The sequence below is a fragment of the Camellia sinensis genome, chromosome 3, assembly GCF_055761805.1.
Source record: "Camellia sinensis isolate YWXY chromosome 3, ASM5576180v1, whole genome shotgun sequence".
Taxonomy (NCBI): domain Eukaryota; kingdom Viridiplantae; phylum Streptophyta; class Magnoliopsida; order Ericales; family Theaceae; genus Camellia; species Camellia sinensis.
Window position 1 is genome coordinate 143442307 of NC_138963.1, and position 72089 is coordinate 143514395.

At 37.6% G+C, this 72089-nt stretch overlaps 2 protein-coding genes and 1 long non-coding RNA gene across 4 annotated transcripts; all 3 read left to right on the forward strand.

The window, feature by feature from the left end:
* Window positions 1-30476: 30476 nt before the first annotated feature.
* Window positions 30477-30872, forward strand: LOC145821885 (uncharacterized). The gene has a single exon (XM_082918460.1). It carries the CDS (start codon window positions 30477-30479, stop codon window positions 30870-30872), a length of 396 nt encoding a protein of 131 aa, XP_082774586.1.
* A 7425-nt stretch (window positions 30873-38297) lies between these two features.
* Window positions 38298-46531, forward strand: LOC114286200 (histone-lysine N-methyltransferase). Of its 2 annotated transcripts, XM_028229296.2 has the most exons (4): window positions 38298-38571; window positions 45342-45410; window positions 46018-46195; window positions 46238-46531. In XM_028229296.2, exons 1-4 carry the CDS (start codon window positions 38368-38370, stop codon window positions 46249-46251), a joined length of 465 nt encoding a protein of 154 aa, XP_028085097.2. In that variant the 5' UTR covers window positions 38298-38367; the 3' UTR covers window positions 46252-46531. The 2 variants fall into 2 exon arrangements, with proteins under 2 accessions (XP_028085097.2, XP_028085096.2); XM_028229295.2 differs by having other exon boundaries at window positions 38299-38571; window positions 46018-46531.
* On the forward strand, window positions 38692-41462 carry LOC145822814 (uncharacterized). Its single transcript, XR_014364540.1, has 2 exons — window positions 38692-40390; window positions 40967-41462. It is a non-coding gene; the product is annotated as an uncharacterized LOC145822814 (long non-coding RNA).
* Window positions 46532-72089: the final 25558 nt, after the last annotated feature.

Sequence of the window (72089 nt, forward strand, 5' to 3'; positions counted from 1 at the left end):
CAAGCGATTCTTATATACATATTTATATTGGGACAAATTTTAAGGTGCTGTTTGGTAACACTATATTTTCAGTTTTCTGCTTATATTTACAAAAATTTAAAAACCTCAAATAAAAACTTGTTTGGTAAAATTTTTGATTTATAAATCAGTGGTCTCAGTTTATAAATTTGGCCAAAAAATGTATTTCCATTTTGAGTTTTGAGGTTTTTTTTTTTTACCACCCAACACTAGCCACCACCCGCCACCATTTTCCACCACCCACCCCCACCACCACCTGCCACCACCACTCACCACCCACCTGCCACCACCACCACCCACTTGCCTCCCACCAGCCACCACTCACTCGCCACCCACTCTTCACCACCACCCACCCCTCGCCACCACCCACCACTCACCTACCATCCACCCGCCACCACCCGCCACTACCATCCACCGCCCGCCACCACCACTCGCCACTTACTTGCCACCACTACTCACCACCCACCTGCCACCACCATCCACCACCTGTCATTTCCAGCCATCCACCACCACCATCCACCTGCCACCCACCCGCTACCACCACCCACCACCATCACCCACGACCCACCCGACACCCACTTGCCACCACTACCCACCGGCCACCACCCGCCATCCGCCACCCACCTGCTACCACCACCCACCACCTGCGCACCGTCACCCACCCACCCACCACCACCACCACTACCCACCACCCACCGTCACCACTTTCCACCACCGTCTTCCGCCGCCACTTGCCGCCACTTGCCACCACTTGCCATTTCTCACTCTTTTTTATATTTTTAAAATTTTTTAAACATTTTTTCAATTACCAAACGCGTTTGCAGTTTATGTTTTTTTAAAAATAAACCAAAAAAAAAAAAACCAGCTTATAAAATTTTTGTAAATATAAACTGAAAACGTAAACGTTACCAAATACACGCTAAGAGTGTTGCTATTTGAACTCTAATTAATATTGTAGATCTCCCTTTTTTTTATTATTATTATAATAATAACTTCAAATGCAATCTATCTATCTATCTATATATTATATAAGGAAAATGGAGTTTCTAACCCATAAGTTTTGTGGGAGTTTCAAGTTCCTAATTTCCCAATTTTTGGATTTTTAGAAATTAAAAAAAATCTTCTATTGGCTAGCTCTTATTCAAGTTAAAAATAAATTCAAGTAATAAATAAATAAATAAATAAAAATTAATATCCCTTGATTTATGACTTTTAAATGAAAAGTATATCAAATCTAGAAAGATAAAAAATATACTAATCCAAGTTCTCAATTTAAATTTTATAATTTTTTGATTTTCAAAAATTAAAAAAATCTTCTATTGAGTTGCGCTCTTATTCAAGTATAAATAAATACATAAATAAAAATTAATATCTCTTAATTTATGACTTCAAATGGAAAGTATATATCAAATCCTAAAAAAAATGAAAAGTATAATAATCCATTTCAAAATTCAAATTTAAGGGTCACTAAATATGAAAAGCAATATATGAATTTAAATTTAAAATTGACACAATATAAATTTAAAACTATAATGATCTATTTCATAATTTATAAGTCCTAAATAAGGATTTTTATTGATAAATCACATTTAGAAGTGTTTTAACCCAAAAAGTTCATTAAGAAATTTATTAACCCATTTAGTCCTATGTATGTATAGTTTTATTCCATAAAGTCTTTTTTCTTGATTTACACTCTTTTTTTAGACTCTTATGCCCTTATATTTAATTTTGATACCCTTACAAATATTTTTTGAACGGTTAGCAATTTTATAATGTAAATATTCATATTTTAACATTCACATTGATAAGAATATAAAATTGGCCCGTGGCCCATGGGCGGTCTGAAGATTGCCCCCGGGCCGGGGCGAGCCGGGTCCGTTGACAATGTGAATATTCACATTGACATGTTAACATTCACATTGATAGAAGTGTAAAATTGGCCCGCGGCCCGTGGGCGGCCCGAAACCAGCCCATGGGTCGTGGGCTGTCCGAGGCGAGCCCAGCCCTGCCCGTTCCGTTGACAATGTGAATATTCACATTAATATATTAATATTCATGTTGATAGGAGTGTAAAATTAACCCACGGGCTGTAGGCGGCTTGAAACCTGCCCCCAGGCTCGGCCCGGCCCGTTTACAATGTGAATATTCACATTGACATGTTAACATTCACATTGATAGGAATGTAAAATTGGTCCGCGGCCCGAAGCCCGCCCGTTGCCTGGAGCGGGGCGGGCTATAAATATTCATATTTTAACATTCACATTGGTAAGAATGTAAAATTGGCTCGTGTCCCGTAGGCGGTCTGAAGCTTGCCCCCGAACCGGGGTGGGCCCGGTCCGTTGACAATGTGGATATTCACATTGACATGTTAACATTCACATTGATATAAGTATAAAATTGGCCCGCAGCCCATGGGCTGCCCGAAACCCACCCGTGGCCCGTGGGTTATACGGGGCGGGCCCGGTTTGACCCGTTGACAATGTGAATATTCACATTAACATATTAACATTCACGTCGATAGGAGTGTAAAATTGACCCGCGGCCCGAAACCCGCTCGCGGGCCCGGCCCGTTTACAATGTGAATATTTACATTGACATGTAAACATTCACATTGATAGGGTTGTAAAATTGGCCCGCAGGCCCGGCCCGTCCCGGCCTGTTTACAATGTGAATATTCATATTGACATGTTAACATTCACATTTATAAGAGTGTAAAATTGGCCCGCTGCCCGTGGGCGGCCCGAAGGCCGCCCGTTGCCCAGGACGGGGCAGGCTGTAAATATTCATATTTTAACATTCACATTGGTAAGAATGTAAAATTGGCCCGTGGCTCGTGGGCGCTCCGAAGCTCACCCCTAGGCCGGGACGGGCCCGATCTGTTGACAATGTGAATATTCACATTGACATGTTAACATTCACATTGATAGAAGTGTAAAATTGGCCCGCAGCCCGTAGGCGGCCGGAAACCCGCCCGCGGCCTGTAGGCTGCCCGGGGCGGGTCTGGCCCGGCCCGATCCGTTGACAATGTGAATATTCACATTAGCATATCAACATTCATGTTGATAGGAGTGTAAAATTGACCCACGGCCCGTAGGCGACCCGAAACCCGTCCGCAGGCCCGGCTCGACCCGTTTACAATGTAAATATTCACATCTACATGTTAACATTAACATTAATAGGAGTGTAAAATTAGTCCGCGGCCCGGAGCTGGTTTGACCTATTGACAATGTGAATATTCACATTGACATGTTAATATTCACATTGATAGGAGTGTAAAATTGGCCCGCGGCCCATGGGCCACTCGAAGCCCTCCTGCTGCTCGTTTGGGCCCGAGCCCAGCCAAAGAACTTGGGCCCGAGCCCAGCCAAAGAACTTGGGCTAGGATCTGGGCTATCACTTTGAAGCTCGACCTGCATAAGGCCCATTTAAGGCTCGGCCCGAGGCCCGGCCCGCCAGAGGCCCGATGTCTTTTTTGTGGAAAATAATAAAATTTTGGGAGAAAAAATTAAAAAGAATTAAAAAAAATGGCGAGGCTCACCCAAGCCCGACCCAAGCCCAAGTCTAGGCCCAAGCCCCTTGGCTCGACCCACCAAGGCATCCAAAACCTTTGTGCCAGGGCTAGGGCCTAGGCCTAATTTTTTTGCCCGTGGGCCGGCCCGTCCCGGCCCGAATTTTGGCAAGCACCCACGAAGCTTTACATGGGTTGGCCCCAGCCCGGGTTGGGCCGAGCCCCTACACATTGATAATATGAACATTCACATTGACGGTGTGAACATTCACATTGACGATGTGAACATTCACATTAGGGGTATTTTGGTAATTATGTCACCCATAGGACTTATTAAAACATTAGAAAATAATGTGGACTAAATGGAACATAAGCAGATGAAAAGGGTATTTTGGTCTTCTTACCTCAAATAGGAACATTCACATTGACGGTGTGAACATTTACATTGACGATGTGAACATTCACATTAGGGGTATTTTGGTAATTATGTCACCCATAGGATGTGAACATTCACATTAGGGGTATTTTGGTAATTATGTCACCCATAGGACTTATTGAAACATAAGAAAATAATGTGGACTAAATGGAACATAAGTAGATGAAAAGGGTATTTTGGTCTTCTTACCTCAAATAAAAACATTCACACTGGCGGTGTGAACATTCACATTGATGATGTGAACATTCACATTAGGGGTATTTTGGTAATTATGTCACCCATAGGATGTGAACATTCACATTAGGGGTATTTTGGTAATTATGTCACCCATAGGACTTATTGAAACATTAGAAAATAATATGGGCTAAATGGAACAGAAGTAGATGAAAAGCGTATTTTGGTCTTCTTATCTCAAATAGGAACATTCACATTGACGGTGTGAACATTTACATTGACAGTGTGAACATTCACATTGACGATGTGAACATTCATATTAGGGATATTTTGGTAATTATGTCACCCATAGGACTTATTAAAACATAAGAAAATAATGTGGACTAAATGGAACATAAGTAGATGAAAAGGGTATTTTGGTCTTCTTACCTCAAATAAGAACATTTACATTGACGGTGTGAACATTCATATTGACGAAGTGAACATTCACATTAGAGGTATTTTGGTAATTATATCACCCATAGGACTTATTGAAACATAAGAAAATAATGTGGACTAAATGGAATATAAGTAGATGAAAAAGGTATTTTGGTCTTCTTACCTCAAATAGGACCTAATGGAATAGTAAAAAAGAATATGGGTTGGATAGAATAAAGCTCTTAGAAAAAGGATTTATGAAAAAAGCTCCCTTTTAAATACAAATATCATAATTAGCTCATGATTTTTGTATTTAGGAACAATAACAGGGACAGTGAGATTATTTATATATTTTACAAAAAAACGTTTTTAAAAAGAGATATTATGAGAGTTTCAAAATCTCATACAAAATCTATATACTATTATAATTGTAAAATATTGTCATCCTATTGAAGCTTAAAGTTGCAATCCTTTTTTTTAAAGGCATTTACATACAAGTCCCATTTTGTGAACTTATAATCCATTAAGGTCATGTTTGTTTGGGCGGACTGGATTAGTATTCCCATGACTAATAGTCCTAGGACTACGAATCCGTTGGATTATGTATCCTATCTTAACTAATAGTCAAGTTTAAAATAATTGGTCCGTACTTCAATTGTTTAACCAAACATCGGATTAATAATTTTATTGGACTATTAGTCCAATCCCAAACTCATGTCCACCCAAACAAACATGGCCTAAGTCTTAAATAAAATTATTTGCTCCTTCAAGTCCCATTAATTTTCAATAGCCCAATTTATCCTTCCAAGACCTCTTTCCCTCTCAGTTCTTTCTTTTCGAATGTTCTAATGTAGTAGTAGTAGTGAGTAAGAGACTGATTACAGAGACACATTCACACAAATCTAATCCAAATTCTTTATCTATGTATTTGTAGTAGTTACGGAGTGAGTGATTGTTGTTGTTGTTGTTGTTGTTGTTGTAGAGCATCGATGTCGATGACGACCTACGAAGCCCTCTGAGTTCGAGGTTCTTGTTGAGTGGTGCTTCTAGGTTGAGATCTTCGTCCTTGAAGAAGCCTCCAGAGCCTCTCCGCCGCGCCGTCGCCGACTGTCTAGGGTTCCACTGTATACATTCGTGTCTCAATTCTCAATTATACATTTGTGTCTTTATCAATCTAATCTGATAATAGACTACTGCTTTTGTATCGTCGGATTATAAGGCAAAGATGTTATATGCTTTCTTTAATAATTATATCTCAAAACAAGGGGATCAAAATGAGAGGTGATATATAAAATATAAAAAATATATGTAACCCCATGTACTCGACTACATTATTCTTATGAATTCTAATTTGAAATTGAGAACATTTTCAATTTATAATATTCTCAATTTTAATCATGAAAAAAATTGAGAAATTTCTCAAAATTGATAATTATAAATTTCTTAGTTTTGATAATATTCTTAGTTCATACTAGAAAAAAATTGAGAAATTTCTTAGTTTTGATAATTATAAATTGAGAACATTCTCAGTTTTAAAATTGAAAACATTCTCAGTTTTGTGATTAAAAGGCAAAACGTCTTTTTTCCTATAAATGGGACTTAATGGTTCAAAATTTTTTTGACATGACTTAAGCTATCACCAAATATGTAGATAGGACTTCTTGGTAATTAATCTTTTTTTATTATTATTTTTATTTTGTTTAGTTTTTGTTAATATCTATCCCAATATGATTAGTTTATAAAATAATTTTATATTCTTAAAATAAAATTTTAAATTTAAATTATTCCTTAAATTATGTTACTAGAATAAGATCAATATTCATTAATTAATTTATGCATTTTTTATTAAATTATAAAATAAAATTTTAAATTTAAATTTAAATTATTTTTTAAATTATGTTACTATAATTAGAATGATATCAATATTCACATGTGTCATAATGATGTGTCATAATATTATTGGCCTAAACATAATATGTTAGTAAATACACGAATTCAAATTATTAATCACTATTAAAAGTCTATATTTTTATTTTTATTTTCATTTTTGGTCTTAAATTTTATAAAAAAAAAATTATGTCCTTCTAAACTACAAGGACTCAAACAATATATTTTTTTAATAAAAATATTTTTTTTAACAATTACCAAATGTAATGGATTCTATTAATATATATATATATATATATATATTTATCTCAATTGTCAATTAAACAAATTAAAATAAAAAATAATAATTTTTTTTTTGGCTTAAATAATTAAGAAATGACTTTTGCTAAAATCACATAGAAATAAACATTTTTTTCCTATTAAAAGTGATAAGTGGTAAAACTTATTTTTATTTTATATAATAAAAACAAATGGGAGTTACATGTAATAATTTGTTATTCCAGCAATGCTACCGACACACTTTCACCCACAACGATGTGGCAAGAGAGTTGGGCTCCATGTCATTGAGTGTATAGCAAATCAGGAGTTGACACGTATGATACTACATTATTGTGGATACAAATGTGGTTTTTTTTTTGTAGATTTCATACATTTTTCTTATTATTCATCTAGATTTTTTTAACACTTGCGAAACTTGGTGGATCCTGTTAATTTTTTTTTATAATCTCAATTGTCAATTAAGCAAACTAAAATAAAAAATGAAAAAATTTTGGCTCAAATTGCTACAAAGTGACTTTTGCTAAAACAAATAGAAATAAATATTATTTTTTTAATAAAAGTGATGGTTTGTGAAATATGTTTTTTTATTTTTAAAAAAAAGAAGAGATTTATAGGTGATAATTTATTGGTCATCTATAATTATTTTCAGATCAAATGAGAATACCATTCTAAAATTTCTTCTTACTTTGTTTTTTTAATTTTTTTTATTTTTATACAGATACTTTTATTTTGTAAGAAATTTAATTTTATTATATTTAAATATTTTATTGTAATTTTTAAATTAAAAATAATTTTTGAAAAATCATATTTAATTTATTTTATACCATTATAAAATGTAACTTTTTTAATATCAACTTATTCAATGATCCCGTTTGAATTGCTTTTTGTTCATTAATATTAAATTTTTAATTAATCTTATTTATTATTAAAACAATAAATTAGCAAATAATTTTATATGTTTATATGTACAATTTTCGATTGCTTAGGTTATTTGGTGTCTCTGCCTAAGTCCATTCAAATTTATTCAAAATTTTGAATTTGCATAGGTTCTCACCGAATAAAAAATTATGTTGCACAATCTTTAAAAATTTATAGGCTTGACTTGAGTTGTTTGGGTTCAACTCACCCAAATTTACAACTTTATCAAGGGGGTTAAAAGTTAGATTATTTAAAAATTGATACATAAATTGTGATAATTAAAATTTTAAACCTTAAATTGTAGGTTTCAATATATATATATATATTTATTTTCATAATTTATATATAAAAATCTAATTATTTATATTATTTTATATGAATATATTTTATTAATTTTTTCACTAGTTGCTAAAGATGAGCATGCATTATTTTACGACACTCTATCTCACAATTAAATCCACTTATTCACTAAATCATAAAATAGTGTTTATGAGAGTACCCACCTTCATCACTATTCACACACTTCAAAACTCTCAAAATATACACTCTCAAAACCCTTGAGCGGCTAGTTTCCGGCGACAACTATTCGACAATAACACTTCTTCGGCAATAGTAGTGAGTGAAATTTTTTATGGCAACTCCAGTATCATGAAATGAAATGCAACATTATAATGTAAGCTCAAAAGATTTCAAAGGAGGTTGATATTGTAATGATAAGTTTTTTCAAAAATTTTTAAAAAAAAATTGTGAAAATGGTTTTGACTTTTTTAGTATTGAATTCTTGAACATATGTCAAAAAAATGGTAACACATGACCAAATTAAAGGTATTAGTTTGACAATGTCTAACCGAAAAATATTCATATGTTCGAAACTTTAGATGTAACCTTAATGCATATTTATATTTTGGTCATGCAATTAACTTTAGTTTTATCTGTCAATCGAACTGATTAATGCATAGTTATCTTTGTTTGTTAAACTTTGATGGGTTAAAATTGTTCAAAGACACAAAACTTTATGTTTTTATAATGTTCGGTAATATATGCCTGAACATAGGTAATTTGTTTTGCAACACAGGTCCAAACATGGTAGCAAAGAGATCAATGATGATGAGATATCGGTTATGACAAAGATTGACGGCGGAGAGATCAACGGTGCAGCTCTCTTGACGGTAAGAAAGATTTGTGAGTTCAACTGTTAAAGGTTTTGGAAAATAAAAGGTTTTTAGGGAGCATGGTAAGAGGTGTGCCTTTTGGTAGATGTGATATTTTTTGAAGGATAATTTTAATATTATTTACAGAATTTTAAGAAATTTTTAGAGTTTTGAATTTTGTAGGTGAAGTTCAAAGTATTAATTGAAGTACTAATAGCATCCCTCAATTTTAAATAAAAATTATTCTTACTTACATTTTCTTTTCCATTTTACCCAACACAGATTCGTTTTTCCTTACTCGAACTTAACCTATTCTTGTTAAAAAAAAAATTTTAAAAAAAAAATCAACCCATTCGCCCAAATTATATGCATATCTACGATATATATGGTTTTAGGTTAGAAGAGATAATAACGAAGATTGGTGGTGAGAGGGGAGATTTGCGCGTTAGTACGGCCGAGCTACGATAACGCCGATCATGACGAACCGCACGGTGCCGAGCAGACTCCTCTCTTGCACGGCCCAGCGGCCTGACTTACACGGCCGGAGAGGTTGACCGACCAGACACGAACCAATGCCTGGTCGAGCTATGACGCGGTCGAGCGCACAGCGGTGTCTGATGACTAAGCTAAGAGGAGCCCGGACTAGACTTGAGATGCGATTAGTGCCGACATGCGCCTAACAGATCGGCCGAGATGGACAGGCTTCATGTGATCAAGAATGAAGAATGGTAGAAGTCCAGCATGCTTCATGGCCGGTCAGTCAGGTGGGACCGATCATAAATAGCCCAGTCATAAGCATAACACTTTGGCTCCTTTGCCAAGTGGCGAGTCGGCATTTATTAGCTCGGTTGTGTGCTTGTGGAGAATTGCCTCCACAAGGAACCGGTCGGTCGTGGTATTCCGGTTAAGTGTGCCACCTGGGCCAATGGCGTGAGGGAGAGGACATCTGCTCCACACACGCACCAATACCGTTTGGCAGTTCTGCATGTGCTGGTTGGAGGACAAAATCTTTACACGCGTAAGGTGGTGAGAGGCAAGCACTGCCACCTGTCCAGGGAAGGACAACAGAGGTAGTGCGCGCACGATCTTGGGGCTGCATGGCCAGCCTAGAAATAGTGGAGGAAGGCGAACGTTAGAGGTATGCAACTTCTTCCCCAAAGAGAATACTCTCTCTCTAACAATCTTCTTTTTCCTCAAGTGGACTGACTTGATCGTCGGAGGGTCTATCCAGCACACCACCGCCAGGCAGCTCACCGTTTCTGTGTTGCCAGGTAGACGCCGTCAAGAGAAGCTTGGAGTACAAGGAGTACGGAAAGCAGATGATATTTCACTCCTGTACAATTGGCGCCGTCTGTGGAAAGTCTTTGATACTCAACCCTTGTTTTTTGAGCTTCTTCGACCATTTCCATGGCCAACAATGGCGAAGCCCCACTGTCCGTCGTCGATGGCGTCACACCTGAGTATGTCCGCTTGGGAGAAGGCCCCCCGAATATTCCAGCCATGGTGGGCCTGGAGACTTCTTCACGAGGTGCGCGAGACAAACGCGGGAGGAGTACTGATCGCTCGCAGAGTCCAGAGGGCCGCCGACGCCGGGGGGAGTCCTATGCGCAGCGCCTGGAGCACAAACTCAAGGACCAAGATGCCCTCATTCACAAGATGGTGGCGGAGATGGAGCTGCTGAAACGCCAGATTAAAGGGAAGGGTGTTGCTGGAGAGGGCAACCTCAGTGAGCGCACCCCGTCCTCTCGTTGTAGCATTCGCCGCCAGGGGAGGACTCACTCTCTCTCCATCACCAGGAACTATGGGGTTGGAGATTCCGACCAAAGAGAGGGCAGGTCCCTCTCTCGCGACAGCACTTACCGCCCTTCACGCCCGATGCCGACATCGGGATCCTCTTTCTCCATGCGTTCCAGGGACTTGAGGGATGTATTGGAGGAGAGGGTGTGCCGTCGGGAGGCTCGGAGAGTGCCGGCATTGCAGAGGTTGAGCGCTCCAGTTCGTTGTAGTGAGGAAGTGGCGATGCCAGCCCCCAAAGTGATAGCCCTTGCGTTGGTGGACAAAGAGCTGGCGCGACTTACAGCCACGCCGCTGTCTCCAGAGATTGAGAATACACCACTCCCCGCCGGATTCTACCAGCCGAAGTTCACTTTGTACGACGGCAAGACGGATCCGTACATGCATGTGAGCCATTACCGGCAAGTAATGGCTGGCCACCAGCGCAACGATGCCTTGATGTGCCTCATATTCCCAGCAAGCTTGGGAGAGCTGGGTTTGAAGTGGTTCGAAAGGCTCCCGGAGGGGAGTATTGAGGGGTGGCAGCAACTAGCGGAAGCCTTCGTCACCATATTCAAAACCAACACACGAACGCCGAAGGAGGTCGACTATCTCCTGGGCGTCAAGATGGAGTCTGGATATTCGTTGAAGGCATACAATGCGAAATACTGGGAAACTTACAATGAGATCCTCGACTGCCCCACCAATCTGGCGATCACTCAATACAAACGGGGTCTCTCAGTCGGACATAGGCTGCGAGATTCACTCACGATGCATCAACCCACGACCATGGAGTCGTTGATCCAGCGGATCAATGAGCACATTCGTGTGGAGGATGATGCCGCCTCCGCGACCGAGAAGGCTAATCCGATCGCGGCGAACAGAAGGGTGGCGGGAAAAGTTCACTCGGTTGGGCAGGAGGATAACCGCCCAAACAACCGGTCAAAAGATCAACGCCATGGTTCAAACCGTGATGACAGAAACAAGGGCCGCCGAAACGACCAGGTTGACACTCCCCGTGATGCAGCGGAGGATGCCAAAAGAAAATTGAAGGCACGGACTAGAATCACCACGGTCTTTAAAATCCCCATCTACCGCGTTTTGAGCGAGATTCGAGGTGAACCCTTCGTCCGTTGGCCGGCCAAGTTGGGGAGTGCGCAACGGGGTTTCAATTCGAAATATTGCTGCACCTTCCATGAAGAACGGGGCCACCGAACGGGAGGACTGCTTGCCGCTCAAACAACACTTGGAGGAGTTGGTGGCGGCTGGACATCTTGACCAATACATAGATGGAGGGATAAAGGCCGCACCATCAGGGCAAGCCGAGCCAAACGGCCTAGCCGCCCTGGATACGGCCCCGCAAGGTGTAATCAACGTTATCCATGGTATCATTGAACCGGCCAGGGTCTGCGAGCTGAAAGGGATGATCAAGAAGGTCGAGCACATGAGGGAAGTGCTCTCTGTTCAGCCCGCTGTGAAGAGGGGAAAGACCGAAGAGAGGGACATCCTTTCATTCTCGACCAAGGACTTGGAAAGAGTTTAGATGCCGCACAATGATGCTTCAGTAGTCACTCTTCGCGTCAAAGACTTTGACATTAAGAGAATCTTGATCGGCCAGGGGAGTTCGGTAGAAATTATGTGTTATGACGCGTTTAAACAAATGAAGTTGGAAGAAAAGGACTTGGCCCCCGCAACGTCCCCTTTGGTCGGCTTCAACTCACAGCCAGAATGGCCAATCGGAAAGATTATTTTGCCGGTCAAAACGGGATCGGTCGTAAAGCAAGTAGAATTCTGGGTGCTCAAAGTTCCATCGACTTACAACTTGATCTTAGGCAGGGGCTGGCTGCACGCCATGCAAGCAATTGCTTCGACCTTCCACCAAGTCATGCGCTTTCCGGCACCTACCGGGCAGATCGAAAAAGTTTGGGAAGACCAGGTGATGGCAAAACAATGCTTCGTTGCGGTAAATGGCAGCCGAGCAGCCAAAGGGTTCGTCCAGATGATTGAGGGGCCCGAGGGGAAGGAGGTCCTTGAAGACGTAGGAAGAAAGGCCGAGGAAAAATCGATAGAGGATTTGGTTGAAGTGCACATCGACGAGGACGACCCGACTAAGTTCTTCCTCTTGGGATCATCTTTGTCGAGCGCCGAGTGGTTAGATTATGTCAAATTCTTGACTTCTAATTTGGAGGCCTTTGCGTGGACGCCTTACGATATGCCTGGCGTTGACCCAAGCTTCATTTGCCATCAGTTGAATGTCTTCCCTGATGCACGGCCCGTCATCCAAAGGACACGCCGCTCAGCCTTGCACCATGCTAAGGGGGTAACGGAAGAAGTGAAGAACCTGTTGGAAGCTGGGGCCATAGAAGAAGTGCAATACCCTCGATGGATATCCAACACAGTGGTGGTTCCAAAGAAGAACAGCAAGTGGCGGGTCTGCGTTGACTACAAGACTGTCAATCGTGCTTGCCCAAAGGATAGCTTTCCCCTCTCTCGAATTGACCAGCTGGTGGACTTAACCGCTGGCCATCAGAGGTTTAGCTTCCTGGATGCATATCGCGGCTACCACCAAATAGCTATGTATAGACCAGACCGAGAGATCACATCGTTCACCACTTCCAGGGGCTTATATTGCCACAAAGTCATGCCGTTCGGACTAAAGAACGCCAGGGCGACTTTTCAGAGGATGGTAACAAAGATGTTCGCTCCTCTTTTGGGCCGAACAATGGAGGCCTATATCGACGACATGGTGGTGAAGAGTAGGGAGAAGTCTCAACACCTCGCTGACCTAGCAGAAATGTTTGCCATCCTAAAGCACCACAAGCTTCATCTGAACGCCTTCAAATGCGCATTCGGAGTTGGCACTGGGAAGTTCTTGGGTTTTCTAGTTACCAACTGAGGAATTGAAGCCGACCCATCACAAATCAAGGCAATACAAGAGCTGGAGCGTCCTAACTCCACGAAGGACGTGCAACATCTTGTCGGGATGGCAGCCGCGTTGAACAGATTTATTAACCGGTCTTCGGATCGTTGCAGGCCCTTCTTTAAAACTTTGAAGTCCAAGTTCTTCTGGGATGATGAGTGCGACCGCGCACTAGCAGACCTGAAAGCATATCTCTCCTCAGCCCCTATTTTGGTCACGCCTCAGCCGGGCGAAGGGTTGTACCTCTACTTGGCTGTCTCTCAACACGCGGTCAGCGCGGTATTGGTCCGTGCTGAAGGCATCCAGCACCTACCGATCTTCTATGTAAGCAAGACTCTGCTCCCAGCCGAAACGAGATATCTTCCGTTGGAAAAATTGGCGCTGGCCCTAATGATGGCGTCAAGAAAGCTGGCACACTATTTTCATGCCCATACAATAGTTGTTTTAACTGAGTTCCCGCTCAAGGTGCTTTTTGAAAAGGCAGACTTCACTGGGAGAATTTTGACCACGCACCGCAATCAAGGCTCAAGCACTTGCTGACTTTGTGGCGGAATTTGCCCCTGGGATGCATCCAGTATGCCCGATTGATTTGGTTGGTGCGGATTTAGCACAGCCCATGGTTCTGGCAACACGAACAAGTGTTGGTTCGCAAGTAAGAAAAGGGACGAGCACGACCGAACTAACGAAGTCCGGCGATGATGAACCCAACCAAGACAAGAAAAGAGACCAGAATAAACCAATCAGAGACTTGGAATTGAGAAGCTCCCAGAACCCCTCTGATTGCTGGAAGCTGTTTATTGGCGAGATGTGGAAGCTCTTCGTTGATGGGGCATCCAACAGACATGGGGCCGGGCTGGGCATCGTGCTGGACTCACCGGACGGGCTGGTCATTGAGTAGGCAATTACACTCGGCTTCCCAGCATCCAACAACGAGGCTGAGTATGAAGCTCTCCTTGCCGGACTAAGAAGCGTGCTGAGAATGAAAGCCACAGCCCTTATGGTATTCAGTGATTCCAAGTTGGTGGTCAATCAGGTCTCAGGGGAGTATGAGGCAAAAGACGAAATAATGGCCAAGTATCAGGCGCTGGTACGCGCAGAGATCAAGAAGTTCGCTGCAATAAGGATGGAACAAATCGACCGCGAGGAAAACAGCGCGGTTGATGAATTGGCCGAACTTGCTTCTGCTCAGACAGCTTTTCCTAACCCCTTAATGATAGAATTTTTACCCCGGCCAAGCATTGAGGAACCAGAATCAGCCGAGGTACTCTGTACCGATTTGGGTCCTTCCTGGATGGATCCCATCGTCGCCTTCTTGAGAGATAGAGTTCTGCCGGAAGAAAAGAAGACGGCCAACAAGGTCCGAGCCAAGTCAGAGCGGTTTTGGATCTCCCCTTCCGGAGCCTTGTATAAGAAGTCTTTCGCCGGGCCGTACATGAAGTGTGTTCACCCCTCTAAGGTGGAGGCCTTCCTCTATGAGATCCATGAAGGCATCTGCGGCAGCCATACTGGGGGCTGATCTTTGGCCTACCGAGCGATTTCTCAGGGCTACTGGTGGCCATGCATGCAGGCGGATGCGCAGAAGTACGTTCGCCTGTAGACGTCCCCCGAATGCCCCGGGGAGGAACGAGTCCCCCCCGTTCCGTTCGATATTGGGCCCACTACAGTTCGGACTCTCAAATTGTCACAGTTCTAAGTCTGAACCAAAGAGTCCAAATCCGGCAAATCGTTTTGAGAAAACAGATTTTTGAAAGAAGTGCCAAACATGGACTGCTTTGCCAGATACAGAGTCACCACCTAAATATTTTATTTTGGGGAAATTTAGGAAATCCTGACTCATTTGCCTAAGACCACGTGTCCGTCATCACCAAAGTTGCCTCAGCTCGGGAACTTGGGTATGATTGGGGAAGGTCACTTCGTGAGCACTCCCGCTCGCCCGATCAAAGATCGGCCTCTACTAACCATGATATTTATTTTTGAAAACATTATGTGTTCTTATTCCGGTTATTAACCTAGATTTACTATGTGATGCTCACAGCATACAAGTATAGACTGGATCGCCTGAATTGGAACAAAGCATTTCATGTTTGTTTGTTTTGAAAATGGTTTGATGGTGCTACCCTCAAGTAGGCTAAGACGTAGATTTGTCACCCTCAGGTGGGCTTAGAAAACATGATTTTGCCACTATCTAGTGGACTTAAAACACACATTTGATGAATTGTTCAAATCCAAATAACCCAACCTTCACCCACAGGCATTCAGGTAGTTATATCATATAAGCAATTAGCCTCATGGTAAGCTTGCTATTCATGGTAGTCACTCACACGCATGCAAGGATGCTAAAGCATAAAACTTACCGAGTACTCCAAGCCAAAACAGAAGCTAATTAGAAATCTATGCATGATCCTAATTATACAGAAATGTTTAATGCAACACATGCAAAAATGCAACTATAGCAGGCTCGGCTATTCTAGACATGGCATATGAAATGCTACAGCTAACATGTATTCAACTTGGAATTGAAAATACAATGCAGTTAGTATGATGCGCCGAGCCCGGTACATGCAAAACAGATGAATGAATGCAAACTTGCTATCATACTATATGCTAATTGAAACATGCCCTAATCTAACCATCATAAGCAGATAAATAAAAGGGAGAAAGACATGGGGTTGGAAGACATACATCACACACACGCACACTTATTACAGTTGTGCCCTCGCGCAGAGGGTCCGAATAAATAATATACAGTCCCGAATAAATACAGTCCAAATAATTACAAAAATCCTACTTAATTACCAAATTAACTAAGAAAACAATAAACTGGCATGCAAGCCAGAGACTGTCTTGACTCTTCTTCAGATGATGGATGATGCATGTCCGGGTCGACTTTTGCATGGAAATCCACTGTGATGCCCCAATTAGCCTCTGTTTTGCAATATTTTTTGAAAAGCGTGCCAAGCTCCGGAAGACTGCTGATTCTTGATTTGCTGCAACAAAGAGCAAGAAAGGGGCATGGCAATGTATTTTCACAAATGTATGCATGCCTCGATCCTCGTGCCACCAATCACGCATCTCGATGCATGATGGCCGAGGAGTCGAATTGTGCAACTTAATATAGAATGAATGCACATATAAACACAACAAAACCTAACTCCATCATAGATAATCCGGAGTGTCGGTGACTTGGAATTGAGACACGTTCCGTCACTCGGAGTACGAAACGTACCTCGTTTCGTGTGCTCGGGCTAACTCCTATCCCAAGCACAATGCAATATGCATGATATGCATGAATGCAACTAATATACAACCTAACATGCAACATGCTATGAAATGGCATACACGATGCACGAGATAACATGGCATACACAATGCGCTAACATACAACCTAGCATACGCAATGCTATGAAATGAAATGGCATACACAATGCAATATTGGCTTACACCAACATGAGTGGACCTCAGCCACACTCACATAAGAGGCCATGAGATGAAAATGAGACAACTCGAAATGCGTGCACACATGCACGCAAATCGAGGACCGAACCTAAGGCACCAAATGCCACTTTAACAAGACATGGCAAGGCATGAAACATGGTATGCAAACGTGCAAATTTCAGTGCTAAAATATGACCCAAAACAGCCCCGAATCATGGAAACATGGCACCTGATACATGGAATGGAACCCGAAATGCAAAACTAGGCATACGCAATGGCCTATAGCTATACAAAACATGCACTATTTGATCATGAAATGTGAAGATAGATTCAATGCAGCCCCAAAACAAACATGTTTACATTTTTAAGCAAGGCCAAACAATGAACACAAATGGGGCTAAGCTAGCATGCGAAAATGGCCCTAAATGTGAGATAAAGAAGCAAGTCACAGCTTCTGTCCCCAAACAAGAGAGGGCCCTTCAACAATGTTGAATAGGGACCCAAAACATGTCATTTTACAGTTTACGATCAAACCCAAAACAGTGCACAAGCATGCTCAAAATACTATGCAAAACAAGGTCAAAAAGAGAGCTATAACACAAAGTACAAAAAGGATGCCTCAAATAGTAAAAGACCCTTAATGAAACATGAAGAGGGGGCCAAAATAAGGTTATTTACAGTTCGGACCAAAGTCCAGAAACACAAACACAAGGGGCTAACAAATCATGCAAAAATGAGGCCAAAAGAGGGATATAAAGGCAAGTGGCAAAAGAAAGCCACAAACAGTGATGAGCCCTTCAACAATGTTGAAGAAGGGCTCAAAATAAGCTTCTTTACAGTTTGGACTAGAGCTCAAAAAAGTTTACATATAGGCCTAAAATAATATGCAAGAAAATGGCATACAAAGGAGGTAATGAAGCAAGTGCAAAAAGGGAGCCTTAAACAGTGAGAGACCCTTAAACAAACATGAAATAGAGCTCAAAAAAATGATATTTTCAGTTAGGGTCGGAGCCCCAACATGCAAGAACAAAGAGCTAAGATGTGAACCAAGAAAAGGGTCAAAATGGGGAGAAGAGGACTTACCCTTGAAGACTAATCTTTGACAGCGTTTTGGACCAAGAAATGCTGCCTCCTAAGCTCTGAGAAGACCCTCCAAGCTGCTGGAATGGAGTGGTGATGTGGTGCTAGGTGATGGTGAGGAAATGGTGTAAGAATCAAAAGGGTTTTTTAAGGCTTAGAGTAGAGAGAGAGAGAGATTTAATGTGAGAGCTCCAAACCAAAATTTTCTAACACCTAAAACACAACTGGGGGGTCTTTTATGTAGACACAAGAGGGTGGAAAAGAGGGGGGAAAATGGGGGGGAAATGAAATTCAAATTTTCTCCCAAAATTGGCCTAAAAGGGAGATAAAGGGGCAAGTGATAATAGGAGATCTCAAACCGAAGAGAGCCCTTCAAAAAAGTTGAAGAATGGCTCAAAATAAGACACTTTGTAGTTTATGACAAGCCACGAAAATAAATACAAGTAGGCCTAAACTATCATGCAAGAAAAGGCCTAAAAGATGGGTAAAGAAGCAAGTGGCAGTAGGAGATCTCAAACAGAAAAAGGTCCTCAATCAAACATGAAAAGGACCTCAAAATATGACTAAATCAAGTTCAGGTCGGAGCCCAAAAATGCAGAATGAAGGATGAAGGTTCGGGAGCCAAAACACGAAGTTCGGGGCCCCAAAAGTGGGCTGTTAGGCACCGGAAGTGGTGTCCGACCACGAAGTTGGTCTCTCGGACCGCAGTGTCCCTCAAAAGGGAGTAAATAAGATGCATCCCAAAAACTGGAGCAAACGAAGGTGGTTAAGCGGTCCCGAACTGAGGCACACGGCCAACGGCTCCGAAAAACCAGAAACCGGACTCCAAACGGGCAAAACGGCCTACGACCACGAAACGTAGCCTACGGCCACTGAGAGATGATCCACGAGACCTCTCCCTCCCTTTGGGAAGAGAAAATAGAGAAAACAGAGCCTGGTTCGCAAACCGAGGCAAAGCACAAAAGAGTCCGGAAGTCCGGAGGCAAGGCTCGCAGCCGAGACTCTGAAACTTCTGAACGAGCACAATATGCAATATCACTGAGCGCTCAACTGGTGACGTCTGAGTCTCAAGGTCGGTCGAAAATGGGGTGTCTACAGTTGCCCCTCTTTGACAGAACTCGAAAGTCATAAGTGACAGGAGTAAATGTCAAAGCCCAGAGACGACCCATTTTTGACAAGGCCGAAGACTTAGACAAACATACAAAATAACACAGATGTGCCCGCAGGCAGGGGCAAAATGCAACTGCCAATGCAAGAAGCTGAACATAACTTATGATCTTGCAAAGAAAACTGTAATGAAGCATACCATGCAATAGTTTTAAGCAAGTGAATACAAATCTAACTACATTTCATGCAGAAAGGATGTAAGAAAATCATGCAATTCTCACTGCGTCTCACGCGGAGAAGGCTAAAAGCGACTACTGAGAATACCCGGAGTCTTACACACAACATCTCTCTGCGTATCACACATAGGAGAGGAAGAAGGTAAATCTCTCAGCGTATCACACGCAAAAGAGGAAAGGTAAACTTCTCAGCGTATCACACGCAAGAGAAGAAATGCAAATTCCTCAGCGTATCACACGCAAGAGAAAACCTCTCAGCATATCACATGCAAGAGAGAAAAGGGAAATTTCTCAGCGTATCACACGCAAGAGAAAACCTCTCAGCATATCACATGCAAGAGAGAAAAGGTATGAATGAACACCGGAACTCGTCCGAATGTTCGAAACTGAAGATGTCCCAACACACCGCATGCGAGAGGAGAAAAGACGACAATTGCAAGTAAAAAAGGTGCATAACAATGCAGGTGAAGTGTACATAACAATGCAAGTAATGAGCATAACAATGCAATGAACGAGCATAACAATGCCAGTGGAACGCGCATGACAACACCTGTTTGAAACAAAACAAAAAAAACCGAATACGGGAATATAAGCCTTAAGTAGACCAATTTCCAAACACAACTTCCGATTTACCTCTCGGAGGGGTCATGATACATTCCAAAAAGGATACACCTCGTGCATGCCGACTGACGATGAGCTACACATCGAAGACATGAGTTGAAAATTCCGCAGAAACATTTTGAGCTGAAAAGAGTGGGTTCTTCTTGCACTTTCTTGATTGTACTTCAAAACCGCAGTTACTACCTTTCCTTCCTGGCCATGTTCACAACTTTCCCTATTCTCTAACGGGGTGACAGACTAGGCTGATTCAGTATCCAGAATCGAGGCGCATTCACATGCTATCTCAATCTATGGGGCTGCCATACAGATTTCAAGCCGAGGATAGACCCCTGGGTATTTAAACCAGACTTTAGTCTCGAAAATTCCGAACCTTTGCGTTCTAGGCAATAGCCGTCTGAACTCTAGTTTCCACCGTCGCAGTTGGTCTCCTAGGAACTCATTGCAAACACAGCCAAGATGCATCTGGCAGGGGCTGGTTTTCTGAGGGAGCACTTCGATTGCCATTCTGGCATTGAAGTAGGCTTGAGTTTGGGAGTAGAGGCACACTCATACTTCGGAGCATTGACAAGGCCTGAAGAGGTACATCTGGAGTATAATAATGGAGAGTATAATCACGGAAACTGAAACAAACTCAAATGCTCCAATTTTTCCTCTTTTCTTTTGCTTCGTAGCCTGGAACTTTCATAGCTTCAGATGGGTCCTGGTTTTATTGTTTTCATATGACCTGGGTTGAATCCCGCGGCTTTATGAAAGAACCAATCCTGATTTGCACAAATGTGGAGAATGACACGGCACTCTGAGCACAAAACGATTTTATTTTTTGAAATTAAGAAATGAGTTCTTAACCGGGTATTGAGCCTACGACTGAACACAGCGAAAAAGACTCAACAACGAAAGACAAAAAGGTAAACAACCTAAACACAACGAGACACACTTGGGACGACTCAAAGCAGGAATCGAGACAAACAAAACAAAAAACACGACACACAGACGTATCACAAAGACGACAGACCTCTCAGATCACGAGGAGCCAGTTTCTCCGGATATTGTTTCCCACCCTTTCTCATTTGTGTCTCACACATCACTCGGCCCTCAGGCTCTGTTTTTCTGAAAAATCCCTTTCCTCACTTTTTCTCTCAGTGCACATCTCGCTATTCTTCAATCTCTTATTTTTTATCCCTCCCCTGGGTGGTTGATGAACAAACAGAAAGTTGCGGGCTCTTGCCCTTAGCATTCCGATAAATTCTTCTCCTTGTTCACAACAGTGAGTTTCTCCTACAGAGGGGTTGTGATGCGGCTGTATGTGCAGCAGATCTGTAATTGACATTGGTTGATGATGCTCCACCGGGGAGTTTGGACGTGATCAGATCATTCCAGTTCGTGCTTTGCACTTGGCTTGATACCTCGTTGCTTGGAGGATGTTGAGAGCTTTCAGCCCTTTTCTGCTAACTTCAGTTGTGCCCTCTTCTGGCGAATACGATGCCCTTTCTGGCAAGTAGAGTGCCCTTTCTAGCAAATGCATTGACAACGAGGAAAAGATAGGAAGCCTGACTCAACTGTGCCCCTAGTTCATCAATTTGACCATTTTTTTGTTTTGGCTTTCTAAAACAATTTTGATCAAAATGAGAGTTAGATTAACGCGCTTGTTCGATTTTCTGATTTGAAATCATACAAGTTAAGCTGTGAGCACTGAAAATTTTCCCTTTTTGGGGTCCAAGAAATGGTCCAGTTTTGGAAAAATGGAATAATTTTTGAGAGAAAATTAGTCAACTTCATTAAAAATTCTCAAAAACTATTTTTGCAAACGGCCACTGCTCAACAAGCACGGAACCCGCTCTTGAGATGCACAACTTCAGATTCGAAGGAAAATTGCCCCTTACTTGAGGAGAACTGCATGGCAACGGAAAGTTGCCCCTTGTTTGAACGGCACCGCGGCGCATTGAATGGCAACGAAAAATTGCCCCTTGTTTGGATGGCACCGCAGCGCATTGTAGGCAGTCCTCAGAGTGACGAACACAACCAAATCCTCAGATACAGAGAAGACAAAGATGACCAGAACCATCGCATGGACACAATCGAATTGTTTTACGGCTGGACTTCAGAATGAAGTTACCTACGTATCCCAAAGATGGGAATCAAGCCTTACGTAGTTCGGGGTTAAGGTACACTCAGGTATTTAACCTCTCCTTTTGCGCTCTAACTTTTGCCAGGGCCGCCCTTTGCGGGTTTTCAACCTTGCGAGCTATGTTTTTCTTCTTTTCAATTTTTGTGTTCTTTTCTTTTCTTTTCATTTCTTTTTTGATTTTCTTTTTTTTTTGTTCTTTTCTTTGCATCTTTCTTTTTTTTGTTCTTTTCTCTTTTTTGTTCCTTTTCCTTCTTTTCTTGCTCTAACTTTTGCCTGGGCCGCCCTTTCGAGTTTTCGGCCCAGTGAGCCTCTCAAGGGTAAAAGTATAGCTTTGTCCATATCAAATGGTTTTGAGATCCCGAAGTCATCTGAATCTAGGAGAATGGCTGTTGTTCGCTGACGATGCAAGAGTCCATCAAATGGAGGGTGAATTTGCCCCTAGTGTCTGTGGATAGGAACTCGGTTGTCCTTCAACAATGCCTTCTTCTTTCCTCCCTTCTGGGGTTTGGCATTCTTGCCGATCTTCATCTTGGACTCTTCGAGCACATTTGAAATTCTTGCCCCTAGTTCGAGGGGTGCTCCTGATCTAGCTTTGCAAGCTTCTTTTGATGACATCTGATCTTCTTGACCTGACTTTGGGTGCCTCTTGTTCAAGGGCTGCTTCAAATCTGGCCACACAGGCCTTACATGGCGGTTGACCGTTGAACGTTCTGAATGGGTCCAAGGTTCGAAAACAAATGGATTGAATCTTGAGGCTGAGAGCGATCCTAGGCTGCACAATCTCAAGAGCGATTCCACACAAGTCTTCACAGGACTGCGCAAAACATTTTGTTTTTGAAAGTTTTTAAGAAAGCGACAAATCGCTCGCGCCGAAGATAGTGTGGAACCAATCTGGATCAAAGCTAGGGTCCTTCTCAGTACTCACACTAACAAGCATGATTTCATTCATTAAGGGCTTAGCACGCCTCTCTTTCTCTCAGTCTGATCAAAGTTTTGCAAATCCCGAGGAATTCCTCCCTCTTTGTTTTCATCGCAACGTTCAAAAAAAAAGTTTTGAAAACTTAGGTCAATGCAATAATTTCAAGGCACAAGAGAGCAGGTGGAATGCACTGTCGTTTCATTCAAATTCCGGCACAACTAGCACACGGCAGAAACGAACACAGAAGTGCAAAAATTACTGCTGTTTCATTCAAATCTTTTGGTGTTACTGGCTCCCTGGCAGAAACAGACTCAAAAGAAAACAAAAAGACAAATAGAAAACAAGCAAGTGATGCCCGAGGTAACACCCCCGAAATCACCCGACTCTAACAGGACTAACTCGATACAACAAGACAGACCCAACTGACTCAGTACAAAAGACTGCCTATATACAAAACAACAGACTGACCCAATACCCAAGTCAGAAAGTACAAAAACTAGCATTCACAAATGCTCGAAACAGTGCGTGCCATACGCCACATCAGGAGTAAACTGAGCGCCGCCCGCAGGTGGTTCATCCCTTGATCACATAATCACATTATCCCCCACAAGTTCAACTGATCAAGTGCCGATAGACTTTGTAGGACCTGGTGCGGCAATGACCCCGTTGTCAAACAGATCTTGTACATCATGGCGCAGACGAAAGCAACTGTCGGTGTCATGACCGATTTGTTGATGGTAGGCGTAGTATTTGGTATGATCATGCTTTGCAGGGATAGGATCAGGTAAGGGCCGTTGTTCCAATGGTTTCAGATGTCCTTTCCGGATTAAGACCTCTAGAGCCTTTGACAGAGGCATATGAAATGGGGTGAAAACCCTCTTGACTCGAGGTGGATATTTGGTTTCTTGTGAGCTACTCCTGGACGCACTGGTGAATGGGGTAGCTGTTTTTGATGCGGAGGTGGTAACCATGCCCACTTCAGAAGATCTTGTAGCTGCATCACCACTGGTGGTCGCATTTGAACTGCGGGAAAATGCCCTCCTGGGCTACTCTTTCTCCTGGTCAAGAAGGCCTTGCTTCATAGCATCCTCGATCTGTACTCCCATCTCATGTAGGTCTGAAAAGGTAGGGAAGGGGAGTACAATCATCATTTACATCAGTTTTGGCTGGAGATTGCGCATAATCATCCTGATCTGGTCCTTGTCAGTAGGCCTCAGGGTCATCATAGAAGCCTTGGCCCTCCAGCGGGCTACAAAATCAAAAAAACTCTCCTTAGGCTCTTGCCTTGTTGTCTCAAGATCACGGGTTGTGACCTCGATTTGCGTGTTATAGGAGTACTGTGCAACGAAGGCCTCGGCCATCTCATCCCAGTTCCGTTTGACATCGTCTTCTAATTTTGCATACCAGATAGTGGCCACACCTGACAGGGTCCGGCCAAATAATGAAAGTTTCTGCAGCCTGGTGAGGCCCATCGGACTTAGTATGTCTGAAAACAGTCGTAAGTGCACCATGGGATCCCCAGACCCGTCAAAGCGGTCGATATGTGGCATTTTAAAGCGGTCTGGCAGCGTCACGGCCGCATCGGTATACCCATCCTCAATGTCTGGGATGGACTTGGCGCCTTGAGATTTCTTGAATAGCTTTTCAAGCTTGCTCACCTTCAATGCTGTGGGGTCCACCTCGGACTCAAAGGGAGAATCCGGCGGGTTAGTGGGTGTTTTGGATAATTGGGGTAGGATTGGGGGCGGAGCTGGTCCCATCGGAATGTCCGTACCTTCCCAGACATTTGGTGTCTCCCCAGGCGCTGGAGCTCCTGGTGGCAGAGGAGCCTGATGCGAAGCAGATGCTCCGTTTTGCTGTTGTAGCCTGGTGATTAGCTCAGCTTGTTGGGCCATGATCGCAGCCTGCTGTTTGGCAAATTCCGCCTAACGGGCAGCGTCTTGCTGCATGAGTTTCATACTTTCTTGAAGTTAACACATCATTGCCTCCATCCCTGATGTGTTCTGCTGATCCATCTAACTGACTGGTATCTATCCCTGCAGTAGAAATTGAGATTTCAACCTGACTGTTCACTGGTGGGGTGGATAAGGGCCACTGATCTGGTAACTGCTGAACTGGTGATTTGTGCCTGACTGGCCCTTTTTACCCTGCCTCTGGCGGAGGAACACTGATTGCCCTTGAACTGAATCTCTGACCTAACAAAGTCTATCAACACAAGTTCGATGAACCTCGGGGGATATCGGAGCCTTTTGAAGCTATGGTTCCCAGACTACCTAGCAAAAGAGAAAACATGCAGCATCTCAGCTCAACTTCACCAAAACAGATACAAGTGTAGCAGGATGACTGTGCCCTCTACTGAATTCTGCCTCCAAAATTCTGCCTCAAATCTGATACCCTTTGGTAAACCGAATCTCAAAATGCTGAACTGGTGCCCGCAGGCCTGATGCCCAAACTTGTAAACTGATACATGCATTTGTATAAAGACGCACTCTAAAGCACATAACAAGCAAGTGAGAGCCAAAACACCCCTATGTCGGGGTAGGGTTTCCCTGTCCTATTTTCTCAGGAGCTAGGGTTTCACTACGCACGCAGCGATTTCAAACAACCTAAATCGGGTAAGCAACCTGTCCTAGCTTGGAATGGTCACTATGGATTCCGAATATACACTAGGTCGAATGGTCAAAAGGGTGCCCCGGTAAAATCGGGGTTTGTGTTCCCATACTGGCAGAGCCCACAACCGGTCAGCCTTATGGTCATGTCTTAACAAGACAAGCCTCCGGCAAACCGTTCAGGAATAGCAGATGGCAAACACGGTGTCCTAGGCGCACCAATGCAAATGTAATGCAAAGAAACACAAAAGTGTAGTCAAAACCAGATATCATGAGTTCGAGTCAAGTTCTCTAACTCCCTAGCAGAGTCACCAGAAACTGTAGACGTCCCCTGAATGCCCCAGGGAGGAACGAGTCCCCCCCGTTCCGTTCGATATTGGGCCTACTACAGTTCGGACTCTCAAATTGTCATGGTTCTAAGTTTGAACCAAAGAGTCCAAATCCGGCAAATCGTTTTGAGAAAACAGATTTTTGAAAGAAGTGCCAAACATGGACTGCTTTGCCAGATACAGAGTCGCCACCTAAATATTTTATTTTGGGGAAATTTAGGAAACCCTGACTCGTTTGCCTAAGACCACGTGTCCGTCATCACCAAAGTTGCCTCGGCTCGGGAACTTGGGTACGATTGGGGAAGGTCACTTCGTGAGCACCCCCGCTCCCCCGATCAAAGATCGGCCTCTACTAACCATGATATCTATTTTTGAAAACATTATGTGTTCTTATTCTGGTTATTAGCCTAGATTTACTATGTGATGCGCACAACATACAAGTATAGACTGGATCGCCTGAATTGGAACAAAGCATTTCATGTTTGTTTGTTTTGAAAATGGTTTGATGGTGCTACCCGCAAGTAGGCTAAGACGTAGATTTGCCACCCTCAAGTGGGCTTAGAAAACATGATTTTGCCACTATTTAGTGGGCTTAAAACACACATTTGATGAATTGTTCCAATCTAAATAACCCAACCTTCACCCACAGGCATTCAGGTAGTTATATCACATAAGCAATTAGCCTCATGGTAAGCATGCTATTCATGGCAGTCACTCACACGCATGCAAGGATGCTAAAGCATAAAACTTACCGAGTACTCCAAGCCAAAACAGAAGCTAATTAGAAATCCATGCATGATCATAATTATACAGAAATGTTTAATGCAACACATGCAAAAATGCAACTATAGCAAGCTCGGCTATTCTATACATGGCATATGAAATGCTACAGCTAACATGTATTCAACTTGGAATTGAAAATACAATGCAGTTAGTATGATGCGCCGAGCCCGGTACATGCAAAACAGATGAATGAATGCAAACATGCTATCATACTGTATGCTAATTGAAACATGCCCTAATCTAACCATCATAAGCGGATAAATAAAAGGGAGAAAGACGTGGGGTTGGAAGACATACATCACACACACGCACACTTATTACAGTTGTGCCCTCGCACAGAGGGTCCGAATAAATAATATACAGTCCCGAATAAATACAGCCCAAATAATTACAAAAATCCTAATTAATTACCAAATTAACTAAGAAAATAATAAACTGACATGCAAGCCAGAGACTGCCTTGACTCTTCTTCAGATGATGGATGATGCATGTCCGGGTCGCCTTTTGCATGGAAATCCACTGTGATGCCCCAATTAGCCTCTGTTTTGCAATATTTTTTGGAAAGTGCGCCAAGCTCCGAAAGACTGCTGATTCTTGATTTGCTGCAACAGAGAGTAAGAAAGGGGCATGGCAATGTATTTTTACAAATGTATGTATGCCTCGATCCTCGTGCCACCAATCACGCATCTCGATGCATGATGGCCGAGGAGTCGAATTATGCAACTTAATATAGAATGAATGCACATATAAACACAACAAGACCTAACTCCATCATGGATAATCCGGAGTGTCGGTGACTTGGAATTGAGACACGTTCCGTCACTCGGAGTACGAAACGTACCTCGTTTCGTGTGCTCGGGCTAACTCCTATCCCAAGCACAATGCAATATGCATGATATGCATGAATGCAACTAATATACAACCTAACATGTAACATGCTATGAAATGGCATACACGATGCACGAGATAACATGACATACACAATGCGCTAACATACAACCTAGCATACGCAATGCTATGAAATGAAATGGCATACACAATGCAATATGGGCTTACACCAACATGAGTGGACCTTAGCCACACTCACATAAGATGCCATGAGATGAAAATGAGACAACTCGGAATGCGTGCACACATGCACGCAAACCGAGGACCGAACCTAAGGCACCAAATGCCACTTTAACAAGACATGGCAAGGCATGAAACATGGTATGCAAACGTGCAAATTTCAGTGCTAAAATATGACCCAAAACAGCCCCGAATCATGGAAGCATGGCACCTGATGCATGGAATGGGACCCGAAATGCAAAACTAGGCATGCGCAATGGCCTATAGCTATACAAAACATGCACTATTTGATCATGAAATGTGAAGACAGATTCAAGACAGCCCCAAAACAAGCATGTTTACATTTTTAAGCAAGTCCAAACAATGAACACAAATGGGGCTAAGCTAGCATGCGAAAATGGCCCTAAATGTGAGATAAAGAAGCAAGTCACAACTTCTGTCCCCAAACAAGAGAGGGCTCTTCAAAAATTTTGAAGAGGGACCCAAAACATGGCATTTTACAGTTTACGATCAAACCCAAAACAGTGCACAAGCATGCTCAAAATACTATGCAAAACAAGGCCAAAAAGAGAGCTATAACACAAAGTACAAAAAGTATGCCTCAAATAGTAAAAGACCCTTAATGAAACATGCAGAGGGGGTCAAAATAAGGTCATTTATAGTTTGGACCAAAGTCCAGAAACACAAATACAAGGGGCTAACAAATCATGCAAAAATGAGGCCAAAAGAGGGATATAAAGGCAAGTGGAAAAAATAAGCCACAAACAGTGATGAGCCCTTCAACAATGTTGAAGAAGGGCTCAAAATAAGCTTCTTTACAGTTTGGACTAGAGCTCAAAAAAGTTTACATATAGGCCTAAAATAATATGCAAGAAAATAGCATACAAAGGAGGTAATGAAGCAAGTGCAAAAAGGGAGCCTCAAACAGTGAGAGGCCCTTAAACAAACATGAAATAGAGCTCAAAAAAATGATATTTTCAGTTAGGGTCGGAGCCCCAACATGCAAGCACAAAGAGCTAAGATGTGAACCAAGAAAATGGTCAAAAAGGGGAGAAGAGGACTTACCCTTGAAGACTAATCTTTGACAGCGTTTTGGACCAAGAAATGCTGCCTCCTAAGCTCTGAGAAGACCCTCCAAGCTGCTGGAATGGAGTGGTGATGTGGTGCTAGGTGATGGTGAGGAAATGGTGTAAGAATCAAAAGGGTTTTTTAAGGCTTAGAGTAGAGAGAGAGAGAGAGATTTAATGTAAGAGCTCCAAACCAAAATTTTCTAACATCTAAAAAACAACTGGGGGGTCTGTTATATAGACACAAGAGGGTGGAAAAGAGGGGGAAAAATGGGGGGGAAATGAAATTCAAATTTCCCCCCAAAATTGGCCTAAAAGGGAGATAAAGGGGCAAGTGATAGTATGAGATCTCAAACCGAAAAGATCCCTTCAACAAAGTTGAAGAGAGGCTCAAAATAAGACACTTTGTAGTTTATGACAAGCCACGAAAATAAATACAAGTAGGCCTAAACTATCATGCAAGAAAAGGCCTAAAAGAGGGGTAAAGAAGCAAGTGGCAGTAGGAGATCTCAAACAGAAAAAGTCCCTAATCAAACATGAAAAGGACCTCAAAATATGACTAAATCAAGTTCAGGTCGGAGCCCAAAAATGCAGAATGAAGGTTCGGGAGCCAAAATACGCAGTTCGGAGCCCCGAAAGTGGGCTGTTAGGCACCGGAAGTGGTGTCCGACCACGAAGTTGGTCTCTCGGACCGCAGTGTCCCTCAAAAGGGAGTAAATAAGATGCATGCCAAAAATTGGAGCAAACGGAGGTGGTTAAGCGGTCTCGAACCGAGGCACACGGCCAACGGCTCCGAAAAACCGGAAACCGGACTCCAAACGGGCAAAACTGCCTACGACCACGAAACGTAGCCTACGGCCACTGAGAGATGATCTACGAGACCTCTCCCTCCCTTCGTGAAGGGGAAACAGAGAAAACAGAGCCTGGTTCGCAAACCGAGGCAAAGCACAAAAGAGTCCGGAAGTTCGAAGGTAAGGCTCGCAGCCGAGACTCTGAAACTTCTGAATGAGCACAATATGCAATATCACCGAGCGCTCAACTGATGACGTCTGAGTCTCAAGGTCGGTCAAAAATGGGGTGTCTACATCGCTGGTGTGAAAAATGTATCAGATCCATCAGCCAGCAAGAGAACTGCTCCCCTTACCAGTCCTTGGCCGTTCGCACTCTGGGGATTGGACATAGTGGGGCCACTCCCAGCGGCCCCGGGCAATCGGAAGTTCTTCATCGCCGCCACTGACTACTTCACAAAGTGGGTTGAGGCCGAGCCATTGGCGACCATAAAGGAAAAGGATGTAAAGAAGTTTGTATGGCGAAATGTCATCACCCGTTTCGGTATACCTAAGGCCCTCATCTCGGATAACGGCACTCAATTTGATGGAAAACTCTTTCACGGATTTTGTGAAGAGTTGAAGATCGAGTTTTACAATTCAACGCCGGCCTATCCTCAGTCAAATGGTCAAGTCGAAGCCTCAAACAAGACCATCCTGGACGGGCTGAAGAAGCGGCTTGAGAAGGCCAAGGGCTAGTGGGCAGAAGAACTCCCTAATGTGCTCTGGGCATACCGCACTACGCCAAGGCGGTCAATCGGGGAAATACCATTTGCTTTGGCCTATGGCATGGAGGCCGTCATCCCGTTGGAAATGGGCATGCCAACCATCCGCTCTGAAAATTTCCAGCCAAATCTGAATAATGAAACGGTGGCATTGGAGCTGGACCTTGCTGAAGAAAGGAGGGAGCGAGCATTGATCCACATAGCGGCTTATCAACAAGAACTCTCCAAAAAGTACAACAAGGCTGTGCACCCCAGGCTATTCAAGATTGGGGACTGGGTATTAAGAAAGGTGCTTGGCAACACGGTGGCCCCGGGTGAAGGAAAGCTCGGTGCAAATTGGGAAAGACCATACAAGGTGATTGGTCTCACCGGCAAAGGGGCATACCATTTGGAAGATTCGGATGGCAAGGCTGTCCCCCGACCTTGGAACACAGCCAATCTTAAGGTCTTTTACTTTTAAGATGTAATCGCTTTTGTTGTTTAGATTTATGTAACTTTGAGCCTCTTTGCATTTTGATGTAAGAGATGTAGCACGATATTATGTAATGAAAATTAGCACTCTCGTTGTCCGGTATTACATCTCTGTACAATGACATCGTAAGGATACAAGACAATTATGGCTGCCAGGGGCAAGGAGACCGACCTGAATGGGACCGGACTGATCTCCTCTCGCTGGAATGGAAACAGGTCGCACAAACAGTTGTGCTTTGTCCAAAGAAATGATTGACGAATGAACCAATTCACATATGGGCCGAGCTGGGATTTGCTCGGCCAACGGGAATGTTGGCGACATGACCAACCTAAATGAAACATTGGTGTTTTGCCCAATGTAGCGGCCGGGCTAAATTTGCTCGGCCAGATTTAGCATGTTGGTGTTTTGTCCAACTAATGAGAAGCCGAGCTGACATTGCTTGGCAGAAGTGAAATGTTGGCGATCTACCTAACTGAAAGGGCGAGCTGGTTTTTACTCGGTCACATTGAAGTACTGGAATTTTATGAAGTTTGCAAACCCGAAAAGGCCGAGCTGATTTTGCTCGGCCCCATACTTGAGCCCTCAATTTAGAGCCGAGCAGATTTTGCTCGGCAAATTAAAAGGTGCATTTGAGATTCCAAAGGAGCCGAGCTGCTAGTTGAAGTTTGAACACGTTTATGGAAATTTTGCACGTCGAAGCCAAAAAGCAATAGAAGTTAAACGGGCAAAAAGTTCAAATTTCATTGATTGAGGAAATTACGTTACAATTGTGGGGCCCTAGCCCGGTTACATTAAACAAAGAAAGAAAAGAGACGAAAATAAAGCAGGAAATAGGAGGAGGCATTTCAGTCCAATTCCAGATCAACCGTCTGCTCGGCGACCTCCAGAGTCTGCTCGGCCACCTCCGGACTGTGCTCGGGCAGGCCTTCTTCCAACTCATCATCCGCGTCCTCCACCACGACAACCTCCCGATCGGCTACTTGATCTTTAGCATCGTGAGACGCTTCAGGAGAAGTTTGCTCGGTTTGTTACGCGATGGCGGCTTCTTCCGCGGCTTCCTTTTTGGCCTCCTCCATGAGCCTCTTCTGCGCAGCGCTCGCATAGGCCTGCATATAGTGCGGTATGAAGGCCGCAGACGGATGTAAGAACATGTCAGCATCCTGACCGAGGCTAACTTTCTCCATGGCAGCTTTCCAACCGCACTGGAAAAAGATGTCCTTGGTCGCCTGCACCTGCCGTTCATACGTTCTTTCGCCTTGAGCATAGCCCTTGTCTTCGGCGTCGTTAACTGCCTTATCTTTCTCCTCTTTATGGGTATCGCGCAGCTTCCTCAGCTCGGCGAGATACCGGGCTTTGGTCGACTTCACGGCCCGCTGTTTGTCTGCTTCAGCTCGGTCGACCTTTTGGCTCAGGTTATCCCGTTCGGCCTCAACTGCTTCCTGCGCGGCCTTAAGCTTCGCTATCTCGGCCTTTTGGGCCTTGTTCTCAGCTATTGCATCCCGCAGGCTCTGCCGCACTTTGATCATTGGGTTGTGGGCCAAATAGTTCTTTTGCGCGGCCTGAAAATAAGTGAGAGATCGTGAGTATTCGAGAAACCGAGCAAAAACCGAGCAAACAGTTTGACGCAAAGAATGGAGAACTTACCAGCACTATGGATTTTGCCGCCGAGCAGAGGACCTTGAGGTCGGAAAGCTCGTCGTGTTTTTTCATATCAGCGGGCAAGATCAACCCCTTGGTCAAATTGAAACCAAGAGAGTAGTCCTTGTCCGCGTAGACAGAGTCTTCAGCAGAAACTGCTCGGCCCTGGTATTTGTACTCGGGCGCCCAGACCGGGGGGGTGGCTGGGCCCTTGGATTTGCCGGTCTGTGGTTGCTTGGTCTGGTCCCCGAGCTCGGTGGAGACGCGATCGGTAGAGTCTTCATCTGCCAGACGCGGCCCGGTTTGCTCCTTCCTCGGCCGCTTCTTGGACCGACTAGCCGGTTGCTCGCTGGCAAGTGCCAGTACTGCCCCTTCTTGTTGCCCGGCGAGTGTGGAGGATGTCCCCTCGGTTGCCTCTGGTTTTTGGGACTCGCCTTCTTCCCCGGTGATCATGGACTTGATGGCCCTGACTTGTGCCATTTCTTGCTCGACGGTGAGTGGAACAAGCCTGATCGGTAGTAGGTTTGGATCTGGTTCTGGGGTTGGCGCACACAGAAAGTCGGTAACCCGGCTCTTGCGCGGTGCGGTGTAGTGGTAGGTTTGTTCGAAGCCGAGCAGTTTCAAAGCCTCCCTCTCTTCGGCAAGATGGCACAGCAGGGCTCTGATGGCCTCTTGGTTGGCCTGGTAGTAGTCTGCTGCTAGGTACTTATCTGCAAAAAGAAGACAAGTGTTAGATCGGCATGGAAAGTAATTGATGCATAAAGAAAATAGCGCGGTCAGCCGAGCGACTCACCGGCACTGCCAAAATCCTTTCTAATATACCATCCCGATATGGGTGCCTCAGTGTCCTCATAGCGACCGGACACCCACCAGAAGTCGTCGTCGTTGGTCTCCTTGTCCGGGTTGCCCTCTATTAGCTTTGCTCGGCCCTTCTTGACTTTGAGGTACCAGCAAAGCCCACTCTTATTTCTACTTAGACTATATTGATGGAAATTTTCGGCCAGAATGAGATTGAGACCGAGCCTCCGGTTCAGCTCGCGCGACCCCGTTTATTATTTTGTAAGTGTTATTTGAAACTTGGGTCGGGCAAAGCCTTGTCTACCTCAAAAATTCGCAGATCAAGGGTTGAACCGGGAAGTGGAGCCCTCCCTCTACTATTGATACGACGGTGAAGGGGCACCGGTCTAGATCCCCCCAAGGGGTGTCTCCCTTTTTGGCGAGCTCTAAGACGACGTCATCTGGGATGTTATACTCCCTACGAAACTCGGTCATCGCACCGGGCGAGCTCACCATGAATCGGTATTTGCCCATCTATCTCGGTTTTATTTGGTGAACTAACTTGTATCTCGGACAAAAATGTTTGGTGTATTTGCTCGGTCTTTGAGCTCCACCAGTGATGGTTCTTGACTGAACTGATCGGTCCTAGTTTGTTCTGCATTGTTAAAAAATGAGGCCAAGGGTTAGCGCGACATAAATTCCACGGCTCCTATTGGAAATAGCTCAGTGAAGCATTTTTGGTGTTTTACCGGCCTGACCCCTATCTCGGCTAGACTACTTGGTCGATTTCATAGCTCGGTTCATTCCTATTTGTAGTTCTAATGGGGCATTCAGCTCGGTTACTCTTTGAAGTGGAGACCTCAAGTTACAGCTCGGTGCGTTCCTATTTACCAATCTAATTAGAGTATTCAGCTCGGTTGCGACCTTAGTAAGAAGCCACAAACCAGTTTTTGATCGGCTATAGCCCTACCTACTGATCTAAATGAGCGTTTAGCTCGGTTCTACCCAGATTCAAACTGTTCATCGCAGAAATGGAGCGAACTCGTTTGAACCAAGGAGGAACGACGGCTCGGAGGCCCCTTCCATTCTCAAAGTTCCCATTTGCCCTAGGGTGCAGGTTCTAAGCAAAAAAAGGGGGCACTAGTGGTCACAAACAAAAAAAAAAAAAACGCGAAGCACAGTGGCACGGAAATGAAGAACAAGTATAAATTTTTTTTTGAAAAATAGAAACAGATAATGCAAGGGAGGGTAGTGTAACTTACCAGGGGGGGCAGATGCGAGGGTGAACGCAACCTCGAGAGCTCGATTGCAGCCTTCGAAAGGAACTGAAATGGAGGATGTAGCACAGAGACAGTAATGGCGGTGATCTCGGAGGTTCGAAGGTTTCGGAGGTTCAGGGTCTGTTTGGAGGAGAGAATGGACAATGATGGGTTCGAATGACTCTTGGGCTGTACATAAAGAGGGGGGAAAAACCCAAACGGCGCAGCCATTTGAATTCTGCGCGTGCAGAACAGCTGGCTGCACGACCCAATGGCGTGAAGCCACGTGGCACTGGGAATGCGGCTGTCAGTACGGCTGTACGACCTTTGATGAGACTGCCAAGGAAATGGCCGACCAAATGGAACAACTTGGCGACAGGTATGCCCTCAATCGCGCTCGGCTTGGTAATGGCGCAACTCATCCGTTAGCTCAGTCACGATGGTAACCCCAATCACGACTAGGTTGGATGGGGCTAAGGGGCAATTGAGAGGGGAGATTTGCGCGTTAGTACAGCCGAGCTATGATAACGCCGATCATGACGAACCACACGGCGCTGAGCAGACTCCTTTCTTGCACGGCCCAGCGGCCTAACTTACACGGCCGGAGAGGTCGACCGACCAGACACGAACCAATGCCTGGCCGAGCTATGACGCGGCCGAGCGCACAGCGGTGTCTGATGACCAAGCTAAGAGAAGTCCGGACTAGACTTGAGATGCGATTAGCGCCGGCATGCGCCTAACAGATCGGCCGAGATGGACGGGCTTCATGTGATCAAGAATGAAGAACGGTGGAAGTCCAGCGTGCTTCATGGCCGGTCAGTCAGGTGGGACCGATCATAAATAGCCTGGTCATAAGCATAACACTTTGGCTCCTTTGCCAAGTGGCGGGTCGACGTTTATTAGCTCGGTTGTGTGCTTGTGGAGAATTGCCTCCACAAGGAACCGGCCGGTCGTGGTATTCCGGTTAAGTGTGCCACCTGGGCCAATGACGTGAGGGAGAGGACATCTACTTCACGCACGCACCAATACCGTTTGGTAGTTCTGCATGTGCTGGTTGGAGGACAAAATCTTTACACGCGCAAGGTGGTGAGAGGCAAGCACTGCCACCTATCCAGGGAAGGACAACAGAGGTGGTGCGCGCACGATCTTGGGGCTGCATGGCCAGCCTAGAAATAATGGAGGAAGGCGAACGTTAGAGGTATGCAACTTCTTCCCCAAAGAGAATACTCTCTCTCTAACAGTCTTCTTCTTCCTCAAGTGGACTGACTTGATCGTCGGAGGGTCTATCCGGCACACCACCGCCGGGCAGCTCACCGTTTCTGTGTTGCCAGGTAGACGCCGTCAAGAGAAGCTTGGAGTACAAGGAGTACGGAAAGCAGAGGATATTTCGCTCCTGTACAGGTGGAAAAGTTGAGAATGGGATTTATTTGTTTTTTTGAACTAGAGAAAATGGGATATAGCGATACAACTTTTCTCTCAAGTCTTAAAAGAACTAAAGCGGAGTGGCAATAACGATAGTTTCTGGGGAATTCTATTTACACTTAAAAAAAAAAAAATGTTTAAGTGACCTTAATTTTTTAGCACAATTTATTAAATTATTTAGTATTATAATTTATTCTCACTATATTATTCTATTATTTTTTTCAAATTACCCTTTTGAAGTGCACTCAAATAAAATAAATTAAAAAATTCTTTTGAATTTTTTTTTCTTTTGCACATAACATACAAGAAATATGAAGAAGGAACTGACACCGACGAAAGAGGCACGGGATAAGGAGAACGGTGAATGAGAGAGGAGATGGTGAACTTCGTGTTCAGATTTCCAAAACTGAAATAACCAAACAAAGTGAATTTATTCTGTTCTGAAAGTCTGAACAATAATGATGAAAAACAAGTTGAATATTTGCTTTTATGTGAAAACAAAATACAAACATCAATAATTATACTTTGATGTTTATGTGAATACTTACATCTTCTTTGATGGGTTGCTTCAAAGAATTATTTTGATTATTACTCTTATTTATTGTTTGATTTTATTCAAACTTTATTCTATTTGCAAGTAACAATATAATAAAAAATAATAATATTAATGATAATGGTGAGTTTTAATGGGGTGAATTGGAGTATTGGAAGAATGAAGAAGAAGAAAAGAAAATAATTGAAACTTGGGGAGGAAATAGGAAAAATATGTATAATTGATTAGGGTGTATCATGATATTTTTTTATTTTATTTTAAGATTTAATATGTATTGCCTTTATTAATAAATTCACATTAAAATATAATATAATTTAAAATTTTAAAATTTAAATCAGGTTTACTAAGATAATTTTTGGGTTTAAATAAAATGGCCCACTCTAATGCTGTGGTCCGCTCAATCAAGCCTTAGAATTTATAATTGATTGGGCTTGACAGAACTGTTAGGCCTATTTATTATATGAATTGGGCTTTTGAATTGTCCTCAAGTTCAACCCGCCCGGTCTAATTATTAATATAAATTTTAATAAATCTTTATATGCAATTTATTTAGTTTTATTTTATTTTTTTAAATTTAAGTTGAAAATACACCCACCAAGCTCTGGACTTAGGATATAATGAATTCAATTAATATAATGAATAAAAATGGAATGTTTATGGTAACTAAAGTAAAACGTTACTGATTTTTTTATTTTATAAGATATATATATTGATGTTGTTGATTTTTATTTTATAAGAGTGTGTGGATTGGAATACAAATTTATGGTTAAATTTGAAATGGATTTTTGAGTCTGAAATTGGGTAGGGATAGGAATTAAAAATAAATAAATTATAATTATGCTCTGTGATGTTTGTTTAAAATATAAATTATTTTTTATATTGCTAAAAATTATAAATTTTCTTGTTAAAATTTTTTATTTAACAAAATTAATAATGAGATTTCTAACTATTTATCATTAAAAATTATCAATTGGCTTGATTTATTAATACAAATTATTACAATAACAAATGACTTTTCTTTTATTAATAAATTATCAAATTAATTAATAATTTTTAATGATATTAAAAATTTATGTCAATAATAATTTTATTATTATATAGAAAAACAGTTAGAATTTTATTTTTTTAATTAATTCTCTTAAAAAAAATTCTAATAAAGGAATATTTACAATTTTTTAAATCACAAAAGATAATCTATATTTTAAAAGAATATTTATAATTTTTCAAACCAAAAAGACAATCTGTATTTTAAATAAATCTGCATTTGTAATTTAGCACAAAAAAGGGTAAATTACAAATATACCCTCTGAGTTTGATTAAAACACGAATCACCCATGTAGTTTTGAAAATTACATTCAATTACTTGAGATTTCTAATTTCATAACAAATCGTTCATTTTATTAATAAATTATCAAGTTAATTAACTGTTTTTAATGATGTTAAAAATATATTTCAATTAAAGACACTTTGGGAAGAGGCTAAAAAAACTAAAATTTTGGCTTCTTAGCTTTTTTTAGTCAAAGAAGTCAATTTTTTGTCAAAAAAGTCATTGAAAAAGTTAAAAAGTCAATTGTTTACTAATTTTTTAAAATACTATTTAATAATTTCAGATAATTTTATTATTGTATAGTAGAGCAATTATGAATTTTATTTTTTTAATTAATTTTGTTAAAAAAAAAAATTTTAATAGGAGAATATTTATAATTTTTTAAATTATATTAGACAATTTGTATTTTAAACAAATTTATAATTAAAAAACAAAAAGGGTTTCTTACCCTCAGAGAGAAAGAGGGAAAGAAAGAAGACGATTTTTACAGGAGAGGGAGAGAGAGAGATGAAGGGAATCGGAGGGCCGCTACTGTGCATCGGCGATCTGCTGAGTGATGTCGGAGAAGGCGATTCTGAGGACCACCACAACCACATCAAGGTCGACTCCCCGCTCTCTCCTTCATCCTCATCATCATCAACAGCCCCTTCCTCCTCTCTTCCCAATTCAAATCTCAATCTTCAACCTTCTCATCTCTCCAATATCTTCCAGGTCCCACTTCCTCTCTATTATATCTATGTTTTTATCACTTTGATTCAAGTATTTGTGTCATCTTCTGTTACTTTACTTTTCATGATTATGATACAGTTTATCATTCCTTGTTGATTTGTTGTCTTTATGATTTGAATGTATCCTTCTACCTCTCAATTTTGTTATTTTAATCTTGTTATTTGGTCCATATGTCGGAATTTTAATTGTAACTAGTCTAAACCAATCACCAACATTACAAAAAAACAAAAACAAATTGCCACAGTTCTTTTGCTTTACATTAAAAAACTTATGACATTTCCATCTCGAAGAGCATAGCTGTAGTTTTCAAGTCCAGGGGTATTTGAAATTTAATAAAATCCCATGATTATGTTAAAAAAAAAAAAAAAAACACAATTCTTTTGCCTTACATGCATAGACTTATGACATTTGTATCTAGAAGCACAGCTATATATTCCAAGTTTAGGGGTATTTGAAATTTAATAAAATCCCATGTTTATGTAAAAGAAATGGCACAATTCTTTTTCTTTACATACAAAGACTTACCACATTTGCATCTACAAGCATTGCTATATAGGGGTATTTGGAATTTAATAATCCTTTAGTTACTGGTAAGAGATAGAAGAAATTTAATAATCCTTTTGTCAATGAAAGCTTGACACATGTTTACTTTGACTGCTGGAAATCAAAGTATTTGAATTAATTTGTTTCAATACTTGGGCAACTTGGAGATGATCAACGATCTTCTGGAAAATATAATGGTAAGAAATAGAGAGAATATAGAAAAAATCCAACTGAGCTCAGGATACATGGCTGACTTTGGTGACCTACGAACGGCTAACATTTCTAACTACATGTAAGATGTTTAGTAGATTAAGGGAAAGGGAGAGAGAGAATATGTTTGTCATAAACTCATCATGAAATGGAATAAAATGTTTTGGAAACCTATGAGAAAAGCATGCATTTTGGCAAGCCTTCTTGAACATAGTTGTTTGATTTCATAACCAGCCACCAGTGTTTTAAAAGGCTCTAGGCACACTGAGGTGATAAGGTCGCCTATTTCCTAAGCGTGACGCATGAGGCAAGGCGCGCGCCTCACCAAAGCGAGGTGCAAGTAGTAGAAGAAAAGCAAAATTTTAAAATAGGCAAACTTTTCAACATAACAAATATATATAGAATTCCAAAAATAATAAAGCAAGTTTCACCATTTTAAATAATTGATAAACATAACATTCAATCTTTTAAAAATTATAAATATAATATCCAAGAAAAGATATAAAGTATCACATTCACATTCACATCTACATCCACCAAAAACCTCAAGTTTTAAGATCATCCACATAAAGTTTAAAACAACTAAGGTTCTAGGTTGTAGTTCAAAAAAGAAATAAAAAGCACTTAATCAACAGTGGAGTAAAAAAATAGATAAAGCCCATGAAGCCCACACCTCACGCCTCAAAAAAAGGCTCACGCTTTAGCGCCTAAGCTGTGCCTTGTGTATTGCACCTCGCCTCAACCTGTTCGGTTCAAAGTGCAATGCTGCGCCTCATTGTGCATCGCGCTAAGGCACGCGCCTAAGCATGCCTTTTAAAACACAGTTAGCCACTAGCTCAAACATTGTCCTTGGATGTCCCTATTTGAAGGATAGAGACCACCACGGTTAGTTTTCAAAAAGTAAACACCCACTTCCCATCTCTAGGTTCCAAAAAATACCAAATTAGAGAGAGACATATATAACAAAAGAAATAGAAGGTTAGAAGATTGTTAAACTCAAACAAGAAAATGGAATGAGGCTTTAGGTTTCAAGGATGATTATGGTATGGTTGGCTTCTATGAAGCATGGGTACTTCGAAAAATATGCCGTACCCGTACCGGGTACTTACCGGCGTACCGTACCTCGTATGGTACTTCTGCATACGTACCGGGTACACGAAACACGTACCCAAGTTTTTTCTTCTTAATTTTTGACGTATCCAGACGTACCTAGTATATATCCAAGCCGTACCGTACCTCAGTTTAAACAATATTTTCCTTCTACTACAAAGATAAAACTCATTTCACCAGATTTCTTTTTTAGTTTTTGTTTTATGCTTAGCATGATTTTAAAATTAAACTATGGTTTGTAAGTTATTTAATATATTGACATTTAATTTTGATTTATACTTTTCCTTTTGGTATTAAATGTTAATTATAGGTTGGACCTTAACAAATTAAATCATTTAATTAATCTTTGCATTACTCTAAATTAAAAATAAATATTTTTTTACAAGTGTACCAAGCCGTACCCGTACCCGTACCCGTACCCGTACCCGTACCCTATTTTTTTTTGAATTTTACCGTATCGACGTACCCGTATCATACCAGTACCAGTACTCGTACCCTTACCTGTGCTTCATAGGTTGGCTTTCATCTTCTTCTAATGGTATGCTCAATTGGAGCTATTAGTTTATATTGGTTATTAGATAAATGCTTTTCTTGCGGATGGATAATTGATAATTGATCTAAGATTTGATTCTGCAAAGAGCAACACAATCAAATTTTTGCACCTTATTGTCTCTCTTTACCTGGCTAAAAGGTTGGAAAATTCTAGAGGAATGCTGGAGTCAATGGTTAATTTGGTTGATTGGCTAGTGTTTGCTCCTAATAAGTACGGACACGGATATAGATGTGGATACGGACACGGACACGGACACGGATATGGACACGGGACACGGCGATTTCAAAAAAATTGAGACACGGACACGGCGGGAACATAACAATAAAAGATGTTTTCATATATTTGGAGCTATTAGTTTATATTGGTTATTAGATAAATGTTTTTCTTGCGGATGGATAATTGATAATTGATCTAAGATTTGATTATGCAAAGAGCAGCACAATCAAGTTTTTGCACCTTATTGTCTCTCTTTACCTGGCTAAAAGGTTGGAAAATTATAGAGGAATGCTGGAGTCAATGTATAATTTGGTTGATTGGCTAGTGTTTGCTCCTAAGAAGCACGGACACAGATATAGATGTGGACACGGATACGGATATGGACACGGGACACGGCGATTTCAAAAAAAATAGAGACACGGACACAGTAGGAACACAACAATAAAAGATGTTTTCGTATATTTTTGTTTGTTATCTAGATTAATATTACATACACAAACAATCAACATTAACAAAAACTAACTCTAATTCTATTTTTTTGAACACTTGTAAATTAATACTTACAGTTTATATCTTTTTATGGATCATTTATTAAATATTTAAATTTAAGAAAAAAAACAATAAATATTCAATATTCATCAAAAGAACTAAATAAAATGGGAAAAAAGACAACTTAGCATGTCCCTAGTGTGTCCTCTAAAAATAAATTAATTAAATAATAGGACACACCATGGTGTGTCCTATACGTGTCCTTGGGGTGTCCATGTGTCCCCAAAGTAGGTCTGCAAATGAACCGAGCTGTTCATGAACAAGCTCGGCTCGGATTGTTAAGGGCTCGACTCGGCTTGGCTCGGTTTGTTTAGTAAATGAGCCAAGCTTGAGCTCGAGCTTGCATAAGCTCGGCTCGTGTATCTTTATTTAAATTATATAATAAATATATTATTTATATATTAAAAAATATATAAATATATAAATAATATTTTTTATTTCAATATTTTTATTTAAATAATATAAATAATATTAAAAAAAATTTATCGAACAAAGCTCGAGTTTTATTAATATTAACGAGTCAAGTCGAGCCGAGCTCAGCTCGAGCCCAATAAACGAGCTCGATAAGTAAACGAGTCAAGCTCGAGCTCAACAAAGCTCGGCTCGACTCAGTTCGTTTGTAGCCCTACCCCGAAGTGTCCGTGTGCCTGACACGAATATGACACTTGTTTTGAAGTGTCAGTGCTTCATAGGTTTGCTCCCTTCTTTAGGCCTCATCTTGGAGATCTAAAACTTGGAAAGTTCCATTAGACTTCGCTAGTGTAATGGTTGAGAGATTCATATTTGAGAAATATCATTTTTGAAAAGTAATAATAACTAGACAATGCAAATATTATGTATTACTTATAAAAAAAAATAAAAAAATAATATATGGTGAAGATAATGGTGGCTGGACCTCAATTGATGGACATAATAATATATTGTTTATGGGATTCGACTATGGAAAGATGTTAGAAATGGGTGGATTAGTTTCTAAAACACATACAGTTTCTAGTGGTGGAGGTGACGGTGTTTTTGTTTTGTTTTGTTTTTTTGTTTTTTTGTTTTTTGTTTTTGTGTTAATTATCATGTTGGCATGCCCATATTGTGTCCAATGTCCTGTGTCCATATTGTAATGAATTGATTGTCGCAACTAGTAACATGGAGACATACAGTTTCACTTAACAATAAAAAGAAAAGACAAATTTTCTTTTCCTTACTTTTGCCTTTAGTAGATGGAGGAGAGGGTGAAAGCTAATCTTTAGTCGAAATTTTTTTCCCTCTTTTTTCTTTTAGTAGATGGAGGAGAGGAGGAATGTGAATCTTGGACTAAACATACTTTAGGATTCACTTAGCCAAAGTCATTACCTTTACCGCAAGGAGGGGGATGCTAAAGGCAGCGCTAGTGACTGGAGTGAAGTCGTCATAACAAGATAGCTGTATTGGAATGTGCGGTTGGATCACCTCATTTTTAGGGAGAGCTTTTTTATATGTTACATGATAACTCTGGCACTATGAAGCGTGGACACGCAAAAATAGAAGCCGTGGTAGTGTCGGATATGGGGACACGCCGGGGACACGTCCCCTTAATATGATTTATTTTTTTGCAAGGGACACGGCGGAGACACGATGGGGACATGCGTGTCCAAATTTGGACACGCCATGGGACACGGTCGGCGAGAAGAGTAAACAAAGGAGAAAATAAGTACAAACTTGGTTGGCGACTTCAATTTGGACGACTTCCACCGTAAGCCTTGCTCTCTCTCTTGCTCTTTCATGACTTCGATCTCGAGCCAATCGACCTCCATCCAGTCCATTTCGACTAGCGATAGCCCTTCGACTTCGACTTCGACAATCTAATCCACTTCGACTGGCTATAGCCCCCTTCGACTTACACGATCCAGAGCCCTTCGACTTCTCAAAGCGCTCTCTCTCTCTCTCTCTCTCCCCCTCACGATTGCGATCGATTGCTTTCTCTCTCGCTTTTGTCCCCCTCTCCCTCTCTTTGTCGTCTTGTCTTTATCTTCTTGATTCATATATATATATATATATATAACTATTATTATATATTATATAATAGTTATTATATAACATATAATATACTTATAAGATAATATATAATACATATTATAAGATAATATATACTTATACATGTTAATAAAAAATAAATAAACACATGTATGTAAAATAAAATAAAAAAATTAATTGGAACACATTATTTAAAAAATATAATAAATAAATAAATAAAATAATTAATGTGTATTACAATAAAAATATTTATAAAAAAATTAAAAAATTTGTCATGTCCCCTGCCATGTCTGTGTTCGTGTCCGTGTCCCACTTTTTAGAAATTGTCATGTCTCGTGTACGTGTACGTGTACGTGTCCGTATTCGTATGTGTGTCCGTATCCATATCCGTGCTTCATAATTCTGGCATAATAAATTCAGGAAGTAAATAGATGATGATATCGTATAACATGAATAATTTAATTTTAAAACTAAATCTACCCTTTTATGTAGCAAAACTGTAAGATTTATATATGCCTACCTTACAATGATCTATTTACCGTGCATTTCATTTCCATAACATGGAGAAAAACAATCTGTATTACAGGTATTACTACTTATTAAAGCTGGGCATAGGGTTATCCGACCCGCAAAAATTGCCCAACCTAAACGTCCTGCACCTATTTGGGCTGTTTCGCATAATCGTTAGGGTCGGATGCGGGTTAAGATTTTCCTATTTTGCAAGTTGCAACCCGGCACCTGCCCTTAGCCATCCGCATCTGTATATATTGTTTAGCATATACTTTTTTTGCAAAGTGAATATGAGTCAATTGACTGATCTTAGCTTGTGCTTATGGTTTGTTTTCTTCTGGAAGTAAATTGGATAGATAGGTTGTAATTTATTTGGGATAAATTATTTAGAAAATAATGATTTCATGATGAGAAATATGTGATTTTATGGCCCAAAATAATATTTTAAAAATGGGAGGAAGAGCCCCAAAACAAATATTTAAAAAATGAGAAAAAACCTGCCCAAAAATAAAATTTTAAAGGACAAGCCCAATCCGCAAAGCGATCGCACAGCCGCGAACCCTATTTGCACAAACCGCTATCTGCACTGCGGGCGGTTGTGGGTTCAATTTTTCCCAAACCATAGACATGTGGGCCAGTCCAAACCGCAAACCGAACCGTAAAAAACCAATCCGCGAGCACCCCTACTGCTTATGTGTGGTTTCAGATGACTGCATTATTATGAATAATGGATACCTATTCCATTTGTAGATCTAAATTTTGAATCCATTAGATGCTATATTGGAGAATTCACGCACAACAGTGCAGCAGATTCTGTAAAGTTGTTTGTAATATTGTCAGTGGAGATCATTTTGCTGCTTAATGGTTCTTGTAGCAATGTTTACATTGCTACTTATTGTTCAGAAAAGAAGAGTTCCTACTCTCCATCCCTCTCCCTCTCTCTTCTCCTGTAGGATATCATGTTATGGATGCAGTTTTCTTTTGATCTTAATTTAAAACTATAATTATACTTTTGTTTAAGACAGAGCTTCTAACTCCTTGAATCTTGCTTTAGGAAAACTATGACCACCTGAATGAGGCACTTGCTGGTACGGACCACTCATGGACAGCTTTAACACTTAAGGTAATGGATGATCTGTTTTGGAGGATATCGATGGATGATTTCAGATTCTTTCACTTTTATGTGCTGGAGCCTGTTTGCTGCAGTTTATTCTAAACTGAAAGTTGACAATCTCTATAAGCAGAATCTAAATGAATTCGTCCCCTAGTTTCAGAATAATTTTTTTTTTTACCTTTCTTAAACTATTTTTACTGCATAAATTGTAAGCAAAAGGTATAACAAATGGTCTAGTACAACACCCCAAAATTTAAAAAAAAAAAAAAAAAAATCCATAAGCAACCTTTTTAAGTTGAAGCAAACAAAACTATATTCTGATACAGTATATCAGTCAATTCTAATTTGGTGTTTTATAAACAGGCTCTTGCTTATTTGCTTTAAATTTTTTTGAAAATCTTGGGATGCTCCTAAAGTTCTTTTGCAGACGATACTTTCTGACATTAGTGTTGAAGATAAATCTTCAATGATTCTTTCACGGACGCACTTAAATGAGTTTTTGTTTCTTAAATTCACAATCATCATTGTCTGATACTGTCTAGATCTTTGTGTCAGCATGTGGAAAGGTAATTCAATTATTTTGACCGTGGATTGCCCTCTTTGTTTTGGGTCTCAGTTGTGCACTGCTCTGGAAACTGCAAACAAGTTGGTGCAGTCAACCAACTCTCATGTTGGATTGCTGTCGGAGAAGGTTGAGGAGCTTGAGAGTGTCATTAAGAGAGGAGATTCTGCCATAGCAGCGGCGAAAACCATCCACAACTCACTAAACCGAAGAGAAGGATCGTTTAGCAGTCAGAAACTTTAACTACCAGGTTCGTGATCACGTACCAAGCCAGAAAAGGAGGATTGAAACAATTTTCTTGTGCACATATGTGGAGCAGAATGTTAGCCCATTCTTCCTGTTGAGGAAGAGTTTGGCAGCAATCTGGAAAAAGAGAAATGTGATCTATTAGAGGTGTGTTCTTTCTCGTTGGTTGCTTTCAACTTTTTTTTTTTGTGGTGAATTTGCAGTGGTTGAAGTGAGCTAAATATTAAATTAGGTAATACTAGAATCGAGATGTGAAGTTTCGTTTGTTACAGACAAAAGTTTTAGATTGTTACCAACAAAGTGAGCTAAATTAGGTTTTAAATTGTTCTGCTGCAACGTTTGTTTGACTCGAGTCCATATCCTCTTCTGTACTGATTAAGGCAAAACAAAGAACATACTTCTTTTTTACACTTGAAGCATTATTTAAAACCAGTGCTTTCACAAATGATGGAGCTTAACTTTCCTAATTAATGTATACATTGTGATAATAATAATAATAATAAAAACTATCTTCATTAATCACACTCACTGTACTAGAATAAAACAGTTTTGAGATTGGGCTGGATTCTATAGGAAAGTGCAAGCCACATGGGAGGAGAATGTAGGTCGCTTTGAAATAAATTTCGAACACGATTGTAGTAAGATGATTTTGGTTAACAATTATTTCCCTTCTACTTTTCTTTCTTTTGATAAATTCAAGATCCAAACATAATATGAGAGTGACTTTTTATTTGCCACCCTTCTCTGAACACATCTTCCTTTTCTGCACCCCCTTTGACTGCCCCCTCCTCTGAAAACCCTCAAGCAATGCCCTTTCTCTCATTCGACAACCCTTTCCGGCTACTCCCCGCTCTCCCCTCTAGCGACTCAATTTTCATTTTTTTTTCTTTTATTTGTTTTGAAAACATTTGTACTAAATATGTTATTTGTTTTATTGCAAAAAAAAAAAAAAAAAAAAAATTATATATAATTCTTGTTTTTGGTATAAAAAAAAATAGAAAATCGTCAACATTACCAAACATGCAGTTTTTAATGTTTTTGAAAATAAAAACAATGAAAAGTTTCAAAATGCCTAGCATTCTGTATTGTTTTATTTTATTGTGAAAACATTTTGTGGAAACATTCATAAAACAAAATAAAGTGTTTACTAAAAAAGAGTTTGTTTTTCCCAAAAAAAGATTCCGAAAACAGTTTTCTAAATAAATTTTCTGCATTTTTTTTTTTTTTTTTTTTTTTTTTTTTTTTTAATGCCCTTAGGAACAAAACCATAAAATGTGAACATTGAAATGCCAATTTCAAGCTCCATGATAATTCAAAACGAAAACTGTGAACTCAGTTTATGTAATCCATTGAAGAGAAGTCGAATCTTATCTGACAACTAAATTTAATAAATCATTAACTGTAAACCATAGTTAAGACTCTTAATTGGATATTATTCTATAAAAAAAAAATTCCCAAACCGAGACATAGAGATAGAGCATTGCTGTTTATTATATATTCAATTCATGAATTTTAGTTATAGGCAACAACAATCCATGAAAAAGTTCAGTAAATCATTAACTATAAACTATAAATTAAGACTCTTTATTGGATACTAACTACTCGGCAACAGACGGCCTAATTTTATCTATTAGACTGGAGGATATTGTTAGGAAATGAAATTAATGGAACACTTGGTTTACATTCATAAAATTAAATTATAAACAAAACATAGAAAGTGTACCCATAAAAAATGTTCCTGTTCGCTGGTATCCTCAGTATTTTCTCCAAATGTGCTCTCCATCTTGTAACATATTCATTTTTTTATACTTTCTGTGATTTGTTTTATGTATGTAGAACGGAAATTTTACGGCTCCGTTTGATAAGCCTCTCAAATTATAGTTCAATCCATTGTTTTGAGTTTTTAAATCATAATTCTACACTCATTTCTCAAAACTCAATTCAAAACATAATCATTACTTTTCAAAACTCATAACCAAACACACAATTCAAAACTATTTTCAAAACCCAATTCAAATCAATATTTTAATTTTTTAAATATTTTTAAAATATTTTAATTTTGTTAAGATTTTAAATATTTTAATATTTAAACATGTTACGATTTTTTTAATTTTTTGAATATTTTTAAATATTTTAATTTCAAAATATTACGATTTTAATTTTTTAAATTTAAAATATTTTATAAAAATAAATTCAAACTCTATTTTATAAAAATATTTTTAAATATTTTAATTTTTTTGTTATGTATATGATTACGATTTGAGTGCAGAGTTGTGAAAATAGTATGGAGTTTCGAGTTATGTATTTGGTTATGGGTTTTAAAAATAATTTCTTAATTGAGTTTTGTTTTATGTGTTTGGTTACGATTTGAGTGCAGAGTTGTTCTTAAATTTAAAATATTAACATTTTATATTATTTAAATTTTTACGATTTAAATTATTTAAATTTTTACGATTTAAATTATTTGAATATTTATTTTAATTTTTTTCTTATTAAATTTTTTAGATTATTTAAATTATTTAAATATTTATGATTTAAATTTTTTGAATATTTGTTTTAAAAAAAATTATTTCCTTTGTAGTATTTTCAATTAAAAAATTAATTAATGTTATTTTCTGTTAATAATAATTTTTTTAATTGAATTTTAAAAAGAGTTTGGCTATGAGTGTTGATCAGAATTTTCAATAGTGTGAAAGTAGTGTGTTTTGTTAGAGTTATAACAATTTGAATTAAGTTTTGAAAATTCTTTCTAAAACTTATAACTAAGCAAATTTTCTTACTTCACATGTCAAATCAAACTTTCAAAACTCAATTTCATACTCAATTCAAAACTCAATTCAACAATCTATTCAAAAACCATAACCAAACAAATTTTCTACAGTCAAATCATAATTCCACAACTCACAAACTCAAAATATAACTCATACTTTCAAATCATATTTACAAAATTTTACCAAACGCAACCTAAGGAACATAGTTTAAAAGTTTTCAATTAACTCTGCTAGAAATATTATACTGCTAGTCATCAACTACCAGTGGTTGTGTAACCATTTAACCATAGTTGAGGTAAATATCACCTTCACAAAAGGAACTAAACCAAAATATAGAAATCAATTTTGTACCCTCTGAAAGTTTTTAGGAAAAAAAAAAAAAAAACTTTATTTAACTAAAAAATGCATGGAAGAAAGAATTTCTTGGGTTGCCTACAAATTTTAAAATCAGAGGATTGTAGTATAACAGTATCCTTTTATGTATTAGTTGAAGAATTAAGTTTATCCCTACTGAGACAACAAAAATGATATACACAACTTGAAGAAAAATGAAACAACAAAGCAAAAGATTAAAATCACTTAGTTTAAGAAATTCCATAATGATTTTGAACAAAATGCATTTAAATAAAAAGTATCTCTTATAATTTTTTACATTCAACAAAATAAATAATTCTAGACTTCAAATATCTGTCAACACCGATCCCATTTGGATTGATTTTTATTTCATTGCCTTAACATCATCACAAAGATGGTGTTTCTAACCTAGACTACACTAATGGTATGTGATTTAATCGTCACCCATTACAATTAACAAAATATTGAAGAAACAACTAGAAAATGTTAAAAATGCTTGATGTTCCAATGATTGCTATTCACTTCTTTGTTGGATAACATTAGTCCTTTTGACAAACTTGGAAGAGAAAATTAGAAAAGATATAATTACGTGGGAGAGAAAAGAAAAAGTAAAGAAATGCTAGTGGTATATCTCTTTTTTGTTTGGATAATTTATGAGAAAAATAAAGAGAAAATAGTGGATTATTATCTATTCTTGTTTGGGAATGATAAACAAGATGGTAAAAAAAGAAAAGATTGCTTTTATAATATAACATAGGCAAACATAGAAACAACTTATCAATAAAAACATAAGAGTGAAACTAGTAATTACTAATTCCATTCATTTCTCTCCAATTTTATGTTTTTTTATTTTTTTATTTTTTATTTTTTTAAATTTTGGAGAGATTCAAAAGGTGAGTTTTAAAAGAAAACAATCTCAATTTCTCTCCCAATAAGCTATCAAATTTGGTGATTGACAGGAGTGACTTTTTTCTTTTCTTTTCTTTTGTTCCAAACAATATTGTTATACTTATCATCTTTTTATACAACATTTAGTTTGTCATTTGATACGACAAATTCAGAATACTTGGCTTAATGGTCTCATGCAACTCCCACCAATATCCAACCGTTGTGAATATACCAAATTAGATGATAAATTGAATATAATATAAAAAGATGATAACTGTAGCATTATTGGCCAACAAATCTCTCAATTCAAACGGGTTGTTGAACCCTTTCATTGCAAAATAGTTTAGATCCCATAAAATTTCATATCACACCTGCAATTTTAGAGTCCTTTGTTTATGTCTAGCTACATCAACCAATCATTAGCGATTATCATCTCTACTTGTGAAATGAGGGGATAATAGATGTTCCAAATTATTGCAGCCACTCTACCACTGAACCTCCAATTGAAAACCATACAATTAAATCACTAAACAAATAATCAAGAGAACAAATACGTCAACAACCATTCATTTGATCTCTAACTTGAAGGGCTTCAATTACATGATAATAGAGTATTGTCTTTTTTCTATAGAAAACTCCCCCACTGATGCTCCTCAGGTCAGGACCACAAGGGGTTAACATTAATTTAATCACATAAACTATGAGTTTATTCTCTTAAAATGAGACAATTACATGGAGATTATAGCCCACTTAGTTTAGTTTTATTAGGCATTAATCTAACCCTATATTTCCTGAACTATTTAAGTAATGGGTCCAAACAGTGACATCAGTAGTGTGCTCTTTCTAAATTTTCTTAATTAGCGTGTCTTTGTGTGTTAAAATTAATTAAATGCCCGTGATGTTGCAATAAAAGCATCAAATTAAGTTAGTTTTTTTTGTAAACACATCGGATTACTTGAAATTATCCTTGCTTCCATGTGGAAGACATTTAGTGAAGAATTTGTTGCTGATGAACTACGATGTTACTTGCCAACTACAATGTTATCAGGTTTCCCTAGCTCGGTTCATATGTTTTTTTTAAGTGTGATATGAATAGTCTGCTAATGTGAACTGATCAGAGTGATCAATTGAGAGAACAACATCACAGACACTATGGAACGTCATTATCATACGCTAGCAAAGTTTAATATCACATATATATCTATCAATATATATGTAAGCCAAGTGGGTTTTTCTTTATGCTTGACCAGAAGTTGAATAGGGTTTATATAAACATAAATATTATAGAAACCCGTTACGGATTCTGCAGTAATACTTGTTTTCTTTAGCACTTCAGACACATTAATGACTACTTGAGAACTTGGTTGATTGGTTGGAAACGTGAGTTGACCATTTGTCACTACAAATCAAAATTTGGTAAGGATAAATCGGTGTGCTATATATATCAATTGATATACTAATTAATATACCAACATAAGTTATAACATTGTTATTTTAAAATTATAACCCCACTTATTATACAAATTATAAAGAGCCAAAACCTTTAAAATTATACCACATCATTCGTTAGTATATTAATTGGTGTATCAATTAGTGCATATAACATTATTCAAAAGAATTGTATGGATATATGATTGTATGTGTATAGGTAGGGCATTCTCTGTCCGGATCTCCTCTGTCTTTCTATCTCAAGTTTCGTTTCTAGTATATGATCAAACCAGGGACATCCATTATGTTAGTAGAGATGTGACTTGAGACAAAAAAATCCGGCTTCGTATGTATGTATTGTATGGAAATTGAGCTTCTATGATACTGTTTTTAAGAAGCATTTTTTAAAAACACTTTGTGGTTTGCAACGTCATGAGCTTTGTAATATTACATGAAAATGTAAATCTTCATGATCTAGAACTTCTATGTAACTTAATCTTCATCATCCATGGAAGTGTGCTATGGGGGAGACAAATAGTGGACTTAAGTTGGCACAAGAGTACATAAAATTTGTCCTGCGGATCTAATTGGGATTTCAAACCGAATGTGCAATGTGCTGCCTAATTAATATACCTCTAAATTTCATCAATAAACCTACTTCAGATGATGAATTTATCTTTATATATATATATATATATATATGTCTAATTTCAACTTGTGATGTCGGCATGAAATAACTTACTGAGCCATAAGTTATAATTAATTAATTCAAGTCTGGATTCTTCGACTTCTAAAAGAAAAACAAAAAAAGTACTTAGACCGTGATGGGGGTGGTGGTGATACGTAATGTTAGAATTTACCACTCACCTACTATCTCCACTATCTTTCGCCACACCTACCACCTCCACTATACCACTCACCTACTACCTCCACTATTTTTCTCCACACCTACCACCTCCACTATCACACACTCCACTACCATCTTCTCCTCTATATATAGGAGTTGTAATATACAGAATAAATCAATCTTGTAACATATCAATCAAATAATCAATCAATAACAATCAATAATATATATCAGTTTATTTTACATGGTATCAAAGCGGGTTTAGAACTTGGTATTTTCGCTTCCCCGGCGGGCGGCAATCTCACCTTAGCCGCCCGCCGGACCTCAACCTAGACAACATAAGCCAACACCAACAGCCATTATTCATCGCGATCACACACACACACACGCACATAATATTTCACGTCCACTAGAAATACCAAACAGCCAAACACATCACCAACAAATTGCGAGAAAAGCTTGGAAACCCACCTGGGTGGGCAAGGTTGCAGAAGTGCATCCTGACTTATCACTCCTCTTCAGATTCAGACTCGGCACTCTGGAGCCATTCCACAAAGGGCTTGATATTCTTCCAGATCTGTGAGCCTTTATTGCTTCCACCTAATCCTTTCTTATACCACTCCACTACAAACTCTTCTTCCAGCAAATCATTGTCATAGAGCACTTTGAGAACCAATGCCACCTCTTTCACCGCCTCAGGGCTGGCTTTCCCAACACAGAAGGCCTCAATTGCATTAAGCAGAACCAGCTGCGATCCCTCCTCCTGAGTGGCAGCTACAAGATAGTTCTTTTTCTTGGCTACCTCCTTCGAAAACCCCTTTCCGGCACCGGAAAAGAGAGCTTCAAAGAGGGCATCCATGACCTCCTGGGGAGTACCAGAAAGAGATCCCAGAAAGGACTTGAGCTGGCTAGCAGGGGAACCCTTGTTGAGGTGTCGGCGACTTCAGCAGCTCAGGTTGTGGCCCAGTCGCCTAGTACTGCCACTTCCGCCGTTCCTACCATCGTCGATGTCGATTTGGGCGACCGGAGCTACCCGATCTACATCGGATCTGGACTACTTGATCAGCCTCATCTTCTTCCACAGCATGTTCATGGCAAGAGAGTCCTTGTGGTCACTAACACCACACTTGCACCAATCTACTTGGATCCAGTTGTTAGTGCTTTAACACATGGGAACCAAATGTTTCTGTTGAGAGTGGTATTTTACCCGATGGATACTGATACATTGAACACATAGCCAAGACAGATTCCCATACCCAACACACCACATTATTATGCTTCCCACTCTCCCCCACATTCTTTATTTTATATATATATATCTTTCTTTTTATTACTTTTTATTATATTATATTATCCCACTCCACTTTCTCTTATTTTAATATATATATATATATCTATGTATATTTTTTTTTTACTCTCTTACCCAACGTTCTCCCTCTGTACACTTTTGCAGTCTATGCTTTCTATCTTCCTATATTATTATTATTCTTATTCTTATTAAAAAAAAAAAAAAAAAAACATTTCCACACACCATTGCTGTTTTTCACAAATCCGTGTGATAAAGCTTTGCACACCAAACCTTACCTTCTTTTATTCCTCTCAGGGATCAACCCCGATCACACTTACAAAAAAAAAAAAAAAAAAAAAAAAAAAAAAAAAAAAAAAACACACACACACAAAACAACTACATTCACAGGCGGAATTTTTCTTCTCTACTCTGCCGCCGGCCTCTTCTTTTTGCCTCCAGTCTGCTCCTCCACTGCAGCATCTGGCGGTCCTCCAAATCGGAACATCACGGTGGCCTTCCGCTTCAGTTCCTTATTTTCCGCCTTCAGCACACTTATCTCTGCTCGCGCATCCTTATACATGCGTTGGAGCAGAGCCAGTTGGGAATTTAACTGTTGCACCTCATTAGTCCTACTCTGCAGCCGGTTCGACAGGTTTGTGACCGCCGTCATGCTTTCCACACATACCTTCAAAGTATACTGATTGGCCTCCACATCCGACTGCACTGCCATTCTTTGCTCCACAGACCGCATCGGAAAGTTCAACGGGGCAAACTCCGGGGCACTTGGTTGAGTTTCCAGTGCCACCGCACCAGTTCTCTCTCTCGTTGACTCGTTGAGGTCGGGAAAGAGGGTGAGCAGCCCGCGGGAAGACGACGAAGCCATTTTCTGGGCAACAGAGTGTTACAGACTCTCTCTCTCAGCAATCTCTCTCAGAATATCTCTCGCAGGTTTTTTGCCTCAGCCTCAGCCTCTGTCTTATAGCCGAGGCAGCCACGCGCATCGCGCGCCTCTTACCACCAGCCGACAAACGGGCACGCAAGCCAAGGCGCCCACGTGCCTCGCCATCATGTCCGGCACACCTTTTGATGAATTGGGCACGCCTTTTGATGGCACGCCTTTTTATGGATTGGGCACGCCTTTTGATGGCACGCCTTTTTAAAAAATTGAGCGCACCTTTTGAGAATGCGATCCTTTATGGGTCCGACAAGACTCTGTAAACTGTCCCGACATAGATTCCGGTTAGTTTCTACAACGGTCCGACATGACCCCATAAACTGTCTTCTACAAACGGTCCGACATGACCCCATAAACTGTCTTCTACAACGGTCCGACATGACCCCATAAACTGTCTTCTACAACGGTCCGACATGACCCCATAAACTGTCTTCTACATCGGTCTGACACCACCATACAGTGTCCTCTACAACGTTATGACACCCCATACAGTGTCTTCACCAACGGTCTGACACGACCATACAGTGTCTCCTATCTTTTTTTTTCTTTTTATGTATTTTCTTGTTTTGCTCCTCTCTCCAAACTCAAGTTGGTTAGTTTCTATCCTCCTTGAGTTTGCGGGGGGCTGTTAGAATTTACCACTCACCTACTATCTCCACTATCTTTCGCCACACCTACCACCTCCACTATACCACTCACCTACTACCTCCACTATTTTTCTCCACACCTACCACCTCCACTATCACACACTCCACTACCATCTTCTCCTCTATATATAGGAGTTGTAATATACAGAATAAATCAATCTTGTAACATATCAATCAAATAATCAATCAATAACAATCAATAATATATATCAGTTTATTTTACACGTAACAATGACAAAAGAGAAAAAGTTGTAAATAATAATTAATCATTTTGTTTCCCTAATCAAGTTGCAAAATATATGTATTCTCATAATTAAATTTTTATATATGAGTCCAAGGAAACCCACTAAGTTGCAATCAATAAGACTAGTCAAGAGTTAGCGAAAAGAACCGGATAGATTAGCACTCTTTACCTTTTAATATTCAAGCAACTAGTTGTTTATCACTTTGTTATATTGAACTCATTAGTTTAACACTTAAATCATTTCATCGTATCATCAATCTTGGATACAGACAAAGAGAAAAACAAACCAATTTCAAGCTTCCAATGTCATCTCCAAATATTCTATTTGTATGTACTACAGGTTGTTGCACTGATTTGTTGGTGTTTTGACAAACAGTGCCCTCCTATTGAGTCATTAATTCCATCATCGGATTAATCAATACCCGTGATCGATTTAGCATAGTTAATTCTAGCTTCAAACCTGAGCAACCAATTTATCTTTGTTTCTTTCTTTTTTGATACTCTTAACAAGAAGTGTATTATGACTTAGGAAAGCCCTACCGCACATTGGTCTTGAATTTTGCTAATTATAAAACCCTTTGTTCATCATGAAATAAAGAGTTGCTCAACCCTAACCCTACCAACTCAATTTACCAGCGTAAATTTATGTATGAAAAGTTAATACATTCTGAAACATCATACAATCTTTTTTGAAAATTAATTAAAATGTTGTGTTGTGTTAAAAAAATAAAAAGGGAGTTTTAAATAGCCGAGACAAATCAATATTAGTTGCAGTGCATCTAGTGATATTAGGCGTATCGAGAGTTAGGCGATGTAGACATATCCTCAGCTGCACAAAAAGAGCTTTATGACACTCAATTTGGCCATATTAGGAGTGAATTGCAGTATTGGGAGTTTCGAGAATCAGGTGATACAGACATGAATTTTTTATTTTATTATTATTTTTTAAATCGTCATTAACGAAAAGAGCCTTACGACAGTCAATTTGGCCGTATTAGGAGTGAATTGGGTCGTGAATAAGTTATGAACAGATACATATCGCAACTAGCCAACATGTAAATATATATATATATATATTATTTTTTTTTCATCCTAACGGTATATGGGCTGATATTTAAAATTCCATAAACATAATTTTGCTATATAATTTGTACTGTGGTCACATAGAAAGTTACTCTTTCAATGAGAATCTCATGTGTGTACAATAGACAAAAAAAAAGTACTAGTGAATATATGAATTTATCAAAGTTTATTAAATACAAGAGTTGACAATCATTCTTGAATGTTTTGAGTATAACTTTAATTGATTAATGTCTGTCTTTTTGAAAATGAGCCAATTATAAGTTGATTTGACTCGATTTATGAATGTTTAATCATTGTGCTTTCATCACTGTCCATCTGCACCAGTTTGATGGCCATGTGTGTTAGGTTTACACAAATATTATAGACAACAATGGAAGAAATTCAAATAATAATAATAATAATAATAATCAACTTCAAATGCATGTATTTGGACAAAATAAAAATTGTATTTTACTTTTTTCTTTTTAATCACTGGACAAATTTGGTACCTGAAAAGGAAAAAAAAATAAGACAAAATTGAATTGAAATGAACAGATAAAAGAACTAATTTATTTTCTTGAAATGGACCTACTTGTGGAGTTCACATGGTTGAACAAGGTTTCTATAACCCCGGTTAAACAAGGTGGGAAATGAAAATCCCTATTTGTATCGGGCCATATTGGTTGGTTGGTAGTACACACCAATTTAAAAGTAAGTTTTTCTCCGTATGAGCTTTTAGCTAGTGCTCCTGCAGAACTTCTAGACTTAGCAAGTGGTGTCCTACTTGACTTGGCATTCTTCATATTAAACCTCTCAAGCATCTGTTGAATATATTTCTCCTGTGATAATCACAATATCTTTGCTTTCTTGTCACGATAGGTTTTCCTATCCAAAATTTGTCATGCTAACCCTAAATCCCGGGTTCCATAGACACCTCAATCTTGAACTCTTCATATGCTGAAATATATTGGTACCAATGCTTACCATACTAATGACAAAAGCAATACGCTCTCTAATATGAGATTGACAACTCTCTAACAACTGTAATTTTAAGACCCTAGGCCTTAAGTATTGTTAAGTTCATGTTATGAGAAAAAAAATTAATAATTAATACATCCGTAATATAATATATTTTGTGTTTAGATGATTAAAAAACAAATGCCACACGTAGGGATTGAATCCAAGCTTATATTTTAGCCAAATTTAAATGCATGGTATTGAGCAAAATAATATGGTAGTCATTCAATATTTATTCTCATGAGCAACTCAAATGAAATAAAGTAAAGCATCTCCAACGGTAGTAGGCATTTTACCTATCTGAATATTACTATAAAGTATATATTTTATTTTGCCTATCAACTGTTTTATGTTTTTACTCCAACCATGCTCTTTATTTTAGCTATTTATCCAAATACTATTAATTTTATAGAATGCCACGTCAACAACAAAGATGGAGGGAAATGATCCTAATGAATGAATACATTTTGCCTAGCGTTGAAGGCTAGCTACATGTAGCTAGTGAATATGAGTTGAGGCAAAATGCCTAATCATATGCCTAGTGCATTGGAATTGAAAAAAGTGAATCACACTAGGCATTTTAACTAACAAGTATTATATGCCTAGTGCATTGGAGATGCTCACATGATTTTCCGATGCAAATGCATAATTTTTTTTTAATTATTTATAATGTCAGTAATGTTATTAACACTAACACTACTATTCTTAGCACTTTTATAGAATGTTAATGAGTGTTGTGTGAGAGTTACATACTGCTTTAATCATATTTTGTAAAAATATCAATAAAAATGTTAGATACAAATTTTTTTCTCATGACTAGAGTCTCTCTTTGTTCGCATGTGAATAATATTTTCTTAGCAAACCAATCACAACTTATTCACAAGCCATTGGTTGGGTTGTGATTAGTTCTCCCTCCCTAACATATCTCTTTCTAAAAATTTCTAAAAGAAGGCAACAAGAATTGAACCATTCTTCTAACTATAATTAATCCTTAAAAATGAAAACATTTTTCTTCTCACTATGTTTGACCTTTTTTTGTTTAACAAAAAAACTCTCAAATAATCTTTTGGCTTCTTTCACTGTCCCAAAGTCATTTTATTAGGTTTGAAAATGAAATTCAATGAGTTTTGTGGGACAAGAAATACCTTTTTGTTGATGTTAACTAGTCTTTTAAATATGTACTTGAAATTCAATTTTTTTTTGGCCACCCATACATAAATGCCAATAAAAATAAACCCAACAAAGAAAAAAAAATTACATTTTGCAGTTGAAAATATTAAAAAAAAATTCCTATAGTTTAGGTCAGAGGGTCAGAGCAATAGTTACAGTTTTGTATTAGTCAAGTGTTGGATAAAAATAAAAATAAATAAATTTTAACGGTCACTAATGGAGTAGCCACTAATATAGGCCGTCCAAATAGGGGAAGGGAGTCGAGGCGTGCCGTGTTTCACTTTCAGGGCATGTGTTTCACTTTCAGGGCATGCCGGCCGTTGGATTATTTTAAAACAATTTATAGCTTTCACCTATTAACCGCCCTGATAGTGCCACGTCTTAGGTCACATTTTTTGTCACCATCTTCTTTTTTTCTCTAGCCATATACAAATACAAATCCTGTCCCCTCTCTCTCTTTTCTCTCTCTCTCTTATTTATTTATTTATTTGTTTGGAACATATTATAAGAGAGAAAGATTTTTTTTAATAAAAAAATTATATTAAAAGTGGAAAAAAGAAAAATAATTTAAAAGGGGTGAAATTTATGTCTAGGAGTGTAAAAATGACCTGTGGTCCTTGGGCGGTCCGGGGTGGGCCCGACCTGTTTAGGCCTGAGCCTAGTCCAAAACCCTGGGCTTGGACCTGGGCCATCATTTGAGGCCTGGCTTGGCTCATGGGCCCAACCCGTTTGGCTCGGCCCATCGGCCCACCCAAGGCCCGAATGCCTTTTGAGCCTAGGCCTAATTTTCTAGCCCGTGGACTTGCCCGACCTGGCTAGAATTTTGGCGGGAGCCCGCGAGGCCCAACATGGGGCAGGCTGGGCCAAATTTACATCTCTATTTATGCCCTGAATTTGCACACACCCTTACCACAACACTCTCAAGCCCTCTCTTGCCAGTACCATGACGCCCCCAATTCCTTTTCCACGTCATCATGATCAAAACTTCTTACCATTTGAAGGTATGGAAGCAAGTATAGATGGCTCCTATATCCATTAGCGTGAATTCAATTGATCACACTAAATTTTAAAAAAAATACATTTTTTTTTTGTAAAAACATTAGTATAAATGTGCTACAATTTTCATTTATTTGTTTATTATTTGAAAATATTAATTTTTTTTGTCATATTATTTGGAATAAATAATAGATATTGGTAAGAGTCATTGACGCTAATCATAAAAAATTCTAGAGTCACCACTAAAGATAAGGGGAGGAAAGAGTCACATATTGGTTAATTGGACAAGAGAGAGCTTAAAGTGTAGCGACGGTGGGTACGTAGGTGAGAGAGATAGAGAGAGTGAATTAGAGGTTGCGAGTGATAAGACAAAGGATATGGGTATCAAGCAAGGGCAAATTAGGGTGGGGAAGGGTTGGGGATTGTAAGGGAAAGGTGAAAGAGTAAATGATTGGTAGTTGGAGTTATTGAGGGAAGAGGAAGAAATGTGAGAGAGGTAGAAAGAAGGGAGAAACTTTCATAAATCCAAGGGATAGATTCAACTCTTTGTAATTATTTTTTACTTCCCATCTTTATTATAAATAAAGAAAAAAAAATCTCCATTGAATTGTAATATTTTTCTTTAATTTTACTTTTTCTTTTTATTTACTCTTTTAGAATTTTCATTGTCATTATCAAAAACTTTTGGAGCTGACCCTCTACTTAAATGAGATTTGACTTCTGCTGCCGGCCGATCATGAAATAGTCTAATCGTTGAATAGGTTCACTTTTAATTTAGGGATGGTTTGGGGTGATATAAATAAGTGTATTTTTTAAAGTTTTATAAAATATGAGTTAGATATGGATTGAGTTTAAAATGATATGATAAAAAGATGATATAATTTAAATAAGATAATATTTTTTTAATTTTTTATCTTTTTTAAAGTAACCCAAACAAGACGTTAATCTTCTATTAGATTAACATGGTGAGCGTCAAAAGAGTTTTTGATTTGAGTAATTGCATGGTACGGTGTTCTACAAGTAATATTTCTTAGTATTTATTTTTTAATTTTTTTTAGTAGTACTTTATTTATTTGTTTACTTATTTTAGTAGGCTAGTCCTCTAAGCAGTGTGGTCAATCGCACTCTAATTCGCTGATTGGTTAAATCTAATAGAATGATTCTTAACCTGTTCGAGAATTTAATACAGGCTAGGAATCATTTTATATGAGAATTTAAAAAAGCCTAGAATTTAAATGTGTGCATATATACACACATGAACGTTGGGTGCTTTCTTTTCAAAATATTTTGATAAACGACATTTTTGCTCTCCTTTCACAAAACAATCACTTAAATTAAGAAATCACATGTGAATCACAGAATTTCAAAGTTTTTTTTAGCTTGTTTCTGATTTGATTTGATTGAAAATTACACAATTTGTTCCAAATTTATGCCACACATTTTATTTTCATAATACATAATATTTCCCTATATTCCATGCCATGGATCCTCAACCTCTATCAATTATGGGGGTTAGGGATTATCTTGTATTTATAACTCCAAGTTATTACTAAAAGCCATGAGTAATATAGAATGGAAGGACTTTTAAAAATCTCTTGTACATCAAGTCACTCTTTCCTAATAATTTACACTTGAGATCTTGCCAATAAACAATTTAAATTTGAGGCGATTTGGATGTTCCATCTCAATTTTATCGAAGTTATTAAACACTAACAACAACAATAATCTCATTGACACCGCTAAGTTAAAGAATACATGACAACTTCATTGATAAAAATGTAAACAAGCATACCAAAAAACATAATTATGAGGAGATAGAGTCTGTAACATTATTAATAAGAAAAACTCTATTTATATATAAAATTCATACAAAAGTTTTTACAAGAATAATATGGTAATACTATTTATGTAAATAAACTTAATTTCATAAGTATTTTGTTTTAAAATAAAAAATTTATATTAATTCAATATTATCATATATCAAAATTTTATATAAATTTTATTTGCACACAATTACTCAACTAATAATCACCAAGAGAGTCACTATAAGAACACACCCAAAGTAACCTTCCCTTTGTTTTTGTATTTGTATTTTACCCAACTTGCAAAATTGACCCAAAAGGGCCAAAATTACTCATGGTTGGATTTTATAACAAAAAACACTCACTAATGACTAAACTAATCTCACTCATCACCACTGGGTTCCACCATTGCTCTTGGGACCTACCATTACATCAACATCTTGACATTGATCTGAACGGGAATCGACCAACTAATCACCTTCATTTTGACTTGTTACATTTTCATTGCCTGCCCCTTGATGTGATTCATTCAACCTTCTCTATTAGAGACATTCTCTCCTCTAATAACTAAAATCTCACAAGTTTTGTTTTTTTTTAATCTTTATTTTTAGTTAATTACGCTGACACCTTTAAGGTTTGTTTTTTGGTACACATTTTTTCTAATTTTTAAAAATCACATACCTCTCCCAAGGAAAATTATAGAATGTTCTCGAGACTCAAATCTAAGATTTTAAGTTTAACAAATAACATTATGATCATTTAAGTGATATACAATGGCGGTGTTTGAAAAACTTGGCCACGGGCTATTTTAGCCCCAATTATAAAAAAAACCTTTTAGCTTCTAAAACCCATTGATTTAAAATATATATATATATATATAGGGCGCAGCCTGCACTGTTAATGTGACAGTGTAGACACAAGGATTGACAGCCCAATCGTTTCAAAGAGTAAATGACAATTTTGCCCCTTCGAACTTATTTTGAAAAAAGTGAAGTTAGGAACAAATTTGCCATTTCAGCCTCAAATATCATTTCAAACACATTTTTTAATACACAAAAACACAAAAACTAAAATAGCTTACTAAAATAGCCAAAAAATCAAAAAACCTCTAAAATAACTACTTTCCAAACACCCACAATAAATATTAAGTTTTTATTTATTTATTTAAACTAGTAGGTGACCCGTGCGACGCACGAGAATTTATTTTTAAAATAAAATTTTAATTTTGAGTCTTAATACTTTATGTGTAGAATATTTTAACAATTGAAAATCAAATATAAATAGATTTGTTAATGGATGATGAAAATTTTTATCACTACGTGTGATTCTATATAAAAGACTCATAAAAACAATTTCTTTCAAAATTATTAAAAAAAAAAAAATGTATTCTCAAGTTGAAATCAATTATCATGTGTGTTAATCAAATTTATCAAAAATCATGAATTCTATTTGTATCAAAATATTTTTTGGATAAAGCTTGGGAGCTCGAATGAGCTCCCCCCGAATCCCCCGAAAATGGAAACAGAGAGAGAGAGGGAGAGAAGCCGTCTCAGCAGCTCGGCCGATCGTTGGCCGATCGCCGATCGTCGCAGCAGCTCAGCCTCCGCCTCGCCTCCGCCCCTGGTTTATGCCCCCTCCTGTCCAGTTCTCCCTTCTCCCTTCCCTTCTTCTTCTTCTTCTTCTTCTTCTTTTTCTTCTTCTTCTTCTTCTTCTCCCTTCTCTTCTTCTTCTTCTTCATTTTTGATTCAAAAAAAAAAAAAAAAAGACGTTTTTGCCTCTAGGGGGATTCGGGGGAGCCATTTTCGAGCGACGTAGCATTACTCATATTTTTTCGATAAAAAATAAGAACAATGAAAAATTCTACAATATACAAATTATTATGTGGTTATAACTCATGGTGTATTATATTATGATATGTGTTATAAAAAAATAATTTTAATTTTAATTTAAAGTAAAATTTAAATTTAAATTATTTATTTTAATAATTTTGACTATATCATTCTATAAAAGTGTTACTTGAATACTTATATATAATAAATTTAGTTAAATTATTTGTTTATTTTGACAATTTTAGTTCTATTGTGCTATAAAGGTGTAATAATCATATAATAATTTTATATGATATATATTAAATTATAAGATAATAAAATAAATATCATTTTGATATCAAAAATAATAATTAAATTAGAAAGAGAATTAGTAATATAAAATTCAAATTGATTCTGATTTTTTATTTATAATTATGTACATTTTGTTTTATTTATTTATTTATTTGTGTGTTGAGATAATTTTCTTTTCAGATATCATAATAATTAAATTAAAATATCAACAATATAAAAGAAATCTGACAACAATAAAACTGAATACACAATGAAAAATAATCTGTGCGATACACAAGAATTTATTTTTAAAATGAAAATTTGATTTTGAATCTTAATATTTTATGTGTAAAAAATGTTAACAATTGAAAGTCAAATACAAAAAGAATTGTAAATGGCTGATAAAAATTTTTCTCACTATGTGTGTCATCTTATGTAAAATGTTCAAAATAATAATTTTTTTCAATTAAAAAAAGGGGTACTCTCAATCTAAAATCAAATCCTCACAATTTTTTTTTTCAAATTTTTTTAAAAAAACAACGAAAAATTCTATAATATACAAATTATGACTTGGTTATAACTCATTGTGTATTATTTTGGTTATTAAGGTCATTGCTAATTTTTTATATTTTTTATTATGTCTAAAATGGTGCTTCATGTTTTTAATTATGTTTCAAGTAATGTTTGATTATGATCTATTATAATACTTTCATATGACAATATTTAAGTATTTTATTACACGAAAAAGTACTTAACATGGGTTGACTCAAAAGTAAGATTTATGCTTATATAAGTAAAATCGTAACAATTATTCACATTTATGCATAAAAAATTATAAATTCAAATCATAAACAGTGTAACACATCAAAATGGTTCTAATTAATTATGTGACACATCCTAATAACCGAAAAGTTTTTATTTCATCCAAATTATTTTTGTATATCTTTTATGGCAGAGGTCATGAAGGTGCATTTTTAGTAATACTATAAATTCAAAATTTTTAATTAAAAATTATTCATGAAATGTCAATAGTTGCCATAAATATACACAATCATTTTCATTTTTTAAAATAATACTCACACTATTTATCATTTGACATTTGTCAATTAATTTTCTAAAAACTTAATCAAAAATTGAGTGTATTTGGTTTCAATTTTCTGGATTCAATTTTTTGAAAATTTAGTTTTTTGTTTTTTGTGTGTTTTTTTTTAATGAATATTTTTAAAATTTTAAGCAATTTTTTTTTTTTACTTTTTTAGATGCACCTTACTTAGATTAGATATATCTAAAAAGTAAAATATTTGTAAAAAATAATAAATACAAAAGAATATGAAAATTAAACTGAATTCTCATATATATATATATATATATTTGTATTTTTGATATTTAGTGAGTTTTCTAACAAATATTTTCACAAATATTATACTTTTTAAGTGTATTTATGTTAGGTGTATCTAAAAATTAAAAAAATTGCTTAAAATATTAAAAAATTTGATGAAAACAAAAAAAATACAAAAAACAAAAAATTTTAATTTTCTAAAAAGTGAATTTTGAAAATCTAAACCATACCAGCTATTGAATTCCATTATTTTAATCAATCAGTATCAAGTTGAATGCTATACGTGTATGTAAATTATTTCTAAAAATATGATGTCTAACATAAAATCACAATGGAGTTAACTTTAATTAACGTAATAATATTTTATACTTAGTATCTGTTAAAAAAATAATATTAATTTAAATTTAAAATAAAATATTAGTTTAAATTATTTATTTTAATAATTTTAGCCATATTGTTATATAAAAGTGTTAGTTGAATACTTTTTGTTTATTTTGATAATTTTAGTTTTATTGTACTATAAAAGTGTAATTATTATATAATAATTTTATATGATATATATACATATATATATATATATATATATATATATTAAATTATAAGATAGTAAAATAAATACTCACTTTTATATGAAAAGTAATAGTTAAATTAGAAAGAGAATTAATAATATAAAACTACAATTGATTCTAATTATTTAAGAATAAAAGAGAATTTTTATTTTTATATTTATTCAGAAAATAAAAATATGTAGAAATAGAACTATATAAAATTTATTTAAAAGATTAAATATAAATATGTTGTGATTGGATTAAGAAAAAAATATATAAATTAAATATGTCGAGTATGAATGTTTTTGAATTATTCATACATATTGTATATATGTAGATAAAATTTAAATTAAATATAAATATTTTGTAATAAATAATTTCACTTTAGATAAAAAATTAAATATAAATTAATATTAAGACATCAATACGATAGAAAAAAAATATTTTTAAAAAATAAATAAATTGATCCGTTTGATGTACATAATTAACTACATTATGTCTTATTTATTTATTTATATATCGAGATTTTTTTTTCAAATATCATAATAATTAAATTAAAATATCAACTATATAAAAGAAATCTAATAACGACAAAACTAAATATACAATAAAATATATATAAAAAATAAATAGTTTTCAAATAGAGTTCATATAAAATTAGTTATTATAATTGAAATTAAATTTATGTAAAATTTTATATGTAAATGAAAAAAATAGACATTTACACACAAGTTCTAATTCATGAACTTATACTCCATTAAGGCCAAGCTTGGGAACTTGTAAAAAAGTCAAAAAGTTACTCAAAAAGTTAAAAAGTTAACATTATTCACCAAAAGTCAACAATTACGGCTGTACAACTCCCAATTTGAATTTTTCCCTATAGATCAATTTTTACAATTTTTTATTACACATTTTTCCATAAAAAGTCAAAAAATTAACCCAAACATCCATATTTTCAACCTCAATTTTTTAGTCAAAAAAGACAAAAAGTACACTTATTTAAGACACCCCAAACAAAGTTTTAACTAAGATTTTTTGAATCTCAAAGTCCAATTAAATTTTTAATAGTTGAAATTGCCCTTCAAACAATGATTATTCATCATTTATGATAATCAATAAAGCAGCATAATGATTTGACAATTATTTTAATTTTCAAAACTTTAAAACATCAACTTTCAAATTGAAAAACTAAAAAAAATTTGCAAGCAATTTTTTTTTTTTTTTGAAAAAAATTGAATTACTTTTTTTGTGCAAAACTGATGATGGAACATTGATAGGCAAAATTTGGGGGGGGGGGGGAAACAAATTTAAAAATGAAAAAATTGATAATATTTTTAGTTTTAAAATTGAAAAAAACTGATAATGCTATCGATTTTATTGGATAGTTGAATTAAATTAATAAGTAGAAGGATAAAAATGTTTAATCTCATATTCTGTTTTTTTTCCCTCTGTTAGTGAAACAATTATTTGAAACATTACTATGCAAAATTGATAATATTATTAGTTTTAAAAATTGGAAAAAAATTGAGAATATTCTCAGCTTTACTAAATATGACTTATTGGTTCAAAAAATTTTAGACAGAACCTGAACTGTTATAAATAAGACTTTTAAATAATTAACTCCTGCAAAAAAACATAGTGATTTTTTTTATTATAAAAAAATGTAAACTTTTAAAATGTACTACATAAATAAGAAAAAAAAACATTATTTTTAATACTCCTATATATATATGGCAAGTATAATATATAAATATGGTAAGTCAAGTCGGGGATGGGCAGTGAGTAGGGGCGTAAATCTGACCTGGCTTAATTTATATCAGGTTTTGCAGACTCTCGCAAAAAATTGGGCCGGGTCAGGTCATGGGCCAAAAAATTAGGCCTAGCTCAGGAGTATTTAAGCTTTGGGCTGGTTAGTGGGCCTAGGCCTGGCCTTGGGTTTAGGAGGACCTGATCAAATTTTTTTTTTTTTTAAATTCTTTCTATCAAAATTTTATTATTTTTCACTGAAAAAGACACTAGCTCTCAGGCCAGGTCTTGAGTGGGTTTTAAGCGGGCCAATGGACCGGGCCACGGGCCAAACTTTAAAATGATAGCCCAAACCTAAGCCCAAGACTCAGGATGGGCTCAAGTCCGGGCTCAAATGGACTTAAACAGACCGGGTTCACTCCGAACTGCGAGCAAATTTCGGATCGCTCTCGAACCACAGACCGTTTTTACCATCCTAGAAGTGAGTGAGGCACGGGTTGAGACCGCCGAGCCGGCAAAAAGGTTGATGTGAAAATAGTAGTGACGTGGTCGCAAACCCAGTTGCCAGTCAACACGCGTCCGGATCCTCTAGGGTGATTCCCTGAAGTGATCCTCTAGAGTGATAATTTATGATGCAACACGTGTCCAATTAATGAAATCAATGGCTGAGATGTTCCCTCTCCAAAACGACGTCGTTTGGTTTTGATTTTTTTTTTTTTTTGGCAGATCGGGAAGGAGGAAGGAATGGGTTAGAGAGAGAATCTCCTCCTTCTCTCTAGAACTGTGGAATCAATCTCCTCCATCTTTTCTCTGCAATTTTTTTGCAGTGTTTGCTTCAAGGACATATAGAGATTGGACAAAGATGATCAAACCCATTAAACTAACATAGCGAAAAAAACGAAGATCGATTTTGAAGCTCCTCCATCTTTTCTCTGCAATTTTTTTTGCAGAGTTTGTTTCAAGGACATATAGAGATTTTACAAAGATGATCAAACCCATTAAACTAACATAGCAAAAAAAACGAAGATCGATTTTGAAGCTCCTCCATCTTTTCTCTGCAATTTTTTTTGCAGAGTTTGCTTCAAAAATTAAAATAAAAATTCAAACTCATTATTCACCCAAAAAATAAAATGACCTATTTTTTTAGCGATTGGTTTGCTTCAAGGACACAAATTATTCACCCAAATTGTCCTTGAAGCAATTCATTATTCACCCAAATTGTCCTTGAAGCAATTCATTATTCACCCAAATTCATTATTCCTTCACCATTATTCCTTCACCATTATTCATTATTCACCCAAAACTCATTATTCCTTCACCATTATTCACCCAAATTGTGTAATTCATCTGCTGGAAATTGTGAGATCTGGGTTTGGTTCTAGAGAGAAGGAGGAGATTCTCTCTCTAACCCATTCCTTCCTCCTTCCCGATCTGCCAAAAAAAAAAAAAAAATCAAAACCAAAACGACGTCGTTTTGGAGAGGGAACATCTCAGCCATTGATTTCATTAATTGGACACGTGTTGCATCATAAATTATCACTCTAGAGGATCACTTCAGGGAATCACCCTAGAGGATCCGGACGCAGTCAACACAAACTGTCTTATTTCTCTTCCTTTGAATGAGTTTTTCGAGTAACTAACTCAATCGCAACTGCCACCCGAGTAAGCTTTGTTCTAGCCGTGTGAGGTTAAAAATTAAAAATAAAAATTAAAACACTAAGCTCTGTCTGCTAATTAAACTTCAAAAGAATCACAACTAACATGCCTTTTTCCCCAAACTGAGCTTTCACTTCGATGTTTTCGAGAAGCCAAGTGGGATGCGATCCCAATCCCTAAGTCTCACTCACATATATTTTTCACTAAAGTTTCTCACATAATGTGCATTTTTCTCTTTATTGTCTCGCTTCCAAGTGTATGTTTAACTCTTGCTCTGACCTCTTATTGTTGGGTTTGTTACAATCCCATGTTTGGTGTGTTATAGTGAGTCTTTTCTGCTTCTATAGTAATTAATCGGCAATTTTGCCGAGGACTTGTTCTACCAAAAATATAATTGCTAACAAAACTTATGAGTGCTTTTAGTGGTGGTTTGGGGTTGTATTTTTTAGTGGGTTTTTAATTTTTTAATTGTTTTAAGAGTTAGATGAGTTTGAAAAGTTACTAAAAAGATCATTATTATTTTTAGTATTATTATTATTATTTTTGTAAGCGAAAAAGTTGATATAACATTAAACTTTTTTAATGACAAACATATTATTTTTTTGGTTTTTTTGGCCAAAAAAAATTAATTTTTTTACTAAGTAACCAAACACCAAAAAGAAAATGATATACAAGTGTACTTTTTTGACTCAGTAATATGTACAAAAGATGATTGGCTGGTGATAAGAGAAGATACACTACAACAAAAAGCACCAATGGCGACTAAAAAAATGAATTTCGTCGCTGAAAGTTGCACAAATGGCGACTAAATCCATTTTGGTCGCCAAAAATGAAGACTTTTGGCGACTAAAACCATTTAGTAGCCAAATGTATATGTATTGGCGACTAAAAATCAGTTTGGTCGCCTATTATATGGGTTTCAGCTACTAACACAATTTTCGTCGCCAAAAGTGATGGTTTTTGCCGACTAAAACAATTTAGTAGCCAAAGGTGCTGGTTTTAGCGACTAAAAAACAGGTTAGTCGCTGAATGTGTAGGTTTTTGGTAGGTTTTTGGCTACAAAAAAAAAATTAGTAGCTAAAAACTGACAATTGCCGACTAAAACAGGTTTAGTAGCCAAAAAGTGACATTTTTGGCGACTAAAAACAGATTTAGTCGCCAAAACTGCTTTATTTTTAAATGGAACTTAATTTTTTAGCGACAAAAAATAATTAGTAGCCGATAATTATAGCATTGGCGACTAAAAATTGATTTTAGTCGCCAAAAGTGGCCCAAATTTTTTTTTAATAAATCATTTATTTTTTACATAAATTATATTTGAATAAAAATAATTATATTTATAAATATTGTTTTGTATTAATATCGGACAATATACTACATAAATAATATATATTTCATATATATTCATGTGATGTGTAGTGGCATAGTGGAGGGAGTGTGTTGTTAAAGGTTTGGAATGTTGGACGGCTGCGGTTTGAAACTTAGAAACAGCAAGAAAATGGGATTTTTTTTTTTTGACGGAAACACCTTCGGCGACTAAAAAGTTAGTCGCCAAAAGTCTTTATTTTGGCGACTAAACGGTTTAGTCGGTGTTTGATTGAGTATTGGCGACTAAATTATTAGTCGGTAAATGTATGATTTTCAAAAGTGTAAAACACTATTGGCGACTAAATTATTGGTCGCTAAAAGGGCTCCTTTTTGCCGATTAAAACAGGTTTAGTCGCCAATACCTCCCGCGACCATTTATTGGCAACAAAGGCAGCGACTAAAAGTTTTAGTCGGGGAAACCCAAAACTTGATTTTTAGCGACTAAAAATGGACCTTTGGCGACTAAAAATTTAGTCGCCAAAGGTGATTTTTCTTGTAGTGATATGAGAGAGAAAATTGTTTTAAATATTTTAAAAGACTGTCATATGATTAAATTTGAAAAATGAGTCTAACTTTTGTATTAGAGTAGCACTACCCACTAAAAATATTGAATGTAACAATAATATTACGTGACAATATTATCATTTAATGACTAAAATAATATTGGGTTAATAAGAGATAATTTTTGTTCATCTAATCCATTTATAACTTTTTATTAATCAATAGTATCACATAAAATAATGTTATCATTAAACTTAATATTTTTATTTTTATTTTTATTTTCCCAACCAACTTATCAAGGTGAGTCAGATTGACTCACTCCATCTTCCATCCGTTCTATAACTATTGTTGTTATTAGTTCATGAATAATGTGTTGGTTTGCTGAATTGGTAGTGTGTAGTAATATATAAAAAAAGGTTATGCTAGACTTCCAAAAAGGTGCATACGTATATCTTTTTGAAATTACACTACAATGATGGATGATAAAAACCACAATAGACTTCCAAATAGATTTTTATAGCTTTTGACACTATCATGGTTTATAACTTTCTAATATTCATAAAATAATTACAATTATTTTTAATTAAGACTTTTCATAAGTTGCATCTTACACAGTATCATCAGTCAATAAAAAATTTCAAATAGATTAGGTGGACAAATCTTATCTCCCATTAACCCAACATTATTATAGCCAATGAAATTATTCATTGAATGGTGATATTGCAACGTGATATCACCGTTAGTATAATTTAGTAGCCAGGAGCGTCACGTCCACAAGTTTTGTAATTTAGTAATATTACAAATCCAGACTTAACTACTCAAAATTTTTAAAAATGTCATCTTGTGATTTGGATTTATTTTAAGTATGAATTCCACAATATACAAATTCAATCTTTAACCACACAATTTCCATTCAGAGTAACTTCAAGGTACTTAAGTGGGGTTCATAACATTTTTCTTTGTAATTACTAAATAATTTTTAATGTTATGATTATGATAAGAGCACCTTCCTCAATAAATTTCACTATAATTTTGATATGTATAGAAAATAGATGTGGAACATAACAGAACGTTATTAACATAAAAAAAATTCAAATATTATTACACATAAATTTCCCCCTCATTCTTGGTACAACCTCTAATTTAGTACTAAA

Bases quoted from the DNA above. Each gene is read 5' to 3' on its own strand.
- LOC145821885 (XM_082918460.1), top strand. From the start codon at position 30,477: ATGGAGGCCGTCATCCCGTTGGAAATGGGCATGCCAACCATCCGCTCT.
- LOC114286200 (XM_028229296.2), top strand. From the start codon at position 38,368: ATGAAGGGAATCGGAGGGCCGCTACTGTGCATCGGCGATCTGCTGAGT. The intron at 38,572-45,341 runs GTCCCACTTCCT...ATCTTGCTTTAG, and splicing joins ATCTCTCCAATATCTTCCAG to GAAAACTATGACCACCTGAA. The intron at 45,411-46,017 runs GTAATGGATGAT...TTTGGGTCTCAG, and splicing joins GGACAGCTTTAACACTTAAG to TTGTGCACTGCTCTGGAAAC.